Source organism: Scomber japonicus, chromosome 2 (assembly GCF_027409825.1).
Source record: "Scomber japonicus isolate fScoJap1 chromosome 2, fScoJap1.pri, whole genome shotgun sequence".
NCBI classification, from domain to species: domain Eukaryota; kingdom Metazoa; phylum Chordata; class Actinopteri; order Scombriformes; family Scombridae; genus Scomber; species Scomber japonicus.
This window is the reverse complement of record NC_070579.1, coordinates 34,095,325-34,167,238: the sequence shown is the minus strand read 5'-3', so window position 1 is coordinate 34,167,238 and position 71,914 is coordinate 34,095,325. Positions and strand designations below refer to the sequence as shown.

General features: G+C 41.1%; 3 protein-coding genes across 5 annotated transcripts in view; 2 read left to right on the top strand and 1 right to left on the bottom strand.

Moving 5' to 3' along the window:
- rgs12b (regulator of G protein signaling 12b) overlaps positions 1–18,928 on the top strand; it is a 44,583-nt gene extending 25,655 nt beyond the window's left edge. Inside the window, exons 6-19 of one of the 3 annotated variants that reach the window (XM_053331983.1) lie at positions 2,489–2,510; positions 10,286–10,455; positions 10,889–10,981; positions 11,125–11,268; positions 12,257–12,439; positions 12,681–12,837; positions 13,166–13,260; positions 13,553–13,765; positions 14,242–14,315; positions 14,450–14,576; positions 14,687–14,783; positions 14,884–14,951; positions 16,130–16,178; positions 16,584–18,928. In XM_053331983.1, the coding sequence (XP_053187958.1) occupies positions 2,489–2,510; positions 10,286–10,455; positions 10,889–10,981; positions 11,125–11,268; positions 12,257–12,439; positions 12,681–12,837; positions 13,166–13,260; positions 13,553–13,765; positions 14,242–14,315; positions 14,450–14,576; positions 14,687–14,783; positions 14,884–14,951; positions 16,130–16,178; positions 16,584–17,185 (2,094 nt within the window). In that variant the 3' untranslated portion in view covers positions 17,186–18,928. Of the gene's footprint in view, positions 1–2,488; positions 2,511–10,285; positions 10,456–10,888; positions 10,982–11,124; positions 11,269–12,256; positions 12,440–12,680; positions 12,838–13,165; positions 13,261–13,552; positions 13,766–14,241; positions 14,316–14,449; positions 14,577–14,686; positions 14,784–14,883; positions 14,952–16,006; positions 16,179–16,583 lie in introns of all 3 variants that reach the window. The other 2 variants (XM_053331975.1, XM_053331992.1) reach the window with 2 other exon arrangements.
- Positions 18,929–25,162: 6,234 nt separating this feature from the next.
- dok7b (docking protein 7b) lies at positions 25,163–46,204 on the top strand. Its single transcript, XM_053327420.1, has 14 exons — positions 25,163–25,257; positions 25,379–25,424; positions 26,543–26,631; positions 27,392–27,542; positions 29,646–29,846; positions 35,030–35,149; positions 37,962–38,069; positions 38,621–39,279; positions 39,322–39,711; positions 42,283–42,354; positions 43,072–43,132; positions 43,221–43,373; positions 43,782–43,972; positions 44,769–46,204. Exons 1-14 carry the CDS (start codon positions 25,204–25,206, stop codon positions 44,943–44,945), a joined length of 2,472 nt encoding a protein of 823 aa, XP_053183395.1. The 5' UTR covers positions 25,163–25,203; the 3' UTR covers positions 44,946–46,204.
- On the bottom strand, positions 44,435–55,441 carry lrpap1 (low density lipoprotein receptor-related protein associated protein 1). Its single transcript, XM_053333291.1, has 8 exons — positions 55,201–55,441; positions 53,990–54,134; positions 51,609–51,739; positions 51,130–51,250; positions 49,650–49,805; positions 48,559–48,641; positions 47,946–48,122; positions 44,435–47,039 (listed from the first exon to the last, which is right to left on the bottom strand). The coding sequence occupies exons 1-8, from the start codon at positions 55,354–55,356 to the stop codon at positions 46,971–46,973; spliced, it is 1,038 nt and encodes a 345-aa protein (XP_053189266.1). The 5' UTR covers positions 55,357–55,441; the 3' UTR covers positions 44,435–46,970.
- Positions 55,442–71,914: the final 16,473 nt, after the last annotated feature.

Here is a 71,914-nt window from a genome sequence, read left to right as displayed (position 1 = left end):
AGAGGAAAGAGCAGGATGACTGGATTGGGGTGGGGCGGGGCGGGGTGGGGGAGGGGTGGGGCGGGGGGGGGACAAAAGGAGGGAGTTTGAAAATAGGTTAGAGGGGAGGAAAACAGAGAAAAGAGGGGACTTGGGGCCTCGACCAGGGGCCAAGCCGCCGCTCCACCACAGAGTGCGTCTGGAAGTGATCACACTGGAGCTGAACAGGGATTGAGGATGGAGGGTGGGTGGGTGGGGGGGGGGGGTGAACACACACATACACACGCACGCACACACACACACGTTCACAAATGCAAAAGAATGCACCCTACATACAAAAGACATCTCTAACAGATGTTGGCCACATGCATACATCAGCTACACCCCTATAAAATACACAGCATGCTGTAACACACACATACGCACATCAGAAACACTGAAAATCGTGCACGCGAGACGAGAAATGTGTGGGACTCTAATCAGCATGAGGATCGGGTAACCGGTCTCCACGGCTGAGGTTTTTTTTGCCCCTGTCATTTTCTCTTGTCCTCTGCGCCGCTTTTGACCACCATCAACTCCCATAAAGTCACATCAAATCTCTTTAACACGCCGGTGGCAAACCTCCATTCTTCCAGGGACAGTCTGTAATAGATAATCCCCGCGATTAAACTGACCGTGCCATCTGGTCAGGACAGCTTGACTCGAGGAAATGGCCAAGATGCACATGAATCCAAAAAAAAGAGAGAGAGAGAGAGAGAGGAAAAAAAGCACGTATGCTGCACCGGGGCGGAGGTAGAGGTCAACTTAATCAGATTCAAAGTGTGTATTGAATCTGCATCTGGATGTTGCAGACAGTGTGTGTGCAGCAGTTTTATAATGAATTGAATGTAATGTTTTTACAGTAAAGGCTGTGTGAGTTTCTGAAGACAGACTTCATGACTGACTAGAGATTGACTTCAGTTCCAGTGTGTTTATTTGCACATGAAACACCAGTTTACTAGAATAAATCAGGTTGTGGCAGGAAATCTGGGAATGCATTTGCATGAGGTAACCCACTTACTGTAAAGCCTGAACATAGTTTAAACTATACTTTTGTGTGTGTGTGTATGTATGTGTGTGTGTGTGTGTGTGTGTGTAAGTGATAGAAGATGCTGCTTCTTGAAGTTTTTCTGGGCACATTTTTTCCTCCAGATTGTGTGACCATGTCTGAATTTTACAGTGTGGAAACTGACTTAGGATCCTCCTTGTTAACTTGAAGATTCCCTTTTTATATTTTAAGTGTTGGTTTCATTTTCAGTCATTTTTGCCGAAGCACAAAGACGAAGTGCAACTAATAGTCTTTGTTTTAGTCACTGTCGTTCACACCAGTTTACAGTGGAACAAAATACTTTCAGATCCACACAGTTCCTCCACACAGCCTGCCTTCTATCAAATAAATAAGCACAAGTCAGTCACTCATGAGATCGCTGCTCAGATTAACAGCATCAGTTAACTTAGACGGATTAACTGTGTGGCTCAGTGTTATTTTTCTTTCTTTTCTTTTTTTTTATTCATCCGGAGAGCCGATGTCAGTTGGATATTCTCCTCTATTTGCTTCCCATGTCTTTCTCTTACATTCTCTTTGGCGAACAGTTCTGTGTTTAATTGCTTCTCACCCCTCCTCTGTGGTCTCTCTTTCTTTTCTCCCCTTTTTTTTTTTCTTCTACTCGTCTCCTTTTTTTTCTGAGTCACACAGTGTTTCGACTATGTTCCAGAGTTAGCTACATTACTGATGTCTGCGTTGAATGATCTCATCCCGGCTCAGCATGTCTGGAATAAGAATCCTTGCGTTGTATGGTGTGTGTGTGTGTGTGTGTGTGTGTGTGTGTGTGTGTGTGTGTGTGTGTGTGTGTGTGTGTGTGTGTGTGTGTGTGTGTGTGTGTGTGTGTGGTTTTATGTCTATGTTAGTGAAATAGAATTCGAGCCTGAAATGAGTTGTCTCTGCCTATGTTTGTGTGAGTGCAAATCAAATTGGATACGCTTTATGTAGCTATATAATAAATGATAAAATTAGCGATTGTGAGACTGGCAAGTAAACATCACATGTCACTGTGAAACCGGGGGGCAGGTCGGCCTTAAAAGCTCCCCTCTTCACACTTTCACACACACATACACACAGTAGAGCCACACCCCTGCTAGTATAGGCTTTCTTGCAGAGCCAGCACAGCCAGTTCAGATGATTCCACCCACACGCAAGACAATGAGTGTGGGCGCTAACCTACTGTGTCGTGATGTGAAAGAGCATGTGTGTATGTGTCTATATGTGTGTGTGTGTGTGTATGTGTGTGTGTGTGTGAGTTAATGGGTCAGGTCCCGTGAGAGGAAACACTCACCGTTTGTGTCTGTGTCTCCATGTGGCCAAAAGTGTGTTTGGGGGCAGCTGCCTCTCGTCCCCTATGTATTGTTCCAGCTTGTATGAGTGTGTGATGAGGTGAGATCCTAATCCATGTCTCTCTGTGCTTTTTTACAGTCCGCCGCAGTCTCCGATGGAGGTGAGTCAACCTTGCTTTTTCTCATTATTTATCCTCTCCATTTTTTTAAAACCTTATCTAAACTTGTTTTTATCTGCCAGTTTTTCTGTTGTTTTCACAATCAACACACCCTTGACCACTATCTGTTGAATTGGCTTAAACTGACCTCCGCCCCACCTCTGTCTGCTCCGCTCCTGGCGGCAGGCTACGACCTAAAAATAGTCCCAAACTTTGTAAACATGTCAGCTGAGCAACAAGAACTCACAGTAGGAAGTAATGGTTGGGGACACGCAGCATGAGACAAAGGAAGGAACTTTTACTCTGTTAATTCTTCTTTTTGTATCTGTGATGCAGTTTTGAACTAGATGGAATGGTTAAATATCTGAAGGTTCGACATGAGTTGTACTTACTGGGATAGTGGTGGGCAATTTCCTCCAAGACGCTCATGGTGTTACACTCATAAAAAGTGATGTTATAGTCAGAAAAGTTGTCATCCTGCAAACTTGCTCACCTTAGACAGTAACTAAATTGTCAGACATTATTCATCCAAATATTGTCGTTGGAAAAGTGCCAGTGGGGATGTTTTAGTCGCTGGTAGATGATTTGATAAACACTTCACTTGAAGCATACTGAGATTTTAATAAGACTAAAAAATCTATATCTAGATTATTGTTCACAGCGTGTATTAGATTCTGTGTTCCTTCTCTGCTGTTTTCTTCTTCTGGACTTCATTTAAAGTAAAGTGCTGATGCTTGTGTCTAATTAGCATGTGCCAACAAAAACGAATAGGGTCTTGGATTTAGGAGACTTCTAATGGAGCTTTAACGCCTCACAATGCACTTAAAAGACACAATTTATAGCAAAAGGGTGAGGAGGAGGAGGAAGTAGGAGGTGAGAATGGAGGCAAAAGGGGCAGTAGAAGCCACGGCAGACGCGTTTTGTTTACGACCACTTCACACCACGTGTGTGTCTCTAGAAGAGAGGATGCTTTGTTTGTGAGTGCTGTGGAAACTCATTAACGCAGCGAAGGTTACACCGTCAATCTTATCTCGGTCGGTAGGAATCCTGCACGACTAGGCAGACGCTTCTGTGGGAAAGCTTCTCTCAAACTGATATGATGAGAAATGTTTGGGATTTTTAGATCTACGTCGTTACCTGGCAGTGCCTGGTGTCACACTTCTACTTCCTTTCAAATATTAGTCAAAAAGAGATTAATCAGTAGAGTTTATTGATTATTTAGTGAATAGCAGGGCTGGGTGTGCTGATTGTATGTGATGATAGTAAGACACTCCTCATTAAAACATTACTTAGTACACTTATGCCAGTTTAACTCCTGTATAACATAGACTGCACTCATTCAAATGGGAGTTTTAAAGCCACTGAAGCAACAATCCAAATTACAGTTATAATATAATGTATTTAATAAGAATTACAAGTATGTCAGAGTGGTTTGATCAGATTTGATTGACAGTGGCCTGGCAACATAAGCAAACAATCTCTACCCGTCCTCTATCTCTACTGTCATCACATTTCAATTCAAATGTTGCTCAATTCTGATTGGTGCTCATAAATATGTCACACCACTTTTTTCCAACTGAGCCACCCTCCTTCTTCAAACACAGTGAGAAGAGAGCAGACAGAGACGCAAATATGACTCAAGTAAAGTTTTATTTGTATAGCTTCATATCACAAATCAGAGAGTTTCCTCATGAGGTTTTACAGTCTGTACAGTAATACAACATCTACTGGGGCCTGTAGGTGTAAATGTAAGAAACCTCAGGAGAAGCAACAGGGGAAGGATCCCTCTCTAAGGACAGACAGACCTGTAATAGATGTTGTGTGTGCAGAAGAGACCAAGAGAGATAAATTACAGAGAGAAAGATAAGGACTGAAGAGGTGAGGATGAATCTCCTGCAGGATGAGAAGCCAGATCCAAAAACCTCTGCAATTTGGCAACGGCATCCAGGGAAGCAGAGCGATCTCAGGATGGTGCTTGTCCCAAGAGAGGACAAGGACAGGGAAATAGGCAGGAAGAGGGAGAAAAGAGAGAAGGAGAAGAGAAGGTTAGAGAGAGATGCAGTGGTTATCAGAAGAGTTGCAATAATCCTTGCAAAAAGGATGAGGTTTAAGTTTAGATTTAAAGGGCTCAACAGACTGCAGGGAGATTAATCCATAACAACGTGGCCCAATAGGAAAAAGCCACCTGCTGACACACAGGAGCCCTGCATTTTGAGAACAGATTATAAGCTTTAAGGAGATCAGACAGGTACAATATTGATGATAATAATAATAACACATTTGGTTTGTTGGTGCCTTTCAAACACTGAAGGACACTTTACAGTGCAACAAAAAGAACTGGAGCAGTATGAACTGAATATAGCAGATAATTAAACAGCAAATGTTAATGAGTTTAATTATAATGAGTTAACTTATATGTTTGGAGCTGTGATTTGAACTGTAATGTACCGTAGAGAGTTTCAGAGTGTTGAAGGTGCTGGTATCCATGGTGCTGAGTCTAAAATCAGGGAGAGACGACCAAGCAACTGAGGAGGATGATAAAAGACGGGGAGGGGGCGTAAGGATGGAGACGGTCTGATTATGGAGATTAAAGAGGGCGTTAAAAGGTAGCCGGATGAGGAAGGTGGAAGGTGTGGATTCTTGCAGCAGAGGTTTTGAAAGATTTGGAGCTGATGCAGAAGTTTATAGGGAATACCAGAAATGGATGGCACTGCAGAAATCAATACGAGATGTTAAAATACAAAATAATAAAATAGGCAGCATGTGAGGTATTATTGATAGGGGTATTCATTCTGCATTTACATCAAATTTGGCAAAGCGTGAAAAACAACAATCCTCCTATTCATGTGGATGAGGGCAGTGTGTTGACATGCGGGGGTGGAGAACACATAGGGGTCAGACAAAAAAAAAAAAAAAATACGGCGGCCATCTGGCAAGAAATTGAACCAGACTCGACTTTTGCCCAACACCAAGGTGCGCAGGCCACCCGCGTACATTTAAGCGCACATTCTCGATGGATTACTTTGTAACGTGAACGCCGTGTTTGGACTGTTTACTCCGTGTTCATTGCGACAAAAAGAGTGGTAAAATCAAGTCGTCAAATTGTACAAACCGCTGCACGGTGTTTGGCTTCTGATGAGTGTTTAAATGCATGAATCTGTCAGCGTTACCTTCTAACAACACGCCCCCGCTGCTGAAGGCCTCTGAGTCATAGTGTCAGATTGCTGCATTTGGTGTGAACACAGCTTAAAGTCAAATATACTGATGAATATGACACCAAGGCTTTTTATTCAGAGGGGAAATGTGAACTTACAGTCAACAATGGAAATAGTAAAGAAAATGTATGTGTACTTAGACTATTTCTTCCTCTGACTGTTGAATATTAGATGTTCTTGGAGAGTGACTCCTGAAGGACTATAGCAGAATAACAGTGGTAATGTTATACAACTGGTAGTGTGTGTATTTGTATTGTGCCTTCCTTGTTGTTAACCTGTCTCACACATTTTGATTTATTTTGATGTCGAGACAAGAGTAGGTTGGTATATATTATTCTTTCGTGTGTGTGTGTGTGTGTGTGTGTGTGTGTGTGTGTGTGTGTGTGTGTGTGGCAGGCCTCATTAGTCTCAGTAGTGGCCTTCCTTTAACAAGCTCCTCATCAATACTGCAGTGTGTGTGTGTGTGTGTGTGTGTGTGTGTGTGTGTATGCGTGTACAGACATACATGTGTGTTCTCCATCGTTTTTAGTTCCCTCCTCCCTCAGCTCTCAATTATTCATCATCTCAAGGCCTGTGTGTGCTTGTATCACTTACCTGGAAGCTCATAGATGTGTGTGTGTGTGTGTGTGTGTGTGTGTGTGTGCGCACTGTGACCTGACTCTCTGTGGTCTCTCAGGCTGTCAGCTGGGTTGCTCACCACCAACTCTCTCTCTCTCTCTCTCTATCTCTCTTCTTCAGTCCCTCCTCTTTTCTTCCTATTTTCCTTCCTTCTCTTTCTTCCTCCCCGTGATGCTGTCATATGTGTGTGTGTGTTTTCAACCGGGTGTTATTTGAGTTTGCAAGAGGCCCCCCGATAGGGTGAGTATGGATGGAGGGGCTTGGTTACCCCTTAGGAATCGCTACCTGCCCCGCTGGCACCACACAGGCTCCTACCAGCTGTATCCAGGTGAGGAGACAGCCGGCGCTTCTAGAGAAACTTCACATTTTAGGCACAGAGGAGCATTAGTACTTTAAAATATTGACAATAGAAGGCCTTGATGTTGGTTATCTTTTAGTCGTGAAGCTAACTTTAAGAGGAAGCGTAACGATCACAAGATGCAGGTAGTTTTGTAGCTACTGAGTGCAGACTGGGGGTCACATGAGCTTAAACCTGTCTGTTGGTAGAAATGTGTGTGAGCAGCTGTTGTGTTTTAAAGATGTTGTTGCTATTCTGGTGATTGACTGTGGCTTCCATTTTCCATTGAACTTCAACCTAACAAACTAAACTAAAGCTGAGCATTTTCACTTCAAAATATCTTTACTTTCTTTTCCATTGGTATAAGAAAGGTGAGCATTTTCACATCAAAATGCGCCAAGTTGTTTAGTGATTTCACTAAAAGCCCTTGAAAACTTGTGTTTCAACTCTGAAGTATGTCTCAATAGCAAAAAATTAAGAATCAAAGTTGAAGTTTGGAAAGATAAACATGCTTAGTTCTTATTTATTAGGAGTTTGAAAAGCTCAGCTGCTTCATCAGGGCTGCGTGGGTGTACTTTCATCAGATTTTACTGACACTAGCCTGACCCCTCAATTTCATCTTGGGGTTTTTTTTGTTTTTCCTTTCAAATATTGCAAAATTGTGATTGGTTCACAGAAGTCTGTAACAGATGGAAACATTAATGCAGTAATGTCTCTTGTGAAATCGCCTGAACTATTGAAGTTTAGCAGAAAATTATGTAATCATGTAGAAAATAGCTTTTCAAATCATACTTGTTGAATATTTCCAGTTGATTCCAGTAATGGAAGTTGCAGTAATTGTGATATCTAAGTGTTTAAAATCAAGCTTGGTTTAAATTTGGAGACTAGACTTGCCAAAAGCATTTTGTTTAATTGAGTTGTGAGCTTTAATTTGAGCATGCTTTTGATAGAATCTTTTATTTTGACGAGGAAAATATGGAAACTAACTCAAAACACAAAACAATGTACATAGAGTTTATATCCTGTTATTACTGTTGATGATGTGATGCATGTTGTGCTGTTGGAGTATCTCTGTGTTAGACTGATGAGCTGTTCAGGGTGCATGTTGTATGCATGTGATAGACTTCACTTCCTGTCACACGGAGGAGAAAAGTGGTTTAGAAAATGGATGGAGTGATGTTGGCCTCTCATTCACAGCGACACATAACCATTAGTGAGTGAAGGAGTTGTTTACTACGTCATTTGGAGCTGAACGCCAGTGAATGAACCGAGCTCTTTCGTAAATCATGATTAAAAATATCCCCAGTGTGAAAATGGTCATTGATAATATTAAATGGGTTAAAAGACACACACACAAAAATCACATTGGAATTATCCATTTATAGTAAAGTTTTCAAGTTTTCCAAGTAAATCACACAGAACTTTAGCTTTGGGCAGGATTCTGATCTTTCAGTTTATTTACAGGATTTGCGTCTTCCCAGGCACCTGACCGGTGATGGCTTCCCTCTGGCACTTCTTCTATTTTGTTTTATCTCGACTGAGAAACCCACTCTAAGTTGGTCAGGCCTGAAGCTGCGTTATTCTGGTTATTCTCAGCTTCTCTCCTTTTTCGTTCTGCCTCCTGATCTTATTTTGCTTATTGGTTCAAACATTAAGAACACTAACTCTGCGCCTGTCCAAAACGTGCCTGATGGCTCGGCCTCCGGTGCTGATGCTTTAACTTGCATACAAATGAATACTGTTGATTTGAGGTGAGAATGAGTACCAACAACTTGAAAGAAATTACATTTTTTTTATAATCTATTATTCACAGATGTTAAGTCCTGTAATTGTTTCTCTTTCAATGATAATGAAGGCTGCATTTAAACACATAGCAGAGAGAGAGAGAGAAAGAGAGAGAGAGAGAGAGAGAGAGAGAAGAGCGGGAAACATTTGTTCAGATTTGTTCTTATTCTGGTTTTGAACTGCTCATGGGAAGTAGCCTAAGAGTCTGCTCATTTTTGATTAAAAGCTCTGTTTTTCGCTGTCTACTTTGTATTTTTTTTAGAGCATGTCGTGTGAAAAAACTTTTTATGGAGCTGAGCTGATACTTAACTTTCACAAGAAAACACTGCTGACCACTGATTGGTCAGTCGTTTATCTCATTCACAGGCTTTCTTTTCCAGAGAAAGCTTTCCACTTCTCCCTCTCCTCACGCCGCCTCTCTCACTCTCTCTCTCTTTTCAATTCAAAGGGCTTTATTGGCATCACAGTTTAAAGAACTATATTATGGTATGTCGATACATATTGGGTAACAAGATATGCCCTCTCTGCTTTTCCTAGGAGTATTTTTAATTTTGAGAGGTCATTAAGCTCCTAAGCTGTTCCTTACTTTATTGACTGTTTTACATCATTGGAGGAAGTAGCTTGACGTGCTTGAAATACGAGGAAGAGGATTTGTCCTGTTCTTTGTATTAACTTCTGCATTAGTTGGATGTAGTGAATGGTTGAAAAGGAGAAATGTGTAGAGGATGAAAATGAAACGGAAACAATGAGCGTCTGACTCCACAGTGAATCACCTGTTGAGTGTTTGATGGTTGTCTATTTGTGCTTTAGAATGTAACAGCTGTGAAAACAACTTAGCATTTCCTTACTTTCACAGGCTTTATCTCTCTGAGAAAGCATTCCACCACTGTCTGTCTGTGTCTGCAGCTCGCTCGCCCTCTCTCTCTCTCTCTCTTTTTTTCTTGTTCATTCAAAGTTTATAAATATTGATTGTCATGTGTCCAAATTGCACCAAATTTGACACTGCACTTCCTTGGGTCCTCAGCAATGCACCCACCAAATGTGAAGTAGATCAGATGAATGGTTCTCGATATACATGAAGGACATACATACATATAGACGAACAGAGATTCCTTCCTTTAGTAGAGAGATAGACACAATTGAGGAACTAAGCATCAATTGCATCAATGCATTATTTGCATATATTTGCTATGTAATGGCAGACCGACGCTTAGACTGTGACAGGAATAGGATACCCTTGAGTGTAGCGAATTATAGATTGAATTTATTTCCTACAAACGAGAAGTAGTTCAAACAAATGTTGAGATCGAATCTGTAATATCAATATTGTAGGAGCTTGTGTGAGATAAAGTATGTTGTATAGGGGTGTGTGTGTGTGTGTGTGTGTGTGTTCAAAGTGAATGATAAAGAAAACAGAAAACAGAAAACTATGCTGCAGACATATGTAAGTAAACAAGATTGACCTTAGCTTATCATCAGCTGATAGTGTTGCCTTCATGTACAGTGCAGTAAAGCCAGTAAAGTGGCAATACATTTAGAAAAAACCTTCATCTTAATATGTATTGTAACCATATCACCCAGCCTACGATATATTGCTTGAGGACTCTGCTGTTAAAAATGTTTACATACAGTAAAAAAGTGAGATGCATTAAGATTTTTTTCATTGCATCCTGATTAAAATCAAATTGGGATGCTCCTAAAGATATCCAGCCATACTGAAGTCAGACTACAACTAATTTTTGACGTTGTATGTCTCTGTGTGTGTGTGTGTGTGTGTGTGTGTGTGTGTGTGTGTGTGTGTGTGTGTGTGTATGTGAGAGCAGAACTGAACAGCGTGGAGCTGCAGGGCTGCAGCAGCGACAACAGTCTGAACAGCAATGCCAGCCTTCCCAGCGTCCAGAGCCACCGGCGCCACACTGAGAGGAGAGTGGCCAGCTGGGCTGTCTGCTTCGAGAGACTGCTGCAGGACCCCGTGGGCGTCCGCTACTTCTCGGTAACACAACAGCACATGACGGCTGGTGGCAAATGCACATTCACAAGGACACATAGGCTGTCTCCAACGATGAAAGACACATGAATTAAACCTTTCACATGAAATATAAATGATATAGAAGTATTCCACTAACTAAAGTCTTCTGTTTTGGGAAATCACATATATCATTGCTAAAAAAGTTGAACTGCACTTATTTTAGAGACATTTTTAAATGTTAAAAATCTGTTATGGGGCTGAACCATTTGGTCAGGCATGTCAGCACATGTTCTGTATCTACAGTACTGCACAGATTCACCAAAGGATTCATTTGCATTTTGCATTTTATCATATTCTAAACTGACCTTTTTAGTTTATTGTCTCTATACAGCTGATATTCTCTTAATTCATATTTTTATTTCATTGTTTTATTCACATTTACCTCTTTGTGCTGCAGGAGTTCCTAAAGAAAGAGTTCAGTGAGGAGAATATCCTCTTCTGGCAGGCTTGTGAGTTCTTCAGTCACGTCCCCGAGAATGACAAGAAGCAGGTAAAACACATACAAGCACATAGTCATATCACACTCATCTATCACACCTCTCTAGCACCAGCTGGAGGAAATGAGTTATTTAGCTCTCTCTCACTCTTCATCTTCTTCTTCTGCCCCGACTCTCTCTCCTCATCTTCTCCAAGTTATCTCAGCGAGCCAGAGAAATCTACAACAGCTTCCTGTCCAGTAAAGCCACCACACCAGTAAACATAGACAGTCAAGCTCAGCTGGCAGACGACATCCTCAACGCTCCGCAACCTGACATGTTCAAGGAACAGCAACTGCAGGTAGCGTATACATAAAACAAACACACACACGCATCAAGAGAGTTAACTGGCAAAAAGTCAAGGTGATTATCACTTCTGTGAAACAGGAAGCATCTGATCCAGAGGCTATACTTAGATGACACTGACCTCTGACCTTCCCTGATGGGAGGGGAAGTGAAAGCTTTCCCTCGAGGACAAATTATTATCACTGATTTAAAAAAAACTGAAACAAAACAGACCCTTATTGAAAATGTACTAGTATTACAGCGCTGGGTGCTCACACAGCATAAGGTCAACTATTCATCTTCGCCTGCTGTCTAGCATCATGGATGTGAATGGCCTCTTAGATCGGCAAGTCGTGGAGGGGAGGGGGGGTATCGCTGAAAAGGTCTATTGATTTCAACAGCTGAGCTCAGATGTTCAAACTGATAAGAGTCACAAGGCTAGAAGGATATTCTCATCATCACCGTCTATATTTTTACACATCAAACATGCACACATATTCTCTCTGAGACACACACACACACACACACATGCACGCACACACACCCGCACAAACACACACACACACATCAAAGCCCCGATATGAGTTTTTCCAAAATACCCCTGGGCTCATTAAGATCTCGTGGCGCCTTTGACTCAGGATCTAGGGTCAGACTTATACACGCATGAGCTGTTAAACATACACATATACAGCCACAGTCACACCGTCCTCTTTTCCTTTTGTTCTCTCCCACTGAGTATGTGTAAGTTTAACGTGAAACACACAATCTTTGTGCATCAGCAGCCATCCAATGAAAAAAGGGCTGCTAAAGCCTTTCAGCATCAGCACGCATCTTCTTGTTATCAATCCATTCTGTCACTGCCATCTCTCCTTTTCTTAATCCTCTCTAATCCTCCTTTTCTTCATTCTGTTTCCTATGCTAATTTTGTCCAATCCTCCTTTACCATCTTCCTTCCTGCCATTTTTTTTGTTGCCCACTGATCGCTCCTCTCCTTCCTTTTTCAGATCTTCAACCTAATGAAGTTCGACAGCTACACGCGGTTCCTAAAGTCTCTGCTGTACCAGGAGTGTATGTTGGCGGAAGTGGAAGGCAGACCCTTACCGGACCCTTACCACGTTCCCAGCAGCCCCACCTCCAAACACAGCACCACCGGCTCCGATCGCTCTAATCTCTCCACGCCTAAGAAGGTAACAACACACACAGCTTATAAATATACCAGTATATAAATAAGGATCACAGACTTCCTTCAAAAAAAGGTTCATTGCGACTCTAGTTGAAGTCTCAGTATTTCCATTAGCAGAACAGATGAAAGGTTTTACGCTGAGTCGGGCTTGTCTCTTCAACTGTGTCTCTGCACTCTAATGAGCTCGCTGCATGTGCAAACTGCTGTGTGTATCCCACTTCAGTCACTTTGTTTGTTTCTAACAGGAGGACAAGAAGAGCAAGTCAGGTCGATCTTTGAATGAGGACAGCCATCCCGGTCATGATTCAGGAGACCGGAGGAAAGGCATGTTCTTCTCCTGGTCCCGCAACAGGAGCTTCGGCAAAGGCCCCAAAAAACGAGAGCTGGCTGACTTCAACTACAGTCAGTAGTTCTCTTTTCTTTACTTCTTCTCCTTCTATTTAAGCTCTTTATTTTTACAACAAGGCCCTCTTCTTGAGAATGTAACACCTAAACATATTTCTGTTGCTTATTTAATAACACAGATCACTCAACATGTCCTTAATATTCATTTAGCTGTGGTCGCACACAAATATAGCAATATCAAAACAGCCGAATCACTGCTATTCTAACTACAGAAGCAAGTTGAGCAAGGGTCTATTTTTCATGCTGGATAAGGATAAAGAGTTTTAGAATTACTCCCTTGTTTGTCTTTCTTGTAGACACTGCTGACACATGTATTATTTTTCAGATTTCTCCGGCAGCAACGGTCGGCGTGAATCCCAAGGCTCGCTGTCTTCAGGAGCCAGTCTGGAGCTCGGAACGTCGGGGTCGGGGAGGAACGAGGTCAGTCTGGAAATAGACGTCACCAGATAATCAGTTTAGGCATTTGCAGCAATGGGAACATAGACATGTCAGCATAAAGATGTTTTATCTTGGCTCTCTTCCTCTCATTTAGTTTATCTGCTCTAAAAGTAACTTCAACTAAAAACATTGAAATGACTGAAATAACATCATTAAAAACAGTCTGTTTTTCCTGCTCTCTAAGCTCTATTGTTTCTCTTATTGTTTTAACCCTCTTTGTGCTGTCTTATCTGCTCTCTCTCTCCCTGTCTCTGTTTCTGTTTTCTTCCTCCAGGGTGATGTTTCCCGTGGCGCAGTATCAGTGTCAACAGAGCGTGGAGGAGGCAGCGCCCCCTTGAGGCAATGTAACATAAGCTTGCCGGACGGCTCGTGTTGCTCCGTGCCACTCAGAGCCGGAGTGTCCATCAGGGATCTGCTGCTGGGACTCTGTGAGAAGCTCTGCATCAACCTGGCAGCTATAGACCTCTTCCTGGTCGGAGGGGAGAAGGTATGACCCAAATATAGTTTTTTGGCTTTAAAGGTTCTGTGAAAAACATGGGCAAGTGTGGTTACTTTAAAATATATAAATTATAATTTTAAAGGTGCCTTATTCATTACTTCTATATGAACAATGGGTCAAATGACTGTTATCTTGGTGACAAACCCACAGAATCATCCAGTTTCTCTCAGTTCTGTGGAGCGTTTTAGTATCTTTTGGATCTTTGTTTTGGTTTTAACTATTTAAGTTCAGTCTCACTGAATTACCAACGTGATGGCCATATAAACTTTATATGGTTGTTGTGAAGTTGTGCCCCCAAGTAGCAATAACAAAGAAATATGAATGTATTTTTTCTAATATAAAAAATAAGTATTTTAGAGCAGTAATTGTCACAGTTTTATTTCCTTCTGCTTTATTTATTGTGTGACCATGGGCCATTTTTTTATGATAACTTCTCTCTGTGTTTCTCTGTCTCACTCTCTCAGCCACTTGTTTTGGACCAAGACTGTATGACGTTGTGCTCTCGAGACCTCCGATTAGAAAAACGCACTCTCTTTAGGTCAGTAATATGCAGTCGTCATCCGTTTTTGGCTAATTATAACATTTGTAACCAGTTCTTGATATGTTGTTACCACTAACACTACAACTACAGAGCCCTGCAGGAAGTCTTTATTCTACTCTCTTTTGTTCCAGACTCGACTTGGTCCCCATTAATCGTTCAGTTGGTCTAAAAGCAAAGCCCACCAAGCCAGTGACTGAGGTCCTCAGGCCCGTGGTGGCCAAATATGGCTTGCACCTCTCTGATTTGGTGGCACGCATTGTAAGCCCCTCCCCCACTCAACCTATATACTTGTACACAGACAGAAACAGACAAACAGGTGCTGATAAAGTTATTCTCATTTCATGTGTGTGTGTGTATGTTTGATGCAGAGCGGGGAGTCGGAGCCTTTAGATCTAGGTCTTCCTATATCCAATCTGGATGGACTGCGAGTTGTATTAGATATAGCAGAACACACTTCTGAAAAAGGTAAGGAACACACACACATATAGAAAAAAATAGCTCTACTGTCTCATTTATTATGATTTTTCACCAGTGTTGCTACATCTGCCTCTCTGTCCTCCATCAGACAAACAGAAAGCAGCTCCCTCTAAGAGCCACGTCCCACCCTCTACAAGCAGAAACCAATCAACAACAGTAAGATCCCCTCCAACTTCTTACTTCCCATTTTTTCCCCCACTCTCGCTCTGGAATGTTCCATAACCCACTGAATGTCTCCACTTCCTGGTTGATGATGTCACGCTACTAAGTGTCTCCCTCGCTGTCTTCAATCACCCACGTCTGTTTTGCGATGTGTCATAAATGTGCGCAGGTGTATGATTTGTGCCTGTGGCAGCGTGCGGGCTGTGTGTGTGTGTCTGTGTGTGTGTGTTTTTGACTGTATCCATGTGCACTGTCATGTGGGGGCCGAGACCCCGTCACACTCTTGGGGATCCTAATGTTCCGTAATTGTGGTCTGCCTGCGGCCGAATGCATCATCGACTTTTGCTCTCTGGTTTGCTGGTTCTCTTTCTTCCATAACAAACCCACTGGCCGGCCGATAAAAGCCCAGCCTGGATGAGGCTTTCGCTGGGTCTCACAACCTCCAGAAATTCCCTCTCTCCAGCTGGAAAGGATTTAGTTGGTGGTGGTAGTTCTTTCTATTGCTATCTAGGTTTTTCTTGATATTATTGGGCTTTTACCTTAATGAAGACCATCTGAAGTGGTTCTTCATGAGAATTATTATTACAATAGACATCTTCTCACCTCCAGGGTAGTGTGTGGCTCTTTAGTAGTAGATAGTTGGTCCCTCTGGTGTTGTGGTGTGTGTCACTGTTAGCCTACATGTTGGTGATGTCTAGTAGACACTGTTGGACATCGTGGTTGTATGGAACATCCTACCTGTCTTTAAATAGAAATGATATGTTTCTACTAGTTATTTTCAATCAATGTCATTCATTATTGATTACATCAAACCGACAATCATATTATTTTCATCCAATCATCTGAAAACAGTCGCCATCATTGAAACCTGTGCCCCCCCCCCCCCCCCCCCCACCTCATCCCCTTCATCAAAGTGCTCCTATTTTAGAAACTCCTCACCATCAGTAGCATTAGTCCCTCCACGTGTTGTCATTACTTGTGCCCATAATTGCGCCATCTTGACTCATCAGGGCTCTAATGCCCCGCTCCACTTTCCTTGTGGCCCCCAGGGGGAGGACAGGCCGTCAGGGAAAGCTGGTTCAGCCCACCCCCATGGGGAAAACGGCAAGGCTGGGCCCAGCCCTGACACAAGCAGCCATCCCTTACCCAACCACTCTGTTTCTCTCCATAAGGCTCCGGAGAAAAGAAAGCAGAAAAAGATAAATATAGACGAAGCTGAAGGTAAAGATGAAACGACCTCCCTCTCTTTCTTTTGTGAACTCTTGTTCCTGTAGCTGTGTTGCTATGATCACACTAACCCTTTTTTGCCTTGTCTGCAGTAATGCAGAAGCAGCACCAAATGCTTTCGGAGCTAGCTAGCTACATGTAGCACAGTCACCTCTGCTCACACTGAATGTAGCTTTGACTTGTCTAACTGATTAATACACACCCTCTTCTGCATGTTTTCTCAATTACAATCAATGTTGTTTTCAACTGTTTTCAAGATGTTATCTTTGGTGATTATTCACTTGTGTATCTGTGTGTGCGCACACATGCACGAAAACGTGCGTGTGTTTGTGTGTCTGCACATGTGTGTGTTTCTGTTTGTGTGTGTGTGTGTGTGTGTGTGTGTGTGTGTGCAAGCAGAGTTCTTCGACCTCATATCCAAAGCTCAGAGCAACCGAGCAGACGACCAGCGAGGCCTGCTAAACAAAAGCGACCTGCAGCTCCCAGACTTTCTGCGCCTGTCGCCAGCGGCAACCAACCAGGCTGCGCCTCCTCTCTACGACCCCGAGCCAAGTTGCTCCACCCCTAATTCCCGTAACCCCAACAACGGCAGCTTCCCTAGCAGCGGTCGCCGGGGCAATAAGGCGAACAGCAACGACAGGGGAGGCGGCACCAACTCGCTCAATGCAAGCCATCAGTCCCACAGCTTGGACTCTGCACTGGGCACTGAGAGTGGAGGGGGGAGGAAAGCCAGACCACCTCCTCCATTTCCTGGCACCATCTCCCCCATCCACCCATCCCAGGCCGCCCAGCGTGGTCTCCTCCAGGACTCTGGCAGGGGAGAATCAGTCCAGATGCTGGAGGAGGACACCCGGTCAGATCTGACTCTAGTGGGAGAGGGAGACATTAACAGCCCCAGCCTCAACTACATCACTCCCTCAGCCCTAACGTGCAAACCCTACCCCCGACCCCAACAACAAGCACAGGATGGTCGGCCTAGCTCAGGTACCTCCCCCGTGTGAACTCTATAAACTTTTGAACTTTCACCTCTTCCTTCACCTGACCGCGAACGGGACTGGAGACCCCTTTAAAGTCAGTTTGAAGTTCCTCGTCGGGCCATTTTCAGCTCAGACCTCGAGAACTCTCAGGCTGCCGCTGAATGGCCCAGAATGCATCCAGATCTCCTCCCTTCTCATTCTCAAGAACATGTTTTAATTTAACAAATCACAGTTTAAATCCAATTACAGAAACTTTTAACTCCATATTAAAGTGTAAAAATACAGTTAAAGCTCACAACTAATGTAAAAAAATGACAGAGCTGAGACCCTCATAACAGAAAATAGAAATAAATGTTCATTTAGTCAAATAGTGAGTTGATCTAGTGATGTATGCACTACCTTCTGTCCAGCATCTACTTAAGCAAACAGGTCAGGCACATGAAAGAGAGGAAAGATGGATGCATTAGGCTTGGATGGAGCTTGTCCTTGGAATTTCCCCTGCGTGGTGTGTATCTGTGTGAACTTTTGAGCGGACTTGCTTTGGAATTTTGTTTGTGGAGAGGTCGAGCTCAGGACGACTCGGCGACGACCAGTGCCAAACTCCCTCCTCCTCCAGCCCCTCCCAGTGTACAGAACCTAACAATGCACTTTAGCCAATTACAAACAAGACTTCACACATTTTTAAAAATCATTTTCCTCCCTCTTTTTTTTTTTTTGTACTTTGAACTCACAGTTTGTTTCACGCTACAGGTGGTTGAGCTTCTCTAAGTTCAGAAAAACAGCTTATATTGGCTAATGATCATGCGCTCCAGATCCAGAGTGGTATGGGAGCTACTTTTAGCGTCCTTCTAAGCGAACCATGTGTTATTTTCAAACTTATTACACGCTTTTGAACACACTGCACGCCAACCCTATAAATACAGACATATGCTTACAGTATGGACGCATACACATTTTGCTCAGCTGTTCTTTATCGATCCGAGCACAGTGCATTCTGTGTCTCCCAACGCTCTCCTCTCACCTCAGGCCTTTCTCGTGTCACTCATGAAAAACAGACTATAGCGACGACGGCGCACACGTGGAATCTCGCTATCCGACCAAATAATCCAGAAAGTTCTGCGCCAATTGTACATGAGCAGTTTTCTCTTTTTTTTTTTTTTCCATCTCCATCCTCTACTTGTTCTTCTTTGCACTACATCGCACAGCAGCATCTGTTTTTGTTTTGTTTCTTCTTTTTTTTTTCTCTCTCGCTTTTTAAACGAGTTTTCACAGTTTAGCAATTCAATGTTTGGAGCTGTCATTTCCTGCAGGGACTCAGCTGGAAAAACTGGACTAACAAAAGGCAAAACCTTTCACTTTTTACAGTTCCTACTTTATCCTGTGCTATACTCTCAAGAAAACATTAATTTATCCCACATCCTTTTTAATTTTCACTATCTTATCAGTTAAAAGTATTACTTTGTATATAGTCAAGTTGGTGAAATCACAGTGTTACTGTAGTCATTGTTGAATTTGCAACGCAGCCACGCTGTTTGCTTCAGTTGTGTCACGGTAGAAATTGATTCTCCTCTGTTCTGTTCAGTTGACTGTACTGTCTGTAAATAGATCAAATAAATGTTTTAGAGTTTAAACTCTCTGCAGAGCCTCATGTGATTAGCCTCTTTTCTTTTCTTAGACTTTTCAACAAGATCCGAGACATTAGATTCTCCTCGCTTCATTGTTCATGAGTACATGCAACCACATTTGGACTCCGCACTTCTCTGCATCGGGATCAGTGTTTACATGGAGGTTTTTATATGCTCACTCATATCCTGATTGTCAAAGGAGTAGATTGACATTTTTGGGAATGGTTACTCATGTCTGTCTGTTAAATATAAAGGTTGAACCATTCAACTAGCAGCACCTTGCCATACAGTATAGATATAGGCTTATTATATCTTGTTTGTGTAATCCGTCTTTAAAAACAACAAATAGCAGTTTTTGATGAAGGGTTGTGTGCCAGACTATTTCTTTGACACGAGCAGCGACTTCCTGGTGACTGCTGGTTGCCCCGGTGACCTCAAAGTAACAACAAGACTCCATAAAGTTAATGCCAAGAAAGATTCTGGCACGTAACCCACGATGAAACCTCAACATATCATTTAACAACTGAGGTTTGTAAGAATGAATCAAACAACATGCAGCGTGTTCATTACTGATTCTGTCACCTTTCCCACTGCCAGACCAGCTGTTTTTGGTTTTTCCCAGCCTTCATATTTAGTTTACAGAAACGACGGGCAACAAAGTGAATAAAGGCAGTTCCCAAAAAATCGAATTATCCCTTCAATGTCAAATGGAATAACTATCCTTGCTATTGCTGTCAGATCTCATATCTTAAATTGATCAGGAGCCTTTCTACTTGGAATGCTTTGCCAATAACAACAAAGAAGAAGATGTTTCTGTTTTTGACCTCTGTCCACCTCACCCTGTCACACACACTCCTATCTATCTTACTTGATATTCATCTCCTCTTGCTGTTTCCTGTTCTTTCCTCTATATAAATATATGTGTGTGTATGTGTGTGTGTATGTGTGTGTGTTTGTCTGCAGGACAGGGCTTTTGTTCTGGGGTACAAAGCCTTTTGGGGGTACTAGGCTATTAGCTATGCATGGGTTCCCCTCTGCTCAACGCCTTGTTAGGCAAGCTTTGTCATGCTGGGCTCTTTGGTAGCCCACAAACAAAACTAAGTTCTGTGTTTTTTTTTCTCTCATCCGGACACACACACACACACACACACTCACTCATTTCCACTTCACACATACATGCTCGCGCTCACACACAGCGCCTACATCTGTGTGTGTCTTTAGCATCACATGATGATCTTATTCTGTAGGGGTTTTCATTAGAATAATTCTTCAGTGTTTTTTGTTGTGTGTTGTCGTTTCCTCCGGTACTGACATGTGACAACAGCAGCCGACTGATTGTATTTAACCAGTCCATATAATTAACCCGTCCATCTCTGTGCAGAAGAGAGAGAGAGGGAGAGAGAGAGGGGAATACTTGCCTGTACCACTTTTTTCTCTCTCACTCATGCACAAACACACTCAAACACACACACACATGCACACACACACACACACACACACACACACACACACATGCACACACACACACAAAAGTCCAGTTCCTGCCTGAGTGTGATGTATGAGTCTGCAGGATTTTTTCGAGTGTTTCTTAGAAGACTCTGTCAGAGAAATGCCGGGGAAAATAAAGTGGAAAGGACAAAAAGATCTGTTTTGTACAATAACAAGACAGTGGGGATTTTTTTATCAGAGAATAACAATACAAAGTCCTTTCCATTCCCAAAGTGTTGACACATAGTAAAAATGTACCGACTTAAGAGCATAAAACAAACTTTCACCAACATTTCTGTAAAATCTTTCTAAAAATCCTCATTTAAATACAGAGTAAAAGCAGAGGTTCCTTCAAAGCAAACTGATCCCTGGGTGTGATTGATGCTGCAGGACCCAGTTAGTTACCGTATTGTTGCTGTAATTGCATGGGAAAACCTTGCACACAGAAGCTGTTATACCAATACAGTTTTTGGCTCTTGTGTTTCAATTCACTGGTTCTTTCTGGGAGCGCTGCCCATGTGTCCACTGATCAACAAAAGCTCTCCGCTGTGGTGCGTCTACAGCTCGCCACCTCAAACGGCCCCATCTGCTGGTGAGAAGAGAAATTTAAGAAAAAAAAAAAGTTGATGGAGGACTAGAGGGAGTAGATTTTTTCCCCTTCATTTTCCAGATTACACTGTATGATACCTTTGGGTTGAAATAAAGTAAAACATATTGTAATGCTCAATTGAGAGTTTAACTAGCTACTTTAGTGCACTTTAAGATTACTCTTTATTCTAATTTTTTTGGAGAAGAAGAATAGTCTTTGGTACAATCACCAAAGTCTCTGTGCAGCCACACAGGTGCTTTGGTTTTGAAAATCTAGCAGGAAATGATTAGATATAGCACATTAGTCTTCAATACAAGTACTTATAATCAGTGTTGGGAAGTAACTGGTTACATTTAATGATGTTACGCAATTTAAGTAATTGTAATCTGTTACAGTTACTGAGAAACAAGTACCATTAAATTGGTTACTTGACAATGTTGATGATTACAAAGAAGGTTACATCTGAAGTCACACCTTTAAGATTTTACTCAGGAGGGTTTTTCCCTCATTTTTTAAAATATTTACTGAATACATATATGCTGATTTTAATGCTTTGAAAACTTTTTTTTTTTTTTTAAATATTTTGTAAATAAATCATGACGTGGGCTTATTTTTTATATATTCCACAATCTAATGAAGACATTTTCTAATGAGAGAAGAAGTGATCTTATAAATCATGTCAGTATCCATGAAAAACACCTGAACACTTATCCTAACAGCTGAAAACATTAGTTAGCAAATTAGAAAAGTCCACAAATAATCAAATGTAATAGGTTACATAACTTTAAGTGATTGAAATAGTTACATTACTTATTCTATTTTAAATAGACTAACTAGTAATCTGTAACTTATTACAATTCCAAAGTAACCTCCTCAACCCTGCTGATAATGTCCTTGCAGTTGAGTAATATTGAATACAAGTTGCAGCACTTCTATGAGTCACAAGAGGACTGCATCATTGTCATCCATTGAGCTCCAACACTAGAAAAAAAGAAAGAAGATAACTCAAAAATGTTTATCTTCTTTCTTCATTTCAATCTTTCCTTCACTGCTTCTGTTTGTAATGAGAATTTATCACAGCAGACAATTTGACATGTGACAGCAGGAAAAGCACGGGTGGAACTAACCACATTAACAACGGCTCTGTTCCCATGATCGTCGTTAATTACACCTGAGCTCTTCCAACAATTCAATTTCCAAATGTCTGCTGTGTGAACGACCTGATTACATTGATTTATCTGCACCTTTTGGAACAAGACAAAGCCATTTAACAGATGGGAGGGAAGTAATGAAATGAGACAATAGAGATCTAGAGATGTCTGAAGTCAAAGTCACATCATTTTTGTAAAAATGAATAAATAAATAAATAAATAAAAGAAGTGTGTGAACAAAAAGAGGACACATCAGCTATCACCAATAAAATATATCTTTCTCTCTGTTGGCCAGTAGATGGCAGCAGTCTGTATTAAGTGGACACAGCCTCTCTTTTTCTCTCTCTCTCTCTCTCTCTCTCACACACACACGCACACACACACACACACACACACACACACACACACACACACACACACACACACACACACACACACACACACACACACAGGGGCAGTGAGCACTATCTAACCCCCTTTCCCATGATGTCATAGCCAAAGGCCAGTTTACGAATATCTGTCACATCCACTTAGTTCCCTGCTGCTTCCCAGCTCTGTGTGTGTGTGTGTGTGTGTGTGTGTGTGTGTGTGTGCGCGTGTGTGTGTCCGTGGCGTCGGAGCAGTTGGCTACAGTCTGGTCACGGCTGTCACAGTGTGATATTTGAATTTGACAGAATGTGAATAATCTTAATTTCTCGCTCTCTTCTTCGCGAACACATAAACACAGAAGGGTGATGATGATATATTCCAGTACCAGGTCGCAGACTGTCTGTTCTTTGAGTTTGAGACTTTTTACCAACAAATTAAGAACATTTTGGACTCATTTAGTTGTTTTTTTTCTTTGAGTGTTTCTTTGCATGTGGATGGTTTGCAGTGGCGGTGAGTGTTTTTGTTGTTTTGTCTCTTTTGTCATCTGCCTCTTCATCCTCAGGTAAAGACAGAGACAGATCGAGGGGGAGGGACAGAGGAGGAGGAGGAGGGGGTTTCAAAATACCCAGCAGAAGAACAACATCTTCCAACCCTACACCTCCCTCTCCATCACCTCCTCCCCTCCCCCCTCCCCGACCTCCTCTTCGCTCACGACGCAAATCCAAGTCGCCTTCATCATCCCGCAACAACCACGCAACTCCAAAACGCGCCTTGGATTTGGACAGAATAAGGGCTGACTCTGAAGACACGAGGCAAACCCGCAGAGGCTCCCGAGACCTGCGGGGCTGTCAGGGGTCAGAGCGGGACAGAAATTGGGAAGGTGTGACTTTGGAGCTGCGTTGCCGCGGAAGCAGGACGAGATCGACCGTGTACCAGACCTCAGAGGCTCCCTCCATGGTCAAAGCCAAGAGGCAGACTGAGCAAAGCGAGGGCAAACGGCAGATAGACAGGAGTAAACTGAAAGCCACCTTTGTGTGAGGAGCGCACTCACTCACAGAGCGTCTGCCCTGCATGCAACAACACATTTCAAAATTGAGGTTAAGAGCCCTGTGCAGCTGCCCCCCACCCCCACCCCCTTCCCCCCTCAGACTACCTACCGAGGGCAACCATTAGAAGATGGCAGGCTGAGATTCATCAAAGGCTGTGTCCCAATTCCACACTACATACTTGCTCTACAGCACCGAGCACGCGCTGTAGAGTGTAACAGTAACAGAAGAAACTGCAGTCGTCAAAGCCGTCATGCATATAAGCATGAAATAGCATAACGAGTGTGTGATTTCTCAGTCTGCTTTTGATATCACTATGCACAAAGGCAATGCAGGAGCTGCTCACAGCTGCAAAAAAAAAAAAAAAAATCAAAAATCAAAAAATGAAAAGACTTCATGAATGGTGGTGAAACAGCTCCAGGATCTTGTAAAATAAAAAGTAGGTGTTAGATTTTTTGGGAGAACATTTTGCTTTCTCCTTCTGAAGTTTTACTGGCAGTGACATTCAAAGGTCACCGACTTCAACTAACAATTCTTTTAATTTCTCATTAATCTGGATATTTTCTTTATTTATTGGTTAATTGCTTCTATAAAATGTCAAGTTTTCACTGCAGTTCTCTTACATACACTTACAGTATGCTTCAAAACTGCCAAAATGGGACAATTCATTCATTCATTTCAGCAGCCTCCAGTATGTAGTATGGTATCTGGACACAGCAATGCACTTAGTTAAAGGATGCATGAGGCCTATCTTCATCACCACCTGTTGTGCTCGTGCAGGAGAAAACTTATAACAGCAGTTTTGATTCTGTATTTTGACACAAGTCTGTTATTTTAGTCAGGCAGAGACGGTGATTGCTGCACTATTAAAGTTTTTCAACATGTCTGCCTGCTGAAGTTACAGTTCAAGATGAATGCTCAGAGAGGAAACCCTCAGCTCACTGCTTATTTCAGGACAACACAGTAAAGCCATGACTCTCCATGAGATAAATATCAGCGGTTCTGTGTTGAAGCAATTCATTACAGCTGTCCTTTAATCAATAAAGCCCCATTCTACAGTGTAGGGGCCTTGGTCAAGAGCAATGAGAGAGACACTGAACCAGTATCCAGTAAGACCAAGAGGACTGCTGTGTTCCCCTTCTGCCCTCAGGATCTGCTCATTCAGTGGACATTCATGTTTATGTAATAAATAAATAAAAATATTTTCTGCAACCTTGTATAATAATTCATTTACAATAATGAATCTGAAGTTATTTTGCTAATTGAACATCTTAATTGGCATTATGACTGAGACGGCTCTCACAGATTAAAGTGGATTGTCCACAGACAGAGTTGAGGCTCCTCTGATTAACATTAAGGCAACGTGAATCCCTGTCTAACACTGGGCTCAGCGCCAGCTCCATGAGTTAAGTGAAAGGTGCGCCAGTTATGCGCTTTTAATGGAATTAGCTCCACTGTAAACAATAAGCAGTTGACGCAGGATGACAACTGTACTAACTCTGTAGGGGCCCTGCTGGAGGGGGGGGGGGGTCTGCTGCTGTGTCTCCCCGCCTAGGTGGTCTGACTGTCGGGGAGAGAGAGTGCAGTGTGACGGCGGGGACTGCGCTATAAAGGCTATTTTGAAAAGTGACCCCTTCTCTGTGAGCAGGGAGAGGCACACACACACACACACACACACACACGCTCTCTCTCTCTCTCTCTCTCTCTCTCTCTCTCTCTCTCCCATACACACACACACATACACACACACAGCTGCTCGGAACCATGACAGAAGATGACGGATACAGTTGTCGCGGAGGGACAAGTCAAGTTTAGAGATGGAAAAAAGGTGAATTACACCAATGTTCTTCTTATTTTAAGCTTTGAAATAATTCCTCCAAACTTCAAGGCCGTTCAGAGGAATATTTATTGTGTAATTTACTGTTTCTTTACCAACCCTCTCCCCACAGTGGAAGAGTCGGTGGGTCGTTCTTCGGAAGCCCTCTCCGGTCGCAGGTATGTGGAGAAACCGCTTCTATTTTTATAAATAGAAGTAAGTTTAAAAAAAATATATAAAATATATTTTCACAGCCACACAAGGTCTGCTCAGTCTATTGTATCATTCGGCACCACTCATCTGATTTTGTGCAGTTAAACTAATCACAACTTGTCTATTGGACTGTTGGCTGTGCGCCACAGGAGCGCATAACGCAACATATCCGCGTCAACACGTGGGGGTGTTACTCAGCAGCTCCACCAGCTGAACTGATCGATTACTAATTGTATTTATTCAACTGAGCTAAATCAGTGGGGACAGGAAGGCTTTCTAATGCCACTTGGAGTTAAGGTTAATTGTTTGTTGAGCTTCCAAACACCAGCGTAAACTGTGGCGTAACTTTAATCCAGCAGGTGTTTTCTCCACAAAGTTAAAAATGAAAAAGAGCCACTTGTCTTAAAACAAAAACTGGGATCACTTGAGATGCTGTGAGGATAGATACTGAGCCTCTCTGCATAAGCTTGAGGCTCAGGCTGTGTCCTTGAAGGAACTGGCAGGAGTGGTGTGAATGATGATGTACTGTGTGTGTGTGTGTGTGTGTGTGTGTGTGTGTGTGTGTGTGTGAGAGAGAGAGAGGTTTGTCATAGGTTACTTTTGGAGACAAATGTCAGCCTTAGGAGCAGTTAATTGGGAACAACTTGTCCAATTTTGGGGTCAGGTTTAGGCAAGTAGTGGTGATGATAAAGTTAAGGTAATTCTCCAGGAAATGAATGTAAGTCTATGTAAATACCCTTACAAAACTGACAGAGGTAAGACTGTCTGTGTGTATGTGTATGTGTGTGCGTGTGTGAGCGCGTGACCATATAGCCTTTGTGTGTGCATATGTGCATTGACTTTCATCACCAGCTGTGCCAACAGATCAGTTCATTGTTTCAGAGGTTTGTTATGACAGCTGTGCCATAAAACGCAGGCAGGAACGCAGCAGGGATTACAAAAAAGTGACAGTGTTGTTATTCTGCTATTAATCAGAAAATTGACTTTTGAGCCTGTCAGTGTTTAAAGCTTGTCACTCTGTATTTGTGTGTGTGTGTGTGTGTGTGTGTGTGTGTGTGTGTGTGTGTGTGTGTGTGTGCCTCAGACTGTCTGTCCCTGCTGGTGTATAAGGAGAAGAAGAAAGGGAAGGAGAAGAGCAGCGGCCATAAGGAGAGGCTGAATGTAACACTGGAGGTATGAGTATGTTTGGCTGCAGCAGACCAAAGTGTTTCTGCCTCTGATCTGAAGTACAGGTGAACTGCAGCGGTGGCAGTTTTATTACAGAGCTTTAATGGCTACCTCAGGCCTCCTGCTGCTATCATGAGACTGCTGTCACATGTACACTGGGGTAGATCAAATAATGTTAATGCCGCACAGACGGGGGACTTGAAGTGGGTCATATTAGAATGAATGCCAGTCAGAATTTGTCAGCTAGAAAAAAGGTCTGGCAGTCAGCTGTATGAGACTTCAAATCAAAGACGAGGGGAGAAAAAAAAACTAAGGAAACAAGTCTAAAGAGAGCAAATGATCTGTGTCCAAAAGCATTAGTCAAAAACGATGCTCACAGTGTGATCCAACAGGGATGTTTAATAACTTTCCATTAAGAAACATGAAATCAAGACATTTCAAAGCTTACATCATTGTTTTGTGTATGAAATTATAAATCCAAAGGAGCCAGAGAGTCACAAGATTCACTGTAACATTAATGAGTTCAGCTTTCAGGCTGCTGCTCGCTCTCTGATATTTGAAACTGCTTCGTGTTTTGCTCTTGAGTTTCAGTTTGTCACCTCCTTCGGCTAGAACCTGACACCAGAATTTAATTTGGATAAATTTGCCTCGCCTCAATCTGGAGAGATGATACAACAGGGGGGGGAAAAATTGATGTTTTACCAAATGCAACCATCTGACAGTATAAAAGAGTATACTGGTAATACAATTGACTTTGCATTGTCAGGGCATCTGTGGTGTGGAGCCAGGGACCGGGTTCGATGGAGTGTCCTACACCCTCTCCATCCTCTGCCTGGCTCACACGCTGGTGTTGGGCTTCCACAGCCGAGACGCCCTGCTAGCTTGGGACGCCCGCATCCGCTACAGCCTGGGAGAAGGTCGGTGGTTTGTCCTCGTGTGGATGAGGCAGTGCTGTGTGTGATGTGCAGGGTTTTATGTGGTGAAGGGGAAAGCTGGTTGCAGTTGAATAACACACATCAAAAAATGTCTGGTCTTTGTTTTATGTTATGTTTTTTTCCAAATTTGTTCAAATGTGGCTACTTGTGTTTGTTTGTGCATTTAGGACATTTTTTTAATTATTTACGGCCTTCAGTTGTTTCAAAGAGCTTGGAAATCTTTTGAAATTTGACTGAATGCAAAGTATTAAGTGTTTGAATCAGTGCTTTGCTTAAAAAACATGTGCTCACTTGTAAATGTGAAAAAGAAAAAGGAAAGAGTCACTGGAGGTCACTTTCTAAAGTGGAATTACACAGGCAGATGCAATCTCTCCATCACATGGGCCAATCTTTATCTGCAAAATCTGCTGTCTCAACTTCACAACTTTCCTCTCAGTGGAGAATGGGGAATGGGGAATGGGGAATGGAAATAAAAAGAGTGAACTGTGCCTTATAAAAATGAAGTGTACCTAATATTATAGTTGAAGAATTATTGGAGTAAATAGTCATTTTTTAGTGTAGTATCTTTGTTTGTCCGTCCTCTGTCCTCAGATACCTCCCCTCCATGATAGAAGCTATCACAGTAAATCCTCTGAGACAATACAATGTTTTATCTGAACTCCTCCCTGCTCTGTTTGTACAGCTCCAACCAAACACCTCAAACAAACACTCATTTTATCTGTTATTAAAACCTTTGCTTTCAATTATAAGTCAGTGCAGAATAGAATCTGAACTTGGACGCTGCATGAATAAGTTTTTATCTCCGCTCAAACTTTCTTTATAAGTCTAGTCTTATTGTGAACATTTTCCCTCAACTATCATGAATTTTAATGACTTATTTAAATGACTCCAGTCTGAGTTTTAATAATCCCAGGCTGTGAATTGAATGCATTTTTTTAGCGCAGACAGCACTGTCAGTACCTGTAACATCTCTCTGAACAGGTGATTCGTCTTCCTCTAAAATATAGCTATTTTCTAGCCTCCATCCTTTTTATTCCCCTTAATTATGTTGTTCACAAGCAGTCTGTTGCTTCATCATCATGTGACTGCAGCATAATTGTATCTCAAACAGCAGCTGTCTTGACTTTTTCCATTAGCGCCATGTTAAATATTAAGAGCTCAGTGTCAGAGCTCCAGCTCTCTTTTCTGTTTCCCTCATTATTAAAATAAAACCCCATAACACGGACACTCACAACTCACATCACAGAATTTAGGGATGATTCATTACATCTGCCACAACCAACCGAGCTGACCTAAAAAAAAATCCTTTTATAGATTTATATCCTCTTGTAGATCACTACAGCTCTATTTACCTAACAAAAGTCTATTTACCGCCTGCAGGATGTCTACAATGCTGCTGCAAGGCTTCTCTTCAAGTATGATTTAGCCCTCAGCTACGTCTTTGTTCTGCCGCCTGCGAGCCACACTGCACCTGGGTGTTCAGGGAGAGCTCTTCAGTTTGTTCCACATACAATTTAAAACCCAGAAGCTTCCCTTACTCATTTTTTTATGAAGTTATACTCACCACATAAATTCTTATATTCTTCAGTTTGTTCTCTTTGCTTATTCAGTGCAACTTTCTTATTGTCTTGGGACTGCAAGGATAGATGATGGTAATTGTTACCCACCTGGCTCCACTAATGGGTGCTCTGTGGGTATATGTAGTAGTGCATGTACAGTATGTGATGATGTACAGTATGTGAGAGGAGGAGACAGAGCTTGGCACTAAAAAAGAAAATGCCATCTGCATGAACTGAGCGATGACAAATTACTGCCAGCAGAGCTTAAAGAACTGCTAAATCATCATTATCACCGCCATCACTGTTTATATGTGTGTGTGTGAGTGTGTGAGTGTGTGTGTCCGTGTGCATTATACCGTCTCGGCTTGTTTTTATGTTCCACCTCATTTGTTAAGTGATGAATGTGCTTTATGATCAATGATACCTCTATTGTCTTTAAGTCACTATGACTAAGTACATGGGACACACACACACACACACATACACACTCACACCTCTCTGTCTCTCTGTGTTCCTCTCTCTTCAGTCCACAGGTTCAGCGTCGATGTGGAGCTAGGTACCAAACTGGAGAGTGGGCCCGCCTCCCTCCACCTGTGCAATAACCTATTGGTCCTCACCAGGGGCCTGCCACCCATCGTCATCGGCCACTGGAAGTTGTCGGCGTTGCGTCGATACGGTGCCGTGCCAAATGGCTTTGTGTTCGAGGGGGGGACTCGCTGTGGATACTGTGAGTAAGAGGTGGAGATTTTTTCTGCTGAGTGAATATAGACACTGCAGCCAAAAACCCAATACTGTTACACTACTAGCTGAGCAGCTTTTGGCAATGTAGAGTGCCTCACATCCCATACTTGGGGTGTGTGTGTGTGTGTGTGTGTGTGTGTGTGTATATTTGTGATTTGTGTGTAAAATGTGAAATACTTTATTGCTTAAGATAAATGTAAGTTGCTGGGTTTCCATATTGATTAAATGTTGCACAAGAAAAGAGAGGATCAAATATTGAAAAAGTGGTTATTAGTTATTCTTTCTCTTATGTTGTTTGTTTTGAGTCAAGATGGGATTTTGAGTGACCACAAATAACAGAATCTCTTGTCTCATTCAAATACAAACGTATAACTAAAGTTGAAGATGCAGGTTGAGCGTTATAAGAAAATGACACCCAAAGTCCAAAGTTAGAAGTATCTACATTCCTCTTTTTAAAGTGTCTCCTTTAGATAAATAAACTCTCCTCCCAATTCTTCTCCCAGGGTTCACAGAATGATAGCTCTGTCATTTAATACTAACAGGCTAATAAATAAACCAATGATTTATTGCAGGTGTTTAGAGAAAAACTTTACCCACGTAAGAAATGAACCCACCACGCTGTACTGCAGGTCTGCCCACCAAATAATGCTGTGTGTGTGTTTGTGTGCTCGCCCAGGTTTAGCTATCCTCTGAATGTCCAGTTGATGTGTGCTTGTATGTAAAGAATGAGAGGCAGTTTTATGTTTTTGGGGTGGGGATGTGTGCGCGAGCATGTGTGCGCGTGTGTGTGTGTGTGTGTGTGTGTGTGTGTGTGTGTGTGTGTGTGTGTGTGTGTGTGTAGGAGACACATGGACAGCAAGAAAAGTGTTTAAAGGGACACTTGAAAACTAACTCTTTAGTATTAACTCTCTAGCACTTATGTGATATGTGTGTGTGTGTGTGTGTGTGTGTGTGTGTGTGTGCGTGCGAGCAGACTCATGGCTCCTACAGGAATAACCATGAGGTCCACAGGCTCTGGTTTCAGTGTTCTGATGAGCAACAGCTATAAATACCTGCCTCCCCTGTTGTGGTCACTCAGCCAATCACATAGTGCCCGGCGGCTAGACGGCCAATCACACTCACTCCCTTCACCTTATGTACATATTACCCAGCAGCCTCAGGGGCGGTAGAGAGAGGCCCACTTGGCGTGTCATTAAAAACCAGTGTGTGACAGAAAGAGAGAGATGTGAGAGTCAAATCGGCAAGTGACATTCCTTGCGTGACTGTAAGGTAAAAGCAGAGTGTTAGCTTACATGTTTACATGTTTATTTGTATTTGGTGAGTTATAAGACGTGCCAGCTCTTGTTTAATGGAGTGTTGTCACATCTCACCCAGAGCATACTTTCTTCTGGGAATCTCCAAATCCAATTTTTCTATTTTCAGTCAGGTCCCAATCATTTTGTACACTACCCAGAAATCACTGCAAACACTTCTATATAATCTCTTATCTGTGACACTGAGCAGACACAGTCAGCAGTTTGGAGCAGAGATGAAAGTGTTATTTTGTCCACTTGTCACCAAGCAGAGATAGTGCAACAAGACTAATGTATGCGAATATTAATGCAGCATTAATTCATTTCCTAATGAAAGCAGATAACACAGAGCAACCAGCTTCTGTGTGCGTTTTGGAAGGGACGCTCGTTAAATATGAGCACAGCTAGAATCTCCATTAAAGGATTGCTCAACACTTTGGGAAATATGCTGATTCACTGTCTTGCTTGTTTATGTAACTCTCTACTCGTATTCCTTTTTAACTGCGTTCCCTATTAGCAGAGGAAACTAGGCTCATTACATAAACTCATCTTCATGTTGGCATTTTCTTTTCTGTTTTAACACACATGCCACTAATACTGTTTGCAACTCAAATCAACAACTATAACATAAATCTTCACTGCTGCTTAGATTTTACTTGAGCACCTGTCAGAACAGTCCAGCAAGCTCAGGTGTCATATCCATTTCCTGTCCTGTGTCTTTCTTTCTATAACAAGTCAAATATTTGCTGTGAAAAGCTCTGTTTTCTCTGCTTGGTTTCACTCTCTAATGGGCCCCCCCCCACACCTCCCCCCCAGTGGCTTTTATGTTTTAGCAAATCAGTAAGCGGGTCTCTCGGTCATCTAACGTTGCTGTATAAAAATATTTTACCCTTGACTGCCACCGTGCTCCCTGCTGCAGCTGCACTTTCAAAGTCAGCTGCACCTCGGACAGAACAGTTTCTGGCTGCGGAGTTGATGACTTACACCATGGTGACGTGACAAGGCTTTTTACTGCCATGGACACGCACACACACACACACACACACACACACACACACACACACACACACACACACACACTCCATGACCAGTCCTGTGGGATAGTGGGCAATCTTGCTGTGCAAAAGCCGTTCACTGGGCAATAATCTGTTGAGACAGGGTCCTCATGGACGGTTTTTTGGACACTGCACAGTCACACACGGACACGGCGCATTAGTGTGAATCATGTTAGTGCGAAATCAGTAGTTCAGCTGCTATTTGATGTGTTAATGAGGCCACAGTGTTCTGTAATCGATGATGTTTGGAGCAGAGCCTGGTGTCTTAGCTAGGCAGATATTTTCTAGCTTATCTGGTCCACACGTGTTCATGTAGGCGTCATAGCCAACACACACACACACACCCACACACACACACACACACACATACACACATACACAAACACACACCAGGTCCATAGTGTGCACATGCAGACAGTAATAAATGATCCTCTGCAGGGTTTGGATGTCCATCAAGCCTTGTGATCTAAGTAAAAGAAATTTTAAGCCGACATACTATGTCAGCAATCTTTCCGTGTCCCTCAGCAGGCATAAACACACACACACACACACACACACACACACACACACACACATACACATTATCTTGTTGTATGTTGACGCATGTGTGAGGTTTTTCTTGCGTAGTGTTCATTACACGTTATAAAGGATTATGCAGCATTTGTGCATCACACTGTTATTGATTCAGGTTAGAAGTATAAAGTAAAAGGCAACTTCAGCTACTGTGTCATGTGACATTAAGGTGTGAACGACCAGCAGAGGTTAAAATGTCTTTGACTCTCCAGCTGTCATTAGAAGTGATGAAGCTTCTTGGATGAGTGGTGAAACATCCTCAAGACAAAATAGCGGACACAAGTTTGACCCATTACTTCTATAAAAGTCATTATAATGTTGAAAGACAGTTGTAGAGTAGTTAGCCAGCCTCTTGTAAAGCAGTGTGAACAAATGAGCTGAAGAAAACACAAAAGCTTGGTTGTAATGGTGCTATCAGACAGAAAAGCTGCTCCTTTCCATATTCAATATAAAATTGACTGCTACATTTATTTGAACTCAGCATATTTGTGAAATAAGTGGAGTCCAACAAAGCCCTTTGGTGTTTTATAATGTTGTAAAAAAGTGAGTATGAATGCCTGAAAATGCCCTCAGAGAAAAAATTACACAATACAGAAATAGAGCTTATTTCTTCCCAGCACGTCCTAATGATTTTCTTTCTTTTTCTTCCCTTGTTTTAAAGGTTTAAAAGGTGTTCCAAAATTGTTTGTTCAAGGCCTCTGGTTATGTTTTTTTCCCACGTTAGATAAAAAGAAAAGAAAGTGGAAGGAACTCCAGCTCTATTCTGCTTAAGGACAGAAATATTTGCCATGAGATCATTTCAAAGGAAAGTGTAGGATTTAGTGGAATTATATGTATGTAAATGTAAGCACAGCTTGGACCAATAAGGCTTTAACTGACACTCACTTCCTCTAGACTTTAAAGACAGCTTTTAAAAGTTTGTAGTTTTATCCTACAAAGTTCATACAGCTGCCTTTTTTTAAAGTCAAGGTGTGAGAGTTTGATACACAGAATATGTAAATGTTGGTGGAGCACAGCAACTCAAAAGAGAAAACTGCTAATACTGTTAATGCAGCACCTCATGAGCCAGAAAGGAAGAATAACTAAGAAAATATCATTACAGTCAGTTTATTAGGAAGACATCTTAGAAATAAATGTTCAGTTTTTGTTTTAAAGAGGTTGTTGATTCAACTTTATGGTAATTTTGGAGACTGGAGTTTATTTTGTGTTATACTGGAATTTGATTATATTCTAGCATCTTGACTTTATTGTGTTCTTATTATTTTGTCCCACCCCAGTAGCTATGACTGCACTAAAAATGACAAGAGACGTCAAACCTATTGGGATTCTCTCTATGATTTTGGCTTTGTTAACTTAATCAAAAATCCTTTCATCAGTCTTAATTGTTGTTTTTCTCTGTATTTCTTTTTGAATTGTGCCTTTTAGCTAATGGCCAAACACAGATAATATCTATGATTATATTTAATACTTCATCTTCTTCCTGTTGTGAAAATGACTGAGCTTATGAGTCAATGAGTGGGCCAAGCGTTTCCACTAGCTCAAGAAAATACAATAAAATACATAATGAGGCTATTTGGCTTCCATTACAGTGAACGCTCAGTGATGAGACTCTTTTCAGCCATTCAACTGGAGAAGCTCAACGGTGCAGTGAGCATATTTGAATAAGTAAATAAAATTATAATTTAGTAAAGTTAATCACATTTTCAGTACCAGTACAGTTTTTTCCCTCAAATCTGTTGCTTAGAAATGGCATTTAAAAACATTTAAAACTTCACTGACTGTCATTACTCAGACATTATCTTTCCAAATGCGTTTCTGCTCGACTGGTTTGCACTTTTATTAACAGCAAACTCAGTTCAAAGATGAAATAAAGAACAAGGCTATTAAAAAAAACCCAAACCTCTGAGTAAGGGCTTACTTTGTGACTGTCTTTCAAATAACACCGTGATGTGAGATTTTGATGTGTCTTGAGTTTTCGCCTGTCTTGTGTTTTCATAGACGTGTCTGCTTTGGCTTGATAGCAGAGTGGGGAACGTTTTCTGTAACCTTTAAATGAAAGGCACAAAGAACAGCCTTGCCTTTACAAGAGTACTTCTAAACCTCAGAGAATATTGTTTGGCCTCGCGCAAAAAAAATGTGATTTTTTTTTTACTCAATATTTCACCACTTACTTCTTGACCATTTGATTCTTTCGTTTTGTTTTTTTTTCTTATCTCTGCCTCACGCCAAACTGTTCCTCCATCTTTCAGGGGCGGGTGTGTTCTTCTTGTCCTGTTCAGACGGAGAGCAGATCAGTTTCCTGTTTGACTGCATTGTGAGGGGCATTAACCCCAGCAGAGTCCCACATGGCCTGCGACCCACCCTGCCAGGTGAACACGCACACACAAATACACACACACACAAATACACACTTACACAAACAAAACAGCATCACCCAAGCTTACAAAGAATATGCCTGCAAAACACAAGTAAGACACAGTGTGAGCAGGATATTTTCAAAAGAGACCTGCTGCTGAACTAAAACAATCAATCACATCAGTATGTGACTCCATGACTTCCATTATAAAGGTTTACTGCCTGTTTAGTGTGTATGTTTAGCATTTGTCTCAGAGGCGCCATCCTAACGGAAACACCACATGCTTAAATCTTCAGGGGTCACTCTGTGGATTAGGGGGGTCATGACTTTGCATGTGACTTGTGTGCTATTGTAACATACTGCTAATTTCACAGGCATTTCTGAGACCACCGACACGCAGACAGAGGGTTTAGTGACAGTTAAACAGAGGAAAATACCAAGGATCTGACAACTCTATAATACCTCTGTATAGACACGCTTATAACACTGTGAGAATGTGCCTACATAGTATACACATACATGCCTCAGGGTCTATTTATGGTTTTTATATTTTAAATGTCCCTCCTGGCTTTATTTTTTTAATACCTTTAACAACTGACTTCATGAAGGACCTTCTTCCATATTTCATCTGTTAGCTACTGCTGATAAAACTGCACTTAACACCTTTTGCAGAGTCAGTTAACATTTGAAAGTATAATAGTACCTGACTATTTTTAACCTGGACCCTGTTTATCATCTATTTTCATCATACTGATGGATTTTGATTTTCCTGTCAGTAGGTCTCTGTTGAATTACTGTATCTTTATTCTGCTTGTCAGAGTGCAGCAGTGGAACAAGTATTGAGATCTTTTACTTCAAGGTGCAGCGTGTAGAATGTAGTGGCATCTAGCAGAACATAAGCATGTTTTCATTAGTGTTTAATCACCTTAGAATCAGCACTTTATATCTACATAGGGAGTGCCATGTTGCACCGGCATGTTTCTACAATAGCCCAGAATAGACAAGCCAGAGTACAAGTAAAAGTCCTGCATTCAAAAGTGCAGTATTGGCAGCAAAATATACTTAAAAGTATAAAAAGTTCTTATTATGTGAAATGGTCAAATTAACAGTATTATATTCATTGTATGTAAGTATATTATTGGAGTATTCATTCATATTGATTTATTGACATATACTGTATGTGTAAGCAGCATTTTACTGTTGTCAAGGTAGAGTTCATTTTAAGTTATACTGTTTGGTAGTCTAGACTGTAATAAAGCATATTTTATAAACTGATCATTTTTACATAGAAAATATTGATCTGAAAGTACAGTAGCTAGTTATATAGCTGTGAAATAAATGTAATGCAATACAGAATTTGCTCCTGGAATGTAGTTGAGTAGAAGTACAAAGTAGAATCTAAAGGAAATACTCAAGTTAAGTACAAGTATCTCAAAATTGTACTTAAGTCCACCGATGTGAGGGTATGTAGTGAGTTACTTAAGCACAGTTACAATGACTACAATTAAACAATGTAAATACTGAACATATATATAAATAAATCTATATGTTAGAAAATGATTGGATTAGACATAAAAACTCTGGCGTACAGTTGTTCAGTTCAGAGATGTAGAGGTGATTAGAGTCAGGTCTGAATCACGTCAGTCTCATGGAATTAGATGGAAAAATAGCATCCAGGTTGAAAATGGCCTCAGTTTAACTTCAGCCTCCCTGTAACTTTTCTTCTAGTGTTAGCCAACCTGTGTCAGACTTCTCTGGGCCCCACTGTAACCTCACGACATTCAGTGCTGTGAAGCAGCTATAATTAGCATGGACTAGCAACGTTAGCAAATGTTAGCTGACACCTCACATAGCGTAGTGAAGACACTTGGCATCTGCACGTTAGCATTAGCTGCTCCGGTCCAGAGGCAGAGATCCAGGGGTTAGGTTGTTGACACGTATACACACAAACACCCTGACCTACTGCCATGTACACACACACACACACACACACACACACACACACAGAGAGGGAGAGAGAGTATGTATATATAGTAGGCATTAAGTGTGTAATTGGCAGGGTTTTACACTAAATTGATGTTCCAACAGATAATCGAGGTGTCTTTAACCTCCTCTGGGAGATGTTGTTACATTTACAAGCCAGTGTAACAGTTGGAGACACACATACATTGCAGACATCTTAAAGAAGAGGATGATGGACACAGTAGGGCTCCTACAAGTTTTTCATTAATATTTCCTTCTGTAGAAAGATACAAAGTCTTTTCCTGACCCTGGGATTTGTGAGTTCTTTTCAAAAAGAAAGACAGTGAAATACAAAGATGTCATTTCCACTGGGGACAGCGGGGACATCTCAACCTCACTTTTACACTTTCACTTTGATTCCTTTTACTAGAATCTCTCTACACACTTTCCCGCCAGTGTCCAACTACCATAGCACACACGAGAGAAGAGAGGAGATGATAACAATGTCAAGTTCGTCTGAGCTATTTTGCCCTGGGCTTTGCCTCAGGCTACATAAAGTCTGCTCTTCCTTATTGGTGAAGGTGAATGCAGCGTGAGAGGAAGCCCTGCAGATATTACACTGAGCTGAGCTGAGGGAAAAATCCTTTACAGTATCTGTCTGTGGTGAAAATAAATATCAATTAATCTGTATTTTTACCATATGTTAGTCTTCTAATAGCCAGTAAAGGAGATGCAAATATATGATCAATTGTAAATCCAAAACAGCAAATTGTAAATGGAAAACCTGTGTGTATAAATGTGTCCTTCAATCCCCTGCAGTCTGAAGGTTTTATGATGTCTTTGTTTGTGTGTGTGAACAGCAGATCCCAATGCTGACCCAGCTTCAGCCGAAAAACGCATCGACCAGGAGGCGTCGGATCTGGAGAAAAGACTCAGCATGCTGTCTCAATGCAGCCTAGCGAGCAGCACAGGTACATTGTTCTATTTACTTCACTTCAAGCTACTTATTAATAACCAGCATGAGCTCTGTAATGTATCGGGGGGGGGGGGGGGGGGGGGGGGGTAGTGTGCATCATCTCAGGGCTTGTAAATTGTGAATCTGTTACTCATCAGTGCACCTTTTATATGCTGGAGCTGGTTGGAAGTCCGTCCACACACAAAGGCTTAATCACTGGTTTATATTTACGAGGCCATTCTAGGAGTGTGGTCATAATTATGTTTCTATATTAGTCAGAAATATGAGGATCAGTGTGATTCATTTTCGCTGACTGCTTCCAAAGCTCAGAGTGTCTTGGAAAATAAGCCTTCATAATATCTGCCTAGAAGCGCCTGCAGAAGACATGAACTGTAGCAAATGAGAGCTGCTAATTGAAATTAATTTCACAGGGTCATAATATTGTTCACCCAGAGCTAAATTAAATGCATTATATATTATTAATTAAATGTGTATACAGCAGTTTTTAATTTCTGGTTGGTTTATTAGTTGGTTAATAAATTACTTCAGCAATAACTTTCTCTTCAGCTTCCACTTATAGCTGCAGCACATCTGTCGCCGGGGACGACCACAGCATCTCCAGCTCCTCTTCCAGCCAGTCAGACACAAGCTATGGGAGCCGACTTCCGTTTTGGGTGGAGCCGTTAGCTAGGCCTCACCCCTCCAACGAAACGGCGTCCAGCTCCTCCACGTTGAAGGCTTTGGCCAGCTCAGATGACCGACTTTACGCCGTTGCGTCCGGAAGCTCCGGGATTCGTCCGTCCTCCGCCCAGCTCCACACTCGTGGTCTCCATGACAGCGGGAGGCAGAGCTCATTAGACAGTGGGATTGGGATAGCGGCGGGCAGTCAGTCGTCTTACTCTGGGAGCTTCTCCTCATACACAGGGAGTCTGGACATGGCCAGTCAAGGAGGAGGAGAGGACTTTGGCTCCTTGGCCAGTTTACCTGCTCCTCCACTTCCTCCTTCATCACCTCCTTTTGCTGCCCCCTCCACTCCTCTACCTCCTCCTGCTTCACCTCTTTTTGCTCTCCCCTCCACTCCTCTACCTCCTCCTTCTTCACCTCTTTTTGCTCTCCCCTCCACTCCTCTTCCTCCTCCTTCTTCACCTGTTTTTGCTCCCCCCTCCTCTCCTCCACCTCCTCCTTCTTCACCTCTTTTTTCACCCCCCTCCACTCCTCCACCTCCTCCTTCTGCTTCTCCCCTCACTCCTCCTCATTCTCCTTTTCAGTCCATACTTACCCCCGAGCACAGTTCTGCTACCTCCTCCTCCTCCACCCCTTGTGCCTCCAGATGTAGCTCCTGTGCATCTCGGAGGCACAGTGAGGAGTACCAGATCCCCAGCCTGCTCAGACTGCTGTATGATACCCCCAGGAGTCTGTTCCAAAACCTGACCCTGAGGGAACCCTCAGCCCAGGGAGGCCTGCTTGGGCTGGGCAGGGACAGCAGGAGCAGTGGGGATGAGGGACAAAGGTTGACCAACAGCCCCACAGGATCCAGAGCTCAGCATCAGGCTATGATGCAACGCTCGCTCTCCTGGGGCAGTGAGAGGGCGCCCTCTGTTGACAGTGAAGGGAGGTCCACACCCAGATCGCCACCAGTACCTGGAGGAGACACACAGGTACTGACGGTCTCACACTCTTTCAGTCAGTCAATAGACCAACCGAAGATATACATGAGTATTATGCTAGCTAACAGCACACATACAATACCTTTGAGTCCTCTATGGATTTAAAACCCCATGTGTGAAATTGGATCATTTTAATTCTATATTTTAAACAGGCTGTAAGACCAGTCAAGAGAAAATATGATTTTTTCACGTATTTCATAACACTAGAGTCTAATCACCCTGAGGAGATTTGGTTAATCACATTATAATACATTATAGTACAATCCTAGAATGGAAATTGATTCTCATCATTAGGTAATTGAATCTCTGCTCTGAACGGATATTTTTCCAGCTTTGAGCTCTCTTTGGGAATTTAGTTTCCATGCTAACATTTACAATTGAGCCTTAATGAAATGAACTAAATAGTTTGTAAATCATCATGCAAATCACTTACTCCAGCTCTTGGATTGGTCCATCAGTTACTAATCTCTCTTTAATGTGCCTTCCTGCACTTAGTAAGTCTACAGTGGGTTTTTTTTAAATTCTTGAGTGAATAAATGCGATATTATTATATATCTATAATGGGTGAATGGATATGGATAGGTGAGTGATATCACTATGGTTACCGAGTCACCACCTGCTGTCAAAGACGTTAAGCTGGTCTCTATAAATTCTGGCATCCCGGAGCTAGCTCTAAATGTCTTTTTTTTTTCCTTTTTTTAATGAGCAACAAAAATGATAACCTCCCTCACATATTCTTACAGTAATACTTTTGGGATGCGCTCTCAACTTCTATTGTTCCAGCGAACTAGATCTGTATCCTGACAACAATATATTTGCCTCAAGGGAATCTCAAAAGGAAACGGAGGACATTAAATAGAGCACTGATCATGCAAGTACACTGTTCACAACTGTAATTCCCAAGGTCCAAATTCATGGGAACTCTACAAAGAGAATATATCACAAGAACTGAGATTCAGTCAAGGTAAAAATACCTATCAGAGGTAATAGAATGAAAGGAAAAGAAATGAAAGCATCCTTCTGTTTCTTTGCGGTTATAGGTCGTCCAGCAAATTGCCTATTTTGGGTGTCTTGGTGAAGATCACTGTAGCTTTTTATTAGTGCAGTTTTATTCAGTTTGGCCTATGCAGTCACTTTAATGCTTGCCCTTTCCACCTTACATAATATTGCAGTTATTGCGGCTGATGCACCTGCAGTTCAAGTAGTAATTATCTGGCCTCTTCACATACATTCTGCTACTCGCTGTGCAGCCTAATGTCTCACTTGGGTAGCCGCCCTCGAAAACACTGCAGAATGCCAGGAAAGAATGATACCTAAACAGAACTATATCATCCCTAGCATCATAAATCATTACCACTGCGCCACAGGACTCGCAGAACAAAATCTTCTCTAAGCATTAGTGAGCTACACCATGATCTGTACTGGTAGTACAGCTCATGTAGTGTAGTGGCTGCCTTCCTGCACTCACAGCACGCCCTCTCAGTCTCTTCCATATGGGGAGTTTAGTGACTTTGGATGTCTTTGGTCTGAAGACCACAGGCACTGCTGACATGGTGAGAAGCTTCAAACACCTGACATATGTCCAACCCAGTTTCCTTCTATTACTGCAGGGGTGACAGTGCCGGCCGCTGGGCCTCTGAACCGCCCAGATAGGAAAACAGTAATTGTGAAATGTATGGGTTTCCATAAAAAAAACCTGTCTGGAGCTACTGTTGTTTTTCCCTTTGATACGTTTGTCTGAAACCTCAAAATCCCCCCCAGAAGAGACTCTAATTAATTTTGTGATGGGTTGTGAAAAGCACTTCCTCCCTTGTAGCCAGCAAATTATTATCAGAGCAGGAGAGGAAGCGGCATGTCTTGTGATTCTGACAGCTAGTGTAGAAGTGTGTGTGTGTGTGTGTGTGTGTGTGTGAGAGTGAGAGAGAGTGTGTGCGTTCTTATATATCACGTGTACACTGGTGAGAGAGAGCAAAAGGGGACCCAGAAAGTTAATGAGCAGTGATGAAACAGACAGAAACCCTCAGAGAGGAAAATCCTGTTGTACGAAGCACAAATGAGTTTTCTTTATTCATCAATCCGTCACTCTGGAGTGTCAGCAGTTCAACGTGGCAAAAACACACACTCTCTTCATGTCGGTTAATAAGACCATTCTTGATTCACATCCTGCTGAAACCAACCATATGGCAGATAATGCTCCTGAGGCTGCTGCGTTGTTAGCGGGTGTGGGCAGGAGAAAAAAACGGTAAATTGGGACACGCTGTCAGAGATTTCTCATTTGTCACGTCTGAGCCAGCCATCCTTTTGTTTTCTGTCTGCCACCTCTTAAAGATGTCAGCTCTGTTCTTCTCAGCTCTTTTCTTCACCTCATGCCCCCCCCCTCTTCCTTCTCTCTCCTTAACAATCCCTTTATAAATCTTTCTGTCCAAAGCTGCCTGCATTTCCTCCCCACCTAATACCAGTTGGATGTTTTTTTTCTTTTTAGATATTGTCAGTGTTGAATGTTGTCATCACAAATACGTAACCCTGTCCTGATGATTTACTTCTCACTGTCTCCCCACCCAGTGCAGTCATGGTGAAGACAACTACATCACACCAGAGCAGTGGAGGTCAGCAAAGAGCAGATGCTTCACACAGGTAAGATTTAGCAGCTTATTGTGGCTCGTAAAAAGAGCTATAACAGGTTTTAAAGTGTCACTATGTAACATTAAAAGACAAATGACCACAGTCTTCCTCTTAAAAATGAATAGTTAAATCAAAAGTCAATCAATAAGTGTTCAGAATTTCTCAAGTTGTAATCAATTCTCCTGTTGGTGCCTAGCCATTAGAAGATCCACTCCAAATGTGCTGACACACAAGTGATGGGGCACAAAATGCAGTCTTTTTTTGGTGCAGTTATTCTGAATATTCTCAGCAGTTGGAGTCAACCAAATAAATAATATTTTTCACAGTTACAGTCCCTGAAAGAAATGTCCTCTTTATACCGTGACAGACTGTATTTTTCTGTCAGCTGGAGTGCAAGGATTGTAACAAAAAAAGAGGTCATGTAACACTAAAACTGACTACTTTGGAAGGCTGAAGCTTTATATTAGTGTCTAATAAACTTTTAGACACACTTTTGCTGTTGACTTTGTCCCCCATCGCTTACATTGACGATGTCTGAATGGTCATTCTGAACAACAGGGATGATGACAGCAAGAAAAACATGTGACAGTGTTCATTTAATCACCTAACTGACTTAAAAATGTAAAAACTTCTACAGAAAAAATGGGTAAGGTGCAGTAAAGTGACCCCATTTTCTAGTGCTTCAAGATAAAAGCTTTAAAGTAATCCTCTCTGTCACTCACTCCACAGGTCGACAGCTCATCCTCAGGTCCGTCGCCCTCCGCAGACACACCAGGTGCAGTGTGCTCGGGTCTCATTGTGTCGCCGCCGCTGTGTGAAATGAGCCGAAACGGTGTCTGTGTCAAGAACTAATGTGTTAAAATTGTGTTCCCATCCAGACCCTCCTCTCTGTGTGAGAGAGGAACACGGTGACAGAGGGGATGTTGGTTATAAGTTTGCAGGTCTGAGGAGGTGGCTGCCCTCTTTTTCTCATTCTGGACCTCCACCTCTGCCTGTCACGCTGAGCACACGTAGCCCGACAGCACCCTGTGGTGAGACTATTACCTCATTTCTGATGAGTAGATTGTCATATGTCTCATATTTGCCATTTGATGTTTTTCTATCAAGAGTAGAGTTGATTAGTAATTAACCGTGTCGTCCTCCCGGGTCAAATTGACTCAGTCTGTTCCTTCTTTCCTTCCTTCCTCCCTTCCTCTTTTCCTTCCTTCTTTCCTCTCTCCCTTCCTTCCTTCTCCCTCCCTCCTTCTATCCTTCCTCCTGTCCTTCTTCCTCCCTCTTTTCCTTCCTTCTTCCTCCCTCCTTCTCTCCTTCTCTCCTTTCTCCCCCCCTTCCCTTGAGGACAACAGGAGGGTTAATTGTCAATTTATTGTCAAGGATGGAATGGGAGACAACTTTAAACAGATGTGGATGTGGATGTTGATGTGGATGTTTTCTCTCAGGTGTGTTCCAGTCTCACAGTGAAGCTCCGCCATCTGCTCCCCTGGGAACTGGACTACGCAGCGACAGCACTGCTAATTATGTCAACATCCCCATTAGCCTCCTGCCGGCTAGAAGTGACAGAGAACTCCTCTACACGGAGCTGGACCTGCAGGAGCCCAGTTCAGCTGCAGTCTCTAGTCCGCACAGTGCTGTCAGAGGTAACACTTTGCAGCTCTGCAGACCCAGTAAGAACACCGAGCCTTTCACTGGACATTTTAGAGCTCTGTTTTTCATTTCCTGTCACTTCTTTCCTTTTTACATCTTTACATCAGCTTTTGTGACTCATGTCAAGATTTTTATCCTAACTCTCTGCCATTCGTAATGTGTATATATAAAGCATTACAGATTATCCTTCACTGTCATGGGGGGAAAAGTTAAAGGCATTATGAAGGAAGGAAGAACAGCACAGGGTTATTAAAAGCGTGCCCTGTTGCTTTTTTTTGGCTAAAATGTCGTCAGTCTTTCTTGAACTGGGTTATATCTAGAAGATTGGCTGATTTAATTGAGTCCTACAGATTTGCAACCCTTTGACCCAAGAAATAGATGACACTGTTACTATCTGCCTCTCTGTATCCATCAGGGAAATTTGAAAAAAAAATGAAGAAACAGAGGCTGATTTTTAAAGAATGAGGAGAACCTGTTTATTCATGAGAAAACAGACATGAGTATAATTTGTATTGCTGCTTCAGAGCCTAGTAACACATTTCTGGACGGTGACAAAGTAATTTACAGCAATCTAAATGTTTCAAAATGATCATGTGTGAATTGGCAAACTGAAGTAAATTTATGCATTTTTAAAATCAAACATAAAAATGAACATTTAGGCACTAACAATGAAGAAAATGGTACAAAGTTCAGTTCTTTATGAGACCAAAGTAATTAAACATTGCACCTATTGAGATGTCACTGCTGTATGTCATGATATTAAAGAACTCATCATGCCGTAGAAACACATTTCTTCTGTTTTCTCCCCTAACGCCCAACCAGAAGAGGGCTCCATCAGGTATGCCCACCTCGATATCGCTGCCATGGAAACGGCTCAGAGAGTGGGGGCGGAGCACGTTCAGGGAAGGCAAGACAGACTGACTGAGCTGGAGAGCAGACGGCGAGGGCCACCAATCTGATTGGCTACAACCAACTCGATGACACTTTAAAAACAGTTTTCAATGCAGATTCTCTCCGTAAAACGCTCACCTGTCATTGTCACACTCACAAATACACACGCAGTTCTGCCACTGAACAGAAATTCCTGCACAACAATCCATTCCACTAAGAAAAAAAGAAGAAAATAGGAATTGCCTTGAGGTCTTTTGTGCAGCTGCTTATGGATGTTTGTAATTTTGTTTGTGTAGTTTCCTTTAACCCCACCTGCAAACTTAAATCAGTGTTTCTACATTTCACTTGATGACTTTTACTCCCAATTTCTTTGGGGCATGCATGGCACTTATGTCTGCTGAGACGAATGTCGGAGGACAAACTGCCCTTTAAATTCACTTAGGATGAATGTTGGTAGAAAATGGCTTTAATCTGAGGGAATGGCACCAAAACCTGATGTTTACTGCTGATTATAGATAGCAGACACAGATATACAGCGATGTATTGCATTGAATTTATTTCATATTCTGGCTAGATTCACCTTTTTCCTGACTGGAGCACCGTTTAGTTTATTTGTTGTTACTTCTCTTACTGAGAGGTCACAAACTGCCATTGTATAGATTCATATTATTTATCACAGGTTTTTAACAGAATATCATTACACGATGAGTTCAAGCCCCCTCTCATCACGCTGACACTCTACAATCAACCATTTAGAGTCCCGGCTTGCTTGGCTATCATTCCACATCAGAGCTTAAAAGCGTTCGATTGAAATAAGCAGCTTAGAGTTATATCTCAGGTGCAAATTACATTAATCCAGACCCGTGTGGCCAAAGCAGGACATGACTGAGTAATCAGCCAGCCAGTAACATTGTTCATCACTGTAAATCAATGTCTCTGCTCCTGGTCTGTGAGAGGGCAGGAGTTGATGAATTGAGGAGCGCGGCGTGCGTTCCAATTTCTCACCTCCCTCTTGATATCATCAGGACAAATTGTCCAGTATGTGACACTAATTTATTTTTATGGTGGTGGTTCCCCACTGTTGTGTCTGAGGAGACGAGGAGAAACAACATGAGGTGGGGGAGTCAGAGAAAGTTTGCTTTTTACCAAGAATAGCCTGTTAGTGTCTGTGCAGGAGCTGCTTTCCTCTACAGGATGTGTAAATAGTATTTGCCTTTATTTATGCCAAAACAATATTAATGATATGAAACTATATTTTTCAACTATTACTGTTTGTATGATGTTGGCACGTGTATCTTATTGAACATTAAAGATTGCTGTTACATTTTCAGGTTGCGTTGTTTCAGTGCTTGTTATGAGTCTATGAGTCAGATCATCTTCATCTTACATTGATAAAACAATATCAGTAACATTACATCCTTTCAGCAGGCCGATGTATGAGATACTACACTGCAAACAGCCTATGTGATGTAGCATTTATCACTTTCACAGCTAATGACAGACAGGTGTGGGCAAATTGTTTGTCTGACCACTAGTGTGCCAATACTCCTACAGGATGGAGTACTCATGCAATTAGTTGGCTGAACCATCACTCAGCAGCTAAAACGCATCATGTGGTTAAGCTGACTCAACTAGCCGTCAAAAACCGCCCCCACAAAATTCAGCTTTCTTTGAGTGTTGCCACTTTTTCAGTTTCACTTCTTCTTCATCTGCCAGTCATTAGCTGTATAAATAAATGTTGCTACAGTGTACCGGACAAGTGTGTAAAATATTCCATTGTTATTTCATCTGTACCATGACTAATCATTTGACTAATTATCACAATAAGCCCAGCTGATTTATGAGAAATCTCACCTTTTCCATAATATGTACAAACAACCCACAATTCATTCATTCAGTGATTTTGTAAAATCAACAACTATTAACACTAGAAAAGTAGAAAACATCTCCTGGAAAAAACACTGATTCTTTTTTACAGTAGTTGAAAGGGAATGTGAGGGGAGGGGGACGTGGCGTACTCTGTGTGTGGCTGCGGAGGAAATGACTTCAGTTCATTGTACCTTCACTGACATGATGACCATCAGCCGAGCTGCTCAGAGCTCATTGTGGACGAGTCCCTGACGAGAGATCTTATTGTTCAAGTCCTGCATGTGTTTCTTCATCTGAAATCAAGTCAAACAATCAGTGTCAGTGTCAATCCTCTTATTCTAATGTTATTCCATCTCAAATAATACATAAGGACAAACACACTGGTCTTCAACTGCAGAGCTATATTCAGTTTTGGATGTTCTAAATCTAAATTCCACTAATACTGTATAGCAAGACCAGTACATGTGGTAAGTTATAGCATCAAGATGACTGAGGGTGCAGATATTTGACATCAGCCATGGTTCACATCCATAAAACTTTAGTACAATCTAATTTGATCTGATTGATTTGAATGCTGAAAATGTAAACTAGTCTACTAAATAATAAATTATCAGTTGTAACTCTGCTGATGTTTTAAATTCAACCTTCAAAGCAATAACTAATACTCCTAATATGAACACTAGAAATATGCAGATTTCACAACTATTATTAATACAGTGCTCCAGGTTTAAAATTAATCTCTGATTCATTACTCACTCACTTTTTGAATGCTTGGTTTAATACTGGTCCTGTGTAATGTACTCAGTTCAGTTTTTTCCCAATGATCACAATAATACAGCCTAATACAAATATTATTATAGTGTAGAGTATTCAAGAGGTTTTTTTCTTGTAGAAAGTTGAGCTCTTGAACAGTTGCCAACAGCATTTTGTTCATTACCCAAAAACCGATGTGTTGCAAATGAGAGAGTTTACTCTTTGACAGTAGTAATATCCACTATAGTTAACCTTTGTCCTGTGCTTCTGTTTCTGTGTAACTACATTCTCTGGACACTTTAACAATGTTTTACACCCTCCCACATTTTGCTCCATTATTAGATTTTATAGCAGGCCAGCAGTTAGCCATTGGACATAGCTCACTGGTGTTTGATGTCAGAATGTGGAGTTAAAAAACAAAAAAAGACCTCTTTATCACTCCTTACCTTGTAGCCCATCTCCCGAGTCTTCTCAGAAATAGTGTTGTACTTTTCCTGGTTCTTCTTTATGTGCTCTTTGTCTCCTAAAGCCTCCACGTGTCGCAGCTTCTGGTGGGAGAGCTCCAGCTGCTCCTGGTAATGGCTGTGCTTCTCCACCTTGGTCTCGAAGTGATGCAGCTCCTCCTAAACAAACGAGCAGAAGTTCAGTTCGCCTTCAGATTACATGCGTGGCTGCACACGTGAGCCTATGTGCATCTAAAGTAGAGAAAATCCTATGTGAGATCAAGAAGATATCTGAGTTGCTCGCTGTAATCCTCTGCTCATGGGACAAAGAGTGAGAGGAGAGTGCAAATGTGTAGTACATAAAATGAGGTGCACTCTAGGCTTCATGGCTTACCTACCTCACACAAGTAGTGCTTATCTACCAAGCAAACCACAAAAGTTAACACAGCTCTGACCAAAAGAGCACTCAATTGAAAAGTTTATGCGATACCAACTCTGAAAGTTAGACTGCAGCACTGTGATGCAGCAAAAAAAAATCTGTTCTGTGTGGAAAAAAAAAAAAGATTGGCCAGAGCAAAATGGTCCAAAAAGCTGCCATGAGAGACGTAAGAGCTACCTTGAGAGAGTCCAGCTCGTCGTCGGTGAGGTTGGCTCTCTTGGCAGCCTCCCACAGTTCAATCACTCTGGGCTCCCGAAACTCTACAGGGGAAGAACAGACAGAGAGAGGGAAAGATAAAGAGGTAAAATGTCCGGGGAGACAGTTTGGAGCCTCACCAATACCTGCACACTCATGAGGAGGCAGGGAGCTTTGAAGAGGAGCGGTAACAGCACTTTTAAAAGAAGATACAAACACACACACACACACACAACAAAACAACTACGCTCAACTCAATCATTTTGGTGTACACAAACAATATAAAAAAAGAGATGAAAACTGCTGGTGTTCAAATCTCTGCTTGAGGTGCCGTCACAGATTTGTCCTTGCTATGAAAAACTCCTTAAAGCGCAACAAAACTGCAGGTATAACAAACAAAAAAAAAAACCAGACGGAGAAAACGGGTAGAAAGAGATTAAGACTGTTTTGTACCAAGAGGAGGCGGGAAGTGAAAGGAGGACGAGAACAAATAGTGGAGTGAAAAAAAAAACAGCTCGAGGGAGAGAATGAGGAGAGAGAGAGAGAGAAAGTAAAAGGAGTCGGTATGAATCAGCAGAAGGAACGTTACCTTTATCTAAACTCACCAACAGACACCCACTGAAAGCCTTCACTATAGAGACTCCACACACACACACACACACACTGGACCAAAAAGCAGCAGAATGTGTTACATGTTAAACGTCTGTGTGGAGTGGAGAGATAAAACACTATAAGCTCAATGAAAATTCAATCATAGGAGAGGAATGAATGTTTTCTTTGAGTTAAAACAGCACAGAAACGTGCTGTTTTACAACACTGGATGGATTCAGCTTCAAATAACATCTTTTCTGCATCCTCTCCTCTTTTAGAGATGCATTCAATTTGAAACTAAAAGCAAAAAAAAGCTGGTAGCACATTAACACTCTCCGACCGTGATATGGCAGAGTGTGATTACAAATCACAGCGATTAAGCTGATGAGGTAAATGTAGAGAGAGAGAGAGAGAGACTGATACGCAGGAAGAGACAAGTTGTGTTTTGTGTGTGTCTGTGTCTGCGTGTGCTTTTCTCTCACCGCTGTCTTCGGTGAAGCCCTCGTGGCTGAGCTTGCGGAGGCGCTCGAAGCCCTGGTTGAGGTCTCTCATTTTCTGCTTCAGCTCCGTGTGCTTCTGGTGCAGCACGTGCTCCTTGGTGTCGCCCTCCAGGGGAGAGATCACGTTCTTGTGGCTCTCTGTGGAGACAAACAGGTTATAGGAGTGAGAAGCAAGTCGGGTGTAGAGTTGGGTTTAAAGAGTAGGGGAAGAAAGCACGAAGAAGAGAGATAAGGGAGGAAGAAGAGAGGAGATTAAAGCAATGAAAGAGATGTAGAAAAGCATCATTAAATAAGGAGAGTTTAGCAGAAGACAATAGACTAACCTGCAAAAGTTATATGTATATCACATTATCATACATCATCTTTTTTTTTTTCCTAAGAACCTTGACTAGCCTCCTCTTATTGATTAACAAGACATTGTAGTGATTAGATTCCTGCCAGTCTCACTCTAGAAAAAAGTTGAAGAGCTAACTGGACAGCAGCCACACTGACTCCATCATAATGATTGACATTTGGATCAAAAGAAAAAAAAAAGTCAAAGCTAAGAGGGAATGAAGACCGGGGGAACCTCGACAGGCGGCGGACGGAGGCGGCGGTGGTTGTGGTGGTGGTGCAAGGAGACTCCCCTCAAGGCGACGTGTGATTGGCTTAATATTTAAATGCATCAGACAAGCAGAAAATTACCCCCTGGCTTGTTCGGGAGGAAGAGAGAGAGAGAGAGAGAGAGAGAGAGATGTGGCCGCTGCGGAGCGCCAACGGAAAAGTTCTGGCACGAAACAGCTGCAAAGTGTCAGTCACGTCCGAAGGAGCCGTGTCTGTCTGAAACACGGCGAGGCCTGTCAGCTCGGCTTAAAACTCGCTGCTTGACGTGATGTGGTGGGAGCTGATGCAGCAGAGAGAGGCGGGCGGCAAACGTGTGCAGTCTGGAACCATCCACCTACACATATGACCAGAGGAGTGGATGCATCGCCCTCAACAAGCTTTGTAAGAGCGGATGCTGACTTTTAGATGACCGATCAGAGTATAATTGTTAATAGAGTCCTTCAGAGAGCGAAGAGTGGTTTTCTTGGTCGTAATCTACTTTGAAAACAGCTTTTAAAAGATAGAAAGTTGCTTCTTCTCTCAGCAATATGTCCCTGGTTTCATTTGAATATGCAAATTTTAAACTTGAGCATTATCATTGTACGAGCTGTGATAAGAGCCATAATTAGATGCCTTTATGTGAAAAACATACCTTAGGGAGCAGTAAAGTACGTGGCGATATCAAGCTTCCACTTAGTTGTTCACTTTCTTGAAAACTTTAGGAGATTTCACACATCAAGGATGTGGCAGCGGAGGGGAGCGCGGGAGCTTAAAGGCTCAAAAACTTGGCCTCAGAAAAATAGCAATAAAAACTAAGCAGAGGCGGCGTGACACCTCTGCTCTGCATGAGAGCGAAAGGGAAGTGATTCACGTGGCTCACCCTCGGTCCTGCTGACGGTATCCATGAGGATGTTGTACTCGTGGGTCTTGTCCTTGTGGTGCTGGAACTCTCTCTTCAGGCTCAGCATCTCCTCGTTGGAAAACTTGCCTGAGTTCTTGGCCTGATGGGGGAAGAGTCATCAGAGAAGTGTAGCAGTCAAACAAGCGGATTTTAGAGAGCATTTACAAGTTTTTTCTTCAGTTTTACAAAGTGCATATTTGGGAAATTCAGACAGAGCTTAAAAGCTTGTAACCTTATCAACCGTCTGGTGCGGGTGCTCTTTTTTTATTTTAAATCCAGCGATATTCTTTTTCATGGCTAAAGTTCAAACCAAAGTTCATACCAAAGTTCATGGCCTTTTGTTTTTGTAAGCGCGTTCATAGATTTGACATAGATTTGACTGACAGCAATGTGGCAACAAAAAAATGACTCGGTTACACAACAAAAAGGCACAACTTCCAAAATAAAATACATCCCACCTTGTTCCAGAGTTTGTCCAGCCTGGGATCATCGAATATGTCTCCTTGTTTGGTTTCATGGTCCTTCAGGGAGTTGCTCTCAAGGGGTCGTGTGTCCCTCTTCCCATCCATCCCGTACTTGGCCAAGATCACTAAAAAACACAACCGCAAAGATGTTTCCAAAACACTGTGTTAAATAATCATGATGACATGAGGCTGTCAAGAGAGGAAGCAGTCTGGAAAGTAGGAGAATATAAACTGACTGAGACACACATATATTCATCACTTTACAGCAGGTTATACAACATCTCACAGCAAAGATTACCCAAGAGCCCTTAACCCTTGAAAGCAACTCATTAATTCTGAAGTCGCCACGCATTTTAAATGAGAACAGCAAAGGGATCTCTAATGAATCATACTGCTGAAAATAAGCTGAGCGGCCCGACAAACAACATTTTTTTTTAGTCCAGGAAGCTGAAGAGAGCTTATCAAAACAAACCGACTTCATCTTTGGCTTGACATAAGTAGCACACAGTAGGTGATGTCGATGTTGCTTTTTGTCATGCTGCTCCGAACCTGAAACGCTTCATATTCAAAAAGATGAGAAAAATGCTCACTCACTCGAGCCCGAAAACAGGAAAAATGCAGACACAAGGTAAGCAAAAGCAGACAAAAAGTATTTTTCCACCTTCCTCTTGTCTTTTTGTGTCTACATGACTAATGGGGGACAACGATTTTTTGAAATTGGTCCGGTATTGAGCTGGCAACCGTGAAAAGAGACTGCGATGTAATTCTTCAGAGCAATTTAGTGACTAACTTTCAATATTTGTCAGTTATATGTGAGCAACAATACTGAGCGGCACAATATCTACAATACAATCTAGTCCTCTCTTATTCTGGACTGCTAGAAAAACACTAACTTGGACTTGGCTCTGCACTTGTTATCCAGTAAACTGTCATGGCAGCGGCTGATTCAGCACCATCTCTGGCCTGTAGTAAGCCATCAGTGTCACTTATTAACTAGTGACATTTCATTAGGAGAGTCTTTACATGCAAGGGGGCAAGTTTTAAATGCTCATAAACAGGCTGCAGGAAGTTGGAGCCAACTCTGGAGCACTGTTGGGCTCATATACTTTACATTTTATGTGTGCGGTTGAGACTCTTGACCCGAGTGATATACAATGACTGCAACCAGTGAAATGAGCTTACGCTATCAAATCAACCAATTTAGGCTTTCCCACAAGCTGTTATGTTTTATAGGACTCAGTTAATCGGAGCAGAAAGTAACATACACTTTTTAACATAAGCTTTCATTTCCAGAATGAGACTACGACAAACTCTGGAAAAATTGTGCTTACTAAGGGCTTCATATTGGCACCCGAGCACCCACCAAATGTGGGGAGAAGTTGGCAGCAACGTATAACACAGTCAATGTTATTTGAGACACTCTGCGGGTGGCATTCTGTGTCATCAACTCTTTTTTTTAATCAACTGGAGCAACGTTGCAAATCGAACTGCTGCCTGCCTGCCTGCCTGCCTGCCTGCCTGCTGCGTACACACACACACACACACACACACACACACACACACACACACACACACACACACACACACACACACACACACACACACACACACACACACACACACACACACCTTGCAAGAGGAAAAGTTAGAGTGTAGAGCTCTGACATTATGATTCAGAAAACAATTTAATTGATTAGACAAGAATTCGTTCTCTACTGCAGAGATTTCTACTATGATAAATATTTAAATAGACAAAGTTTTTATCCTGATAGTTTTTTTTTCATTTTAGTTTTTATCTTTTCAAATAATCTTTTACACCCTTGCACCACTTTTATTATCTGCAATAAGAAGTAGTAGTCTTACAGTAATTTGAGTGTTTATAGGGATCATTTACATTTAAAAGCCTGTAAATCTAGCTCTTCAAATGAATTATAGCACACAATAGTCAGCTTCAACCACATAAAACTGAATTTCCCAACAACATAATGGGGACTAGTGAAAGTGTTGAGTGGCTATTAACCAGTAGTCACAGGAGCTTGAGAAAAAAAAGAGTTAATGTAAAGCCCTGTGCTTGCATAATTCTCAGCTGATCTGTTTAAAGCACTGGCTTTAAATGGAAACTGATAAAGTTTCATACTTTATAGACTCCACATTTTCTTTCTTAACCTATAACCTGACATAAAGCACTTTCCAGTTACCCAGAGACAGACATGTGTGTTTAGATTGACATTTCAAACATCATTACTTGTCAAAACTATGCAGTTTTCAGCGAAAAGAGCGCAAATTTTAAGGTAGACTAACTCTATAGTGATTTAAGCTCTAAGTGGGGACACGGTTTAACTAACTCCTGAATTCAGGCCAAGACACTTCCTCACCATTAAAGTTGCGTCGGAGCTGAGCCTCCTTCTCCCCATTCTCATCCAGTCCCTCGACCTTTGTCTTCTTCCACTGCAGCTCATCCTTCTCCTGGATTTTTAGGTCACTGTGCAGTTCGGACTGTCGCACTGGAGACAACTGCATCTGTAAAGCAAAAAAAAAAAAACATAATGATAGTTAGACAGAAGGAGGGAGAACAGGATAGATGTGAGGACAGACGGGAAGAGATGAGAAAGGACAGACAGAAGGACACACAAGTGACAGATCAAACACAGTGTATGACAGCTAAAGTTTTGAATTACGTAAGCATTGTTTGCTGTGAAAATGATAAGTCACAGTTCCTAGGGAAACCTTTTTTCAAGCTGAGCTGTAAACACACTACATAGTTGGAAATGTAATTATTTTGCAGCTGTGATCAATGTTTGTTGATCAGAGCACCGTACACTGCAGAGGAGATCTACAAAATCACTGCTGATTAACCCTTTTGAGTTGGATTTAACCTCTCACACGTTTTGTTCTACTTTGTACACAGTACATACACAGACATATTTCCACCAGGGAGATGCTTACAGAGAGTCTTCTGCTGTGAACCACTGACTGAGGTCTACTGGGGTCACTGGTTCCTAACTAACTTGCTGTGATCATTTTGAAAGAGCAGAAATAAACTCATGCTGTCCCCTCTTGCTCACGTTTCACCAACAACACTATAGTAACAAGCTCTTTCTTGACTGCAAATGTCGATGACAGAGACAATCAATGAACTACAGTATGTTTATTATAGGTAACTATGCTTGAACACCTGGCACCAATGTGTGGCTACCTACCTGTCTCTATTTATTTTTTCTATCACCTGTATGCTGTGTTCTCAAGTCTCACGCACTGACCGCGAGACACACGCATTTCTCGCGCTGAGAAGTGGAGAAGAATAATCACCGCACAGAAATGAACATATTACATACAGAAATGAACAGCGAGGAGTTGGCATATTTCTCTGCTGAGTTCACAGCTGTCCCAAGTCAGCGACCCGCCAGCCAATGAGAAAATAGTATATATCTCGTTGCCCTTCGCTGACTAATAGTTACGTTATGTGTGTTAGCTTGTCGTGTCGCGCTGCTATTTACAGTTTCTACAGCTGCTGCCGGTACAGCTAAGCTATGAGTTAACAGTACATAGGCTATTATTAAGTCAGTCTGATACATATGTAACTTACCCTCTGAGCCTTTTCCCACACCTGGTTGAGTTTAGCTATCCTGAACTCCACCGTCTGTTCATCACCGCCCGGCTTGGCCTGGTTCATTTCTTTAGAGTATTTCCCGCCCATTACACCCACCCCGAGACACACAACAACTACACACCATAGCTTCATTTTAAAGAGTCACCAAACAACAGAAAAACTAACGTTAACGGACAAAATACTGACTAGACCTAAGAGGAGGACGGTAAGCGCTCTTGTTGTTATGGCTAACAGGAGTACCAGAAGTCATATGATCAAAAGGGGAGGGCATTTCCAGAAGACTTGCATTCTGGGATATGTAGTTACACGTCCCTTCCCTTGTGGCGTTAGTAAAGCGGGATATGACGTCTTTAAACTACAATTCCTGAAATGCCTCGGTACCTTGTTACCTGGCAACGGAGGCTGCGAAACCCTTAGCAAATAGAAAGCCTCCACGCGTTAACGTGACTGGATGCTGCTCACATCCTCTCAATGCTGCTGACTGTAGGGCTGTCAGTCATACATACGGGAGGGTTAACATGAACTAGTCGAGTTCCTTGGAAGGTGTGAGTCTGTTTAGTAAATCTAGTGACAGGCAAAGAATAGGAGTGATTCACACAGTCTAAAATGTGTTTAATAAAGTTGATCTGAAGGTCAGGGGCACATTGACATCACTGGAGGCCCCTGGGCTACAGACTTTATGAGGCCCCCGCACCCCTGCTACAGGACTTTATGAGTTCCCCCATCCCTAAGTGGTTGACACACTATATTTTGCCTATAAAAACTCAATACAAGGTCATCTTTGGCTCCGTGCCATTTATTTGTACCATTGCATTTCACTTTTGCAAATGAGCCAACATATAGTCACCCACACACACAATTACATCAGCACAATACTTCACTTAGGCTAATAATAACTGTTCAATAGACTATGCAACAAATCAAACATATTGCAAGCAAATAACTGATTAATCTCTATTTATTTAATGTATGTAGGCCTAACATTAACTATGTGCATTTCATTTTTGCAAATGAGCCAACATGCACTCACACACACATACTTGCACAATTACATCACAAAAATTACAACGCCACTTGGGTGTGAATGCTTCATTGTTGCTAACTATTAGGCTATGTGTCATCTTGCCTGTCGCTTTGTGTGCTGTCTATTAAGCTGCGTGTTGGATATATATGGTGTGATTTTGTTACATTGTATCAAAATAAAAGATATGGGAGGAGGGGAGGGGGGCCTCTCGGTGTCCCCATCAATTTTACCACCAGATGTCACTGTAGTGCAGCGTCATGTGCGTTACGGTCGAGTGTTCATTAGCCTACATAATCATTCTCAATTTTTAGAGCACCACCCATGGTGGAGGTCCTAGGGCTGTAGCCCAGGTTAGCCCATTCATTAATGCACCCCTGATCCTGCAGGTATAACTGTGAAAGTCACTCTTCAGCATTAAATACAGACATTATTCTACAGTAGATGTTTGTCCGCTCCGAATTCCACATATAATTCACATTTATTTGCAGCGTGATTTATAAGTGCTGCAGTCAGTGACATGATCAAACACTCAGTGAAGTTCTCAATGAAACGGAAGGAAACAAAACTTTTGCACAAATTTGTTGTTGTTGTTGTCAGGGCAACATATCTTATAGGTTATATCACATAATATTATATGATAATATTAGTATTTAATATGTTATTAATTAATTTATACATGTATTTATTTATTTGACATTTTTCCTGCTGGACATTTTGGCCGTTGATATTTTAATCTGCTGGCCAATTACACGTTATACGGGCCAACAGCCGGCATATAACAGCTAACGTAAAGCCTGATCCACACAGTGATCTCATCAAGGTAAGGCTATAGCCTTACATAGATGTAGGGGTTGTAGTAAGGCTGTAGCCTCACTTAGATGTAGGCTAATCAGTTGTTGTGATTTTATGAGTCATCTACACATTGATCTCATCAAGGTAAGGCTATAGCCTTACATAGAAGTAGGGGCTGTAGTAAGGCTATAGCCTTACTTAGATGTAGACTAATCAGTTGTTGTGATTTTATGAGTCATCTACACATTGATCTCATCAAGGTAAGGCTATAGCCTTACATAGAAGTAGGGGCTGTAGTAAGGCTATAGCCTTACTTAGATGTAGACTAATCAGTTGTTGTGATTTTATGAGTCATCCGCACATTGATCTCATCAAGGTAAGGCTATAGCCTTACATAGAAGTAGGGGCTGCAGTAAGGCTATAGCCTTACTTAGATGTAGACTCATCAGTTGTTGTGATTTTATGAGTCATCCACACATTGATCTCATCAAGGTAAGGCTATAGCCTTACTTAGATATAGGGGCTGTATATATATTTATATATATATATATATTTATGTGTGCGTGTGTGTATACAGGAGTGTAGATAATGCACAAAACCGCGCACACACACAAAAATGCACACACGCAAATGCACACACCCACACACATTATGAATTCACAATTCATATTGTTCATCACAAATTCAAAATTGAATACCAACCAAGCAAATTTGATTTAGTGAGAGAAAGAACGAGAGCAAGCTCATTTTTATTATTGATCCCCTGAACTGATCGCCTCTGTGAAATTGTTTATACAGCATTCATGCTAATGCACTACAGTAACTGGACTAAATCCAGTTAAACAATATTAAACTGGGAGGAAGAGAGTGGGAAGTGAGACAGAGTGACAGTCAGACAGAGAGACAATATATTGTACTCCTCCGCCTTGACAATATTGTTTAATGTTGATAAATCTCATTCAGCTGAAATGGAATTGGATTGAATCAGGAGAGAGGAAGAGACAGACAGAGTGACACAGACTGTGAGTAATGGACTTGTGGGTGACTGCCATGCAGCAATTCACAAACACTCCACAAAAGACCAAAACAAATCACATACTTCTTCAGAAAGTTTTAAAATGGCATGCTACCATTATTCAGAAAACTCTTACTCTCTATTACTTTCATTGACAAATGAAATTCTAATTATAAGATGGATTTGACCTTAAATTACGTTGTTTGAAAACCAACAGTCACTTTGAGCAGCAGACAATTTAATCATCTGAAAATGAATGGATTTTAATTTGGGTATTATGAAAACTGGAGACACAGTAGACCAGACAGAGATAAGCTAGGTGTTTTATAACTGCAGTGTTGTGTTATTTTACCAAGCAGTTGTTTATATTAATTTTCCCCTAGACAGTTATTTGCTGTCCCAGAAATTGCCACTGAATGAATACAAGATAAACTGTGAGGATGAGATACTTAACAAGATGAATTAGTAGCTTTTGTCTCTGTCAGCTAGATATTACTGTCCTGACACCTTCAGCTTCTATTTGAATAGATAGCATATTATAGGTCTTGGTAATTAGAGGTTAGGAAACATGTGCTCTTTTAAAATAAAGAGTTTTGAGTGACTTCTTTATGGAGATGCAGTGCTTATCAACTGGCCAGAGATATCCTTGGCAGAAGGGGGACACACTGTTCTCAGCACGGAGACAAGACTGATGTCCTGTACGTGTCTGACTGCTTTCTCCATTGATGCTCCCTCTGGGGACATTGAGCTCAGACATTTGTGATTTAACAACACACAAGAGTTTCTGGCAGAAGCTATGAGGGAGGAACATTTATTCAAGACAACATTGTATGTCAATATCGTTACTTGACACATCACTTGGCAATACTTTGACATTTTAGGCATTTAGCTGAAGGCTTTACCAGAGTGTCTTACACTGATTTTTAAACAAAGAGCAGTCTTGTAGTATTTGATTAACAATGTCAAACGCAGCATAAGATTATTGAGTGGCAAAGTCAAAAATATAGATATAAAAATGTATTTAGAGAGAAGTATTCAATATCAGTACTGATCTCCAGATTACGAAAACAGAAGACAGGCAGAAGTGAAATTAACACTAATATCATATACTAGCTAATAATAAACACATTTTTTACTTTGAAAATGGTTTAAAATATATTCTGATACGTTCTTGGAGGCCTACAATCTTCATACCTTCTTTAATGGCACATTTGACCAAATTTAAACTTGTTATAATTTGGCTATTATAATAAAAACACTAACTTCTTAAGGACGAGGTTGTGCTTTGATCAGATATCACCTGTAGTGTTCATTTGCATATGACAAGGCACCACAAACAGGAACAGTTACAGTAAGAAACTCTCTTGATCTTTTTCAGTCTCTATAATCTCCCTCCTTTCCTCTTTGTTGTGTTACATCTCTGTTTACCGCACCTCTACGTGTCAGCTTTTTGCTTTAACAAGCATGTCTGCTCCTGAGCCGCTATTGATAGATCAGCACTAGCCGGAATTCAAAAGGTCAAACAGAGACATTGTCAGGAAACAGTTGAAACAGTCACATCTGTCTCTGCTTCTGACACGCCTGCATGCACACAAACACATAGATGGACACCTTGTGGATGCTTGAATAATATTGAAATGTCTAAGGGATTGAATGTTTAAAAAATTGCTTTTTTTGTGTGAAGCATCTATGTGTACATGTAAGTGTGATATAAAATTAATATTTAATCCGTGATAATAATTAGTACATCGTTAAACACACATTTTAATGTGCATCATCGTCCCACATTATGAGATAGAAAATAAATAATTTAAATTTCTTCTTCATTAACTATTATTACTTGGATCTGAGAGCATATCTTTGCATGGGGCTGCATTCAAACAACACATATATATAAAGATAAAATGTAGCTTCTTTCATAGTTATTGATTATTATTGTATTGAACCCTTTAGCAGCAGGTCAAAGACATTTTTATGGTTGGTGTCTTGGATGGAAATGTTTTCCATAATTCCCTGCACTGCCCCGCGCTTCTTGACATACGTGTAGATAAAGTCAATGGTACTCAGTTGTAATGTCATAGATCACAAAAGGATAAAGTGTCAGGCGTTGGTTTGGTTGTGATTGGTTGTTAGCCCGCACAAATATTTCTGCTAGTGAGAGTCTCCGGAGTAAAAAGTCAAGAAGGAGAGTGATATTAGACCAGAGAGAGACTGCAGCACAGCAAACAACCCACAGTACCACCACTGTTACATAAACCATGTTTGATGACGGCATCATTTTGTCTCTCTTTGGCTTCCATTAGGTGAAGAGAAATTGGCTGAGGTGGGATATGAGAGCACAGAGACACAGGGCAAACAGAGAGAGAGAGAGAGAGAGAGAGAGAGAGAGAGAGAGAGAGAGGAAATCTAGACAGAAACAAAGAGATTGAGATAGCCAGCGTTATCAGCAGGTTGTGCTGTCCTGTGGGTGTGAAGGAGAGTCATAATGAAATAAAGGACATATTCAATCACTGACCACGAACAAACACAGTCATTAAGGCCAAGTGATTGCAATAAACAGGCTTCGATCATCTTATTACTTGTGCTAATTTAACTGCGGGGAACAACAGCAGCAGACATCACATTAACTTTAGAGTCCATCTCGACTCAGAATTAGCTCCTCACTGATAAAACTTTCAGCATTTCAGAATCAAACCGTTATCTCCTGGTGCTGTACTCACAACAGTGTTGGGAATACTGTCATGTTTTTGATATAACTGTTTCTTTATGATTTGCAGTAGCTTGATGGTGGAGCAACCAAAAAAAAAAAAATATTTAATGCATATTTAATGACTGCAGATATACCAACTATATTTGCTGATAAAGAAAAAGAAGGGAATTTATTTTCCCATGACATTTACTTTTAATTATATTTTTCCTTTTGGTTTGTCGCCCTGCACAAATCAGATGAGGCCCAAGACTCCTGAGTTACATACACTAGAGCTTAATAAAGAAAATACATATATATATACAGAGTTGTTTGACTTGATTTAGTTTAGAATAGACTGTGTCAGAGAAGATTTAATACAGACGGATATTTCATACAAAAGGAAACAGAATTTCAATCAGCATAATTTATGAAGATGCAGATGACAAACCCAAGCCTCCAGTGTACAATATCTCAATACCAGACAATCGGAGATCTCCCCGCCTACTGATCGTCTGGGGATTTTATAAATTCACAGTAGCTGCTTGAAGGAACAAAACCCACACCCCTTACATTTAGTAAAGGACACACCTTACAGGAAATTATCCCCTCTCTCCATTGTCCTCTGTAGCAAACTGCATGTCAGAGCCCCAATATAAAGGGCTGCCCTAAAGACTTTGGATTGGTTTTGTAATTCAGGATTTTTTTTTCAACTCTCTAATTGTTTCCATCCAATTCTAACAAAGAAAGCTGGTAGATTGTCCTCAGTTTCTAGCTGAGCGACTGAAAGTTTAGAGACTGATGTGTGAGTCTGTGTGGTGTACATCTGGCAGAGTTTAGTGAATATTATATGAACTTTATGTTAGTTACATGCAATATGATATTATATTACACTGCAGATGCACAGCTGCTTTTTCATTTTCAGTGTCTCTCTCCTCCCTGCCTCTTTCATGTAATTCTGTCTGTACCAGCCAAACCTGGGCTTTGGAAAGAGAAAGAAGAAGACAGAAGTCTCATAGGGGGAAAAAAGAAAATATAGAGAGGAAAAACACAGTTGGTTGATATTTCCTACAGCTAGTGTCTGTTCTACCAACTAAGTCCAGTCACCATCTCATTATGGAACATGTGGGTGGAACATTCCTGCTTCATCAGCTCGTGTCAACAGGAGATGAACATCTGCAGCAGATTTTAATGGAGTACCTGGGACTATAATATATCCATGGCCATAGTCACCTTGTACTATTTGAAGTTTCTTTAAGTGCAAAGAGGAAGATGCTATGATCAAAATGTCTGCAAAAGCTGTGGCAAAAACTTTCTTCTTTTTTTTAACAGTGTACATGGTGCCCTCTGCTCATTTTCAGCATCACAAAATGATCAGTTACTAGCATATTTGAATCCGTGAGCTGTAGCAGCGACTTTCAACTCCTGACACCTTTGATGCAGTTTCCAGACTGAAATGTCAGTGTGAAAAAGGAGTTTTGTGCTAAGAAGCAAGAGGTATAATAATGTCCACTTTTGATGGGCTAAACATGGGCATATTCAGTCATAGAAAGGGACAGCAGTATAACATCTGTATTGCTACTGTCATCACAAGAAATGTGATATACAAGAAACAGCAGATGTTTAAGCTTGGTTGAACAATAGAATGATGTGCTTTGAATGAAAATGTGCAATTAATTAAAGACTATATATATGTGTTACTTTACTTTAATAATTTAATGTAGTCATGCTGAAATATGCAATTATCGCTAGGATCATTAATCAATTAGAAAGAAAAAGTAACTCACTGGATTTATTTATATCCATTAGACTGAAACTTTTTAACCAGTTTTACAAGTAATTTTGTTGTTTTAAGGGTGGTTACCCTGACTCCATTCCTTATTTCTATTTTAAAACCTACTGGCATGGAAAAGCAATATATTATAACAGGAAATGGATATGGTTGATGTGCCAGTAATAGCATGTGTAATATCAGTGCTGCCAGTAATGTGTCCTCCTGCTTTACAGTCAGCTTCACTTGAGTTGACGGGAATCAGTCACTTCACTCACACAAGCAGAGACATGTAACCATGCTTCACATTACTTTATTGCTGTGGCAGATCTATATATTCTTGTCTATAAGTTATCAATCATTCAACCTGGTGATTTGGTGCTTCATATTAATTAATATGGGACAGCTGGGCATAGTATCAGCTGAGTGTGATACCCCAATGCAATTCAACGATTGATCAACAGGTCTTTTTTCAAGGAAGATGTTTTAATATTTCATAGTCAGGGAAGCCTTTGTGTAAATAATAAAATGATAAATCTGTGAAGCTCCTCGTTAGAAGGGAAAACCCAATAAAACTGCATTGTTATTGCTGGAGGCGACAGCGGATTGGACAGCACTGTCAACTGTACCTGACTGAAGGCTGCACCTTGTTAAAACTGTATCGATCCCCAGCAGTGAGAGAAAGACACAGATTGTTCCTAGTTTGCAAGTACTGTGCTGTGTGTGTGTGTGTGTGTGTGTGTGTGTGTGTGTGTGTGTGTGTGTGTGAAGCTCCTGAGGTTTAATAATGCCACATACAGTGAGTCAGTTTCAGTTATATGTGTCTTCATACATACTCATGTTTTCTTAATTAGTAGTACACCAGTTGCAAATGACTGTAGCATGTGATAATAAAGATAATACACTTTGGTTCTGTGATTTACCAATGCCACACTTGTTGATGTTGTTACAGTGTAATGGATGCAGTAGTTTGATATTAAGTGGAAATGAGTAGTTGGCCTCCAGTAAGCTAAACTGGACAGAATGTACTGTAGTTGATATGTAGCTGGATGCTCACTTATAGACTGCAGACTCCATGTTGTAATCCTTTTGGTGATGGCTCGCAAATTTCTAAATACCGTGGACTGTAATTTAGTGCTGGTTTATTGTCTTTGTTATGGAAGCTCAGCCATACATTTACTGTGCATAATTAACATGCTCTTGTATTCATTTGTGCATGCAGTGAAGGCACATTTACTGGACAGAGTGAATATATAGGATTGTTTGTACATGATGCTGTGACCCTGCCGCTGTAAATCTGATTGCCTGGAGCAAAGTTTAAAGGATTTTTTATACTTCTTATAGTCAATAAATCTCATGTGCAGAGCTAAACCAGCCAGGAACTAATCCTACCTACAAGTATTGTGTGTGCATTCAGAAGCTGATATATATCTTATTCCTCTGTGCTATAGAATTCGGTTGTTCTCCAAAATCTATTAAAAACAAGTCAATGAGTTTCACTGTTGCACTGGGTGACATATTCCTTCACCCTGAAGGCAGCACCAACAATGGGGGTCTGCTGCACAGAGGAGTAAGATACAGTATAACAGGCTTTGAATTACTTGTAAATAGGATAAGTTCATTGTTAGTTTGGCTCTACACATGAGACTTGAATACAATAAGAAAAATATAAAAAATTGTCAGCCAAATCCTTTAAATCTGAATCCTATTCACGTACAAATCTTGAACTCTGAATATGTGAACTGAATTGACTATTTTGAATCACCATTATCACTGTCTGATAAGTCTTATAGCACTTACTAGTGACTGAAGCACCATAGCTCAGTATTATACACAGTACTGTCTCCTTGTTAAAATCTTATGAAAAGATGGCACAACCCACAGACAATCAGAGTGTGATTACTGACAAAAACACATTGCTGCTGAGCTATTAACTCTATAATCTGTGCTGTACATTTGCTTGGTTTTGTACAGAACTGAATGCACCAGTTTGAATTAGCAACAAACTTAACATACTACTGAGATGACAACAGTCAGACTTAGTGATGAGCAGCACGGAAGTAAAATGATCCAACTATTGCACAGCGATGAATCTTTAATCTGAATTGCTATATACTGAATGAATCAATTTGAATCAGTAAAGTGATTTGTAATTTACTACCTATCTACCTGCCACACAGTCCTCACTTCCTCTACAATCCTAGTATTGTGCATGCTGGCTCATTGTCACACTGTCATGATTAACTGCTGCACTCGAATAGAGCGAAGCCATTGTTAATGTTATTAGTAATACATTCGCTTTTCTCTACTATGACAAATCAGAATGTGTGCTGTGAAAAAGCCTTATAATAGAATGTGTAAATGTTAGAAATGGGAGCAGATGAGCGTAGCAGGACTTGCAGGTGAAGAGATACAGGAATGGAAAGAAGGTTTACAGTCTCACAGATAATCAACATTGATTACACAGTGAAAACTTTTGCTAGTTTTGTATATTACATTACTACTGTAGCAACAAAATCACATGTTTAAGCAAGAAGAACTTTGGTAATGAAGATAAAATGCTTTAGTGAAGGTCAGGGTAAAGTTTTTAGTTAAAGTAAATAAGCAACATTTGAAGTCAAATGATTGTGAATGGCGAACATCTACCAGGTCAACCTGGCCTTATGTTTCACTGTGCTATTTAAATGTCAGAGTACCTCCTGGTTCTATTCACGTCTCCTTCATTTAATGTTGTTGTGGTGGGGGAGTGTACTTTGCTTACTGTTTTACTCATTGAGAACAAAGCACATTACTGGCATTCACTAATATCATGGTTATTTTGTTACAATTGATGAGGACAATTTCAAAGTGCCCTCTTTGGTGGATCTAGAAAAAGGGACATCATTTCCAGTCTAGCAGTGATCCTTTGTAGATATGTTTGCCACCAAATAATAATTACTCTGGCTGTCCTGTACTTTATTGGTATTTTATTTCTGTCATTCAAGAAACAAGTAAAGAAAGAATAATGCCTATGATGCTCCCAGAAGGTGCCAATCCATACAACTTTCCAACAAATTTGCAGACATATTCCAACACCAACTCTCCCTTTAAAGAAAGACATGTGTAGTTACTCTGGTAGGATTTACAATGAAAGTCACTGCAACACATCCTGATCTCATGATTAAGAGACTGCAAGACTACTATGCTGGTGTCAAAAGAACTCATTGACTCTACTCCATTTCTAGATCTATATATTTAGATATAATCTAATATATCAAATCCCTGTGGAAACATGGCATCAGTGCATATTTTGATTGGTATCATTATTGTTTGTATGTAGATGTATACAGACTTCCTACCAGGTATACTGTGGGTCATGGGGGAAATTCCTCTGATTGAAACATCTGCTGTGTTGCTGGTATGTAAGTGTCTCTCTCTCTCTCTCCCCCCCCTCTCTCTCTATGTGTGTATGTGTGTGTGGGACAGAGAGGTGGTGGATTCAATATTCATTAAATGTTCTCAGTCTGCTGACCTTTTCCTACCTCCCTCCTAGAGTCCATGCTTCATTTGATTCAATAAGAGACGTTAATTTTCAAAGCAAACCTTCACTTACAGATTTATTCCCCAAGGGTATTGCTTTGTGTACAGAGAGAAGAGAAAAGAGGGACAATATAGATCAGCTCGGAGGAGACGAATGAGAGTGGAATGAGGGGGAAAAATACGACAGGGGAAGGCAAAATAGCCGTTTCTGCAGTCCAACCATCATTTAGAGAGTAGGAGAGGGAAAAAATATCAATAATTTGTGCTCTGACAGGGTCCTTGACTCTATGCCGGTGTGCATATTTTTTCAAAATTCCACTGAAGCAGATATTTATAGTAGAGCTGAAGACGGAGAAAGGTGTGAAGAAGAATATGAGGAGGATTATAGGATAGTTGTTGGTGACAATGGAACATTAGTGCAGGAGAGCACAGTGTGAAATTCTCAAAATTCACCTTTTGGCTCACTTGTAAAAAGTAAGATAAAACAGAGAAAAGCCTTTTCAGACTGTTGGCAGCTTTATGTCATAGTATCTGTTTCTAGCACTCTTTCAAATATCAATATGAGACTCATGAAAAGCATCAGGAATAAAACAGTGAGGCTGTGTAATGTGACTGAGCTGCTTCACTTTTTGGATTTTTAAGAGCAGATAGCAGATGTTAGGTTTGGTTCATGAGTGTAATCATCAACCATCACTAAAACACCTTGTAGCCTACTGTTCCTTCATACTGCTGTACATTACCTATTGTAAGGAAGTGTGGAGGAACACATATAAAACAAACACAGATCCAATCTTCATTATTAAAAAAAAGATAAAAGCAGTTACAGAGAACCAACTAGCCCACTCTTTATCAAACTAAAAGCACTACAATTTAAAGAGCTGGTTGACTTTAAAACTATTCAAATCATGTATAGAGTGAACAATCAGTATCCAAAAGTTGTTTCAAATGAGGGAAAGTAAACATGATCTCAATTATTCAGATGTTCTAAGTGAGATGGAAAACTTGATGAAATAAAAACTTGTAGAACAATAAGAAAGTTTAAACAAATATTTAAAAAAAAAAAAAATAGCATTGAACTGCTACATAAAGGATGAACAAAGAGTTGGACTGGAATAATATGATTTGGTACAGTCTGTGTACTCTACTTGTGTTGGTTTTGTTATAATTGTTTCTGTGCTAGTTGTCTTTATTCTCTTGTGTTGTGCTTTGAACGTTTTTGTCTTTGATTTGATTGATAAAAAACTTCATCTTACACTCTTTTTATGTTGTTTACTGAAAGTTTGAAGTCATTTTTTGTGTGTTTTCTAATTGTTTTTTTCTTTTATTTTAACATTCTACATCCAAAATAAATAAAGTAAAGAAAAGGAATATCTGACTTTGAGCTGCGGGTGTACTTTGCTCATAATGAAAGGCCGAGATGCCCATAGACTAGAGTCAAATGTCTTGGCTGCCGTGTGTAGAGGGCTCTGTTCAGAGCTGACACAACAAAGGAAGCATGAGCAGACAAACACAGCGTGATCATTTCCCCAAAAGAGCATCTTTGTCCACAGAAATCTATTTCTCAAAGGCCAACTGTGGCTCGGGGCTGGCTCTGTGGCCTCAACAGTGAGAACCTGGTTTCTCGTTACCTCACAGACCCTGCTGCTTGTGTTGAACTCAAACAAGCACAGATGCAGGTAGGAAAGATGCTGTTGAGTGTTCAGAATACAGACACTAAAACTACACTTACTGAACCATTTCCTATTGACTTTTTCATGCAGATACACATGCAGTGAACATGTATTGAGGCAACTATGTGATTAAAAAAACTACATCTGTGTAAGCCAACATGGTGAGTTTCTGAAGTTATTATCTTTAAGATTTCAATTATTATTGATTTGGTGACACCCATGATGACACCATGGTTACTGTAGCAAGCAGAAAACACTGCTGAAAAGTTACTGTGTTGGAAATACGGAGGAGTAACTGGATCAGTTTACAGTTTTAATAAGACTAAAGAAGTCAATAATTGTCCTTTTTCACTCATTCTATGATCAACCCTGATCTCATTTCAAGCTGTAGATGGTGTGAGCAGTCTCAGCAGCAGTGTATGGTGAAAAGAGCTGGTTACCTTGCTGAGAGGATGGGGGGCTGCAGCCTGTTGCCCGTAGATACTAAAACTAAACTCAATTCAACTTTATTCATATACACAACACAGTTTATCCAAGGTGCTTTACAGGTCATACTACACTGATCTGACAATTGCTTTACAATAAAAACCTATATTTACAGTTATATATACAGCTGATAGACAATGATATGATTGACAGCTCCAGAAAGCTAATGAATTCAAAATCTTGTGGTGAGATTTTTCCCAACTACTTTTCTATAGTTTATGGATTTTTTTTTTGTATGAGAAAGTGTAAAAGGTGAATTTGACTAAATCCAAGATGCTTTGTGAGGCTGTAGTTTATGGTGTTGCTGTATGGTTACATTGTTCTGCACGTCTATTGTAGTTCAGTGGTGAGACTGAGAGAGGTTGATTCACACTGCTCTCTCTGGTCCAACCTCTCCTCTCTCACTGCATATGTTCAGACCCTCTATTGCATCTCTTCCCATTCACCCCCCCAATCATCCCACCCTCCGTCAAGTGGTTGAGAAGGTGTTATGCTTCCCCTCCAGTTCACCCAACACCTCACACTATAAAGGATTGGATTGGATTAGACAGGTGTTCTTGTACTGTGTCTTCAAACTAGACTTTCACTTTGAGTTTTGTATCTTGGAGATTTGTTTAGATTTCTGTGCTCAAACTGCCACAGGCACTGACTTCATCTTTCATTAGATGCTTAATTGCTGTAAATGTTCTTTGATAAATTCAGGGATAATCACGATAAACTCTTGAGGGTGGAAAAGAAGATTTTCACAACATGATTTTCAATTAAACATTGGCAGTCTGAGATTTACCTGAAACTGTTCTGCTGGTATGAATAATTCATAATAACTTGTAGCCAGTGGTAACAAGCTGAATAATAGTATAGTATATTTTGCTGCAGTATTGCAGTTGGCCAAATGTTTACTTTCATAAACTACTTAAAAGTGCCACTAGAAATAATATGAATTAGGCAAAAAAGGCAAGAATGTATGAATACAATGATAATAATGGATGAATAATTGAACAAGTTTTTCTTATGCGTGGTTCAAAGTGCTTGAGGCACCTGTGAGATGTTTTTATGACACTGTTGCTCTGTAGAATGCCGAAATGTTATTTTCATTTGAAATGCAATGGCAGAATTTATACCAAGAATCATCTCTGGAATTTGAAAGGATGTTTTGTCAGAAAAATGACCAGGCCTGTGGGAAAATATGCACGTCGCTGCTTTTTTCTGAAACATTGTTGAGATCCCGTCACAGCATGGTGCCGCTCACACATACGGCTTCCTTTTTACATTTTAGTGGCAGTGAAAGCCTCAGATATCATGATAAAACATGGATCTCATGTGCAGAGGCATGCTTCTCTATTTACCAATGTGAATGAATACAGCCCCCTATCGTACACCTGCCCTTGGAATTCAAAAAGAGAATACAGAACGAAAGCCCCCAGGTCCTGGTGAGCAGCCCGGTGCCAGATAAACAAAGGATTGAAGCTGTGAGGTGTTTCTCTGGGGAGTCTGTTACCGACAACCAAAGGCTGTGGGATCTGAGGTGGGCTTGGAATTGGGGGGGCGGGAGGGAATGAAAGAACAAGCTTTACCCCACACAAAATATGCTGCATATGCTACCTACATAAAGGTACTAAGCAAGAGTAGCATTTCATTCGAAAGCCACTTCTAGAAGTCATTTCTCTTTATTTTCCAACCATTAATCATAAAGTGCCGTTGAGTTGTAATCCTACGTACATACATAAAACATAAATAAGATAAATGTCTGTAGATAACAGAAGGTGAGAGAGAGGGAGAGAGCAGGGTTGAAAGAGAAGGAAAGAGCAAGGCGAGAGAAAGAGAGAGATAGAGAGGGGTAATGTTTGTTTGGAAGGAATCCAATCCATTTTCATAGAGCAGACAAGCTTCAGTTTGAACACAGATCCTATTGAGAAACTTATCACAACACTTAGATTAAGAGTTAAGCCTAAACGTATTCATCTACCTGATTTATCTGCTCTACTACACTGTGCCAAATGAAAAAAAAACAGCTCTTTCAATAGCTCACACTGTTCAATTTTCCAATTTATTTCTTATAGATGTCATCCCATTGAGCATTAGATGCAATTTCAGTCACCCATCTACTGATGGTGGTAGGGGAAATGATCCTTCAGAGGCTGAGGTGTAGAGAAAACTGTGTTTTTTTACTGAACGTGTATAAAGGAAAGATCTTGTGAAAGTTTTGTGGGAGATGTCAAAGGGTGAGTGGACTATATCGTAGTTGGAGTGAGGAGGAACTGTTATCTTTAATTCATAAGGGCCATCATTGAACATAATGTTTCAAAGAGACGGAGACTCAGAAAGAGAGACAAAACAACAAGAGCAAAGTGAAATAAAGGACAAGAAAATGAAAACAGCCCAGCAGTGAGTAACGCTGCTCAAATAGAGGACAGGTCGACCTGGCATGTGATGAATGAGGGATTTCCTCAAGGGTGCAGTCGTATCCGTGAAATACACCCACTTTTTTATTTTTACATCAGAGTTTATGGTTTGATTGTATAAAAGGAGCAAGTGATTTTTCATAAGAATATCAGATTACTTCTGTGGCTCTGGGCGAGCTTTGTCAAGTCAGAGAAAATGACACAAATGAAGTCATAATGATGTCATCAGGCCTATCTCTGATTTTTCATAAATTAGGCAACTTTTTTTCTTAGAGTTCAAATTTCTAACAGAAAAGAAGTTTGAAAAACATACTGAAGCCGTTAACCAGACCAGAAGTTTCTAATGAAAGATGCTATCAAGTTACATTATGGGATATGCAGTAGGACCCAGTCTGGTAATAAAAGTCAGGATAAATAAAAATTGATGGTGTATCCCTCTTTACCCCTGCAGAGTTTTTTATGACTAGTATCGCTTTGGGAGCACAAACAAATGATTCAGCCACAAATTGAGTGTGCGTGTGTGTGTGCGTGTGCGTGTGCGTGTGAACATTTACATATTTACAGTTGACTAATAAGGGACAACAAGACAATATTCCTCCCGCAGCCTGTTCCTGTAATAATTTGCATTCCTTCTTGTTAAATCTCTGCGAGTGTTCATGCTGAGAAAACTACCACAGCTCTGTGACTCTGTGACTGATGTTCTGTAATGTTGCCATGTGTTAGCCCTGAAGCTATGCGCAGCCTTCTGTGAACAACATAAAAGCACACAGTTGGGCTTTGCCTCATTCTATAAGCAAACTGATATGTTCAACTATAAAAGAAGACAAATAAATCCCTGAGGTGAAAACATCCTATTTATTGTATTTCCGTCTCTACTATAATTTCTCATTATTCTCTTTTTCTTGCTCTGTTTTTTGTGGCCTTTGTCTTAAGAGGTGACTGAAGCCATAGTTCCTCCCTCTTCACAGTTCTCCCCTTGTTAAAGCACATCTCTGGAGATATACTGCCCTTAATGCTATATGCTGTTTGAAAAAGATGAGTGCATCAGTCCGCACACTCTGTTTTATATGATTAATCTGCAAACATCAGCTGCCGAGCAAAAAAAAAAAAAATTAATGTGACACCAAGTCACAAATACGTTTATATCTCATTTTTGTTTATGGTATTTGGTGCACACCTCATTTTCAGTGCTGCTCAGTATTTATGAGTGAGACAACACCATCAAATCAAATGAAGACAGATGTTTGGCAGCACATTTCTAAACCAGTGCCAGAGATTTACGATTCACAAGAAGTTAACTGATATAGGCTTTGAGAGAAAATAGA

Excerpts from the sequence above, each read along its gene's own strand:
- dok7b (XM_053327420.1), top strand. The coding sequence starts at position 25,204 with ATGACGGATACAGTTGTCGCGGAGGGACAAGTCAAGTTTAGAGATGGA. Across the intron at positions 26,632-27,391 it reads GGCTGAATGTAACACTGGAG|GGCATCTGTGGTGTGGAGCC; the intron begins GTATGAGTATGT and ends TTGCATTGTCAG. Across the intron at positions 42,355-43,071 it reads AGAGCAGATGCTTCACACAG|GTCGACAGCTCATCCTCAGG; the intron begins GTAAGATTTAGC and ends CTCACTCCACAG.
- lrpap1 (XM_053333291.1), bottom strand. The coding sequence starts at position 55,356 with ATGAAGCTATGGTGTGTAGTTGTTGTGTGTCTCGGGGTGGGTGTAATG. Across the intron at positions 54,135-55,200 it reads TGTGGGAAAAGGCTCAGAGG|ATGCAGTTGTCTCCAGTGCG; the intron begins GTAAGTTACATA and ends TTTGCTTTACAG. Across the intron at positions 48,642-49,649 it reads GGGCTTCACCGAAGACAGCG|AGTTTCGGGAGCCCAGAGTG; the intron begins GTGAGAGAAAAG and ends CTTCCCCTGTAG.